Source organism: Rattus norvegicus, chromosome 3, assembly GCF_036323735.1.
Source record: "Rattus norvegicus strain BN/NHsdMcwi chromosome 3, GRCr8, whole genome shotgun sequence".
Lineage (NCBI taxonomy): Eukaryota > Metazoa > Chordata > Mammalia > Rodentia > Muridae > Rattus > Rattus norvegicus.
The window spans coordinates 84,925,738-84,997,826 of record NC_086021.1 but is presented as its reverse complement, the minus strand read 5'-3'; the positions used below and the strand labels follow the sequence as shown (position 1 = coordinate 84,997,826).

General features: G+C 40.8%; 1 protein-coding gene and 1 long non-coding RNA gene across 6 annotated transcripts; one reads left to right on the top strand and one right to left on the bottom strand.

Annotated features, from left to right (window-relative positions):
* Positions 1–16,833: 16,833 nt before the first annotated feature.
* Itprid2 (ITPR interacting domain containing 2) lies at positions 16,834–54,255 on the bottom strand. Of its 4 annotated transcripts, none has more exons than XM_017591707.3 (18): positions 53,774–54,255; positions 53,476–53,521; positions 50,365–50,414; positions 49,480–49,536; positions 47,671–47,710; positions 47,485–47,583; positions 46,374–46,582; positions 44,842–45,545; positions 38,534–38,606; positions 34,928–35,016; positions 31,716–32,927; positions 29,787–29,864; positions 29,583–29,698; positions 29,079–29,229; positions 27,948–28,013; positions 26,894–27,349; positions 18,938–19,056; positions 16,834–18,134 (listed from the first exon to the last, which is right to left on the bottom strand). In XM_017591707.3, exons 1-17 carry the CDS (start codon positions 53,976–53,978, stop codon positions 18,952–18,954), a joined length of 3,756 nt encoding a protein of 1,251 aa, XP_017447196.1. In that variant the 5' UTR covers positions 53,979–54,255; the 3' UTR covers positions 16,834–18,134; positions 18,938–18,951. The 4 variants fall into 4 exon arrangements, with proteins under 4 accessions (XP_017447196.1, XP_063139713.1, NP_001101208.1 ...); NM_001107738.1 differs by having other exon boundaries at positions 16,928–18,134; positions 29,583–29,710; positions 53,774–54,195; XM_063283643.1 differs by lacking the exons at positions 50,365–50,414; positions 53,774–54,255 and having other exon boundaries at positions 29,583–29,710; positions 53,476–53,517.
* A 483-nt stretch (positions 54,256–54,738) lies between these two features.
* LOC103691830 (uncharacterized) lies at positions 54,739–60,545 on the top strand. Of its 2 annotated transcripts, none has more exons than XR_591562.3 (2): positions 54,739–54,877; positions 55,705–60,545. It is a non-coding gene; the product is annotated as an uncharacterized LOC103691830 (long non-coding RNA). The 2 variants fall into 2 exon arrangements; XR_001837168.3 differs by having other exon boundaries at positions 54,740–54,877; positions 55,702–60,545.
* Positions 60,546–72,089: the final 11,544 nt, after the last annotated feature.

Sequence of the window (72,089 nt, the reverse complement as noted above, 5' to 3'; positions counted from 1 at the left end):
GAACCACAGAACTGACCTTGAGTGGTGACATTTGAAACTGAGTGAAAGGCATGAGTATACAGCCCATATATATGCAGTCACCAAAACTAGACAATATTGATGAAGCTAAGAAATGCATGCTGTCAGGAGCTTGATATAGCTGTCCCCTGAAAGGCACAGTCAGAGCATGACAAATACAGAGGTGAATGCTAACAGCAAATCACTGAACTGAAAATGGGATCCCCATTGGAGGAATTAAAAGAAAGGATTAAAAGAGTGACAGAGCCTGTAACCCCATAAGAACAACAATGCCAACCAAGCAGAGCTCCCAGGGACTAAACCACTACCCAAAGACTATACATGGACAGACCCATGGCTCCAGCTGCATATGTAGCAGAGGAAGGCCTTGTTAGGCACCAATGAAAGGAGAAGTCTTGGTCTTGCCAAGGCTGATAACCCCAGTGTAGGGGGATGCTAGGGGGTGCGAGAAGGGGAGGTGGTTGGGGAGGGGAACACTCTTATAGAAGAAGGGGAGGGCGATGGGATAGGGGGCTTATGTCCAGGAAACCGGGAAGGAGAATAACTACTTAAATGTAAATAAAAAATAAAACAAAATAAAAAGAAAATGAATCAAAGGACTTCCATAGAGAAGCCATTTCCTCATTATCAACACCGGTTCTGATAAAAACGCCCAGTGTGCACTTTAAGTTCAGTCTCTACCATAGTCCTACAGAAGCACACAGGAAACCATTTAAAGGTTAACTATCTCCTCATTAGACAGAAAGCTCCAAATGTATAATGCCTTCTAAGTTGATTTTTCTGTGTTACCTTTCCTTACTCACTTCCTATGGATTATTCTCCAAATTCACTAAGGTCTGTGTTCTGTCTCTAACACTGGAAAAAGACAGACCGAGCAGCACTGTTACATATTGAGCTCGAGGCCAGCCTGGGCAACATAAGACACCCATCTTCAAACAGAAAAAACAAACACTTAGGAAATTCAAGTAAATAAATAAAAGAGATTTCTGTTTCATATGTATAAAATCAAAAATAGATGTAAGGTATAAGACAGTCAGATTTATAAGCATAATTGAAGATGCCCGAGGTAGAAAAAATGGTTTAAGTGAATCTGCAAAGAAGTTACATAAGTAGACAGCTTTGCCTTGCAGGGACTGATTCCCCATGGAGCTGTTCCACACGCTTGTATCATTCAGAAGAGGAGAATGTTGTTTGTTTCGTTTAGTATCAATGATTAGTCATTCTTCAGAGACATACCAAGGAAGCTAGAGGGTTTCTAATCAAACTTTGGTGATGCGACAGCTCACAGCTCCAGACGGCTTGCTGAGGAGAAGAAGTGAATTAATGGAGAGGCAGAGGTGGTGAAGACAAAGAACTTCATTATGGTGAGCAGGCTGGTGGGAAGGCAGCAGAATTCTCATAAGGAAAGACCATCCTGGCTGTGAGACTGAGTTATATAGGGGATGAGTGATCGGGGACAAGTGCAAGCCTCTTCCCGGTAGAGACTGTGGCCAGATTTCCATTGCTGACTCATATGATAATGGTAAGCTTTGCAAAGCTCAAAGCAAGAATTATTATCCCTCCATGCTATCCATACCACCAAGATAATTTCTGACCCCTTTACACAATGGCTACACTAGGGGTGACAGCTGTCTCAAAGCCTTCTAGCTGATCTCCACGCTTTGAGAAATGGAAGCATCAGACCCTCCTAATTGTGACAGAAAGCAACCTTCTCAAGAGGTTAACCAGGACGTCCAGCATCAGAGCAGATCTTAGGGTTCGGGCACAGTGATATCTGATGCTTTTTTTGCAGTCATATGAACTATCCTTTTCCAGAGGGCTACTTGGAGTGTGCACTGAGTGCCAGACATGCTCCAGGCTTAGGAGATGGAGAAGGACTCTGAAGAAGATGAATCAAAAGGAGGTACCCCCCTCTATCTTCTCACTGAGGTGGTTGGCTGCTAAGAGCCGGCTTTGAGGACTTGGGAATCGGAAGTGTGGAAACAATTCTCTTTCCTTGAGGCCCTCGATTTGGTGTTTTTAAAATGCGGGTTGGACTGCCTGTTCTCTGAGCCCTAATGTTCTGATTTTAACACCATATGAGGTTCACTTCAAAGTCAGCTGAAGAGCTGCAGCAACAGAAATAGACCTCAGAGTATAAACACTATGTTATCCAGAAAGAAAACAAAGATGACAGACTATGTGTTTTAAAATAAACTCGCTGGCTGTGGTTTTTAATTCTCAATTATAACCTTGAACTTTATGAGTACTGATTTCCTAGGTTAAGGAAACCTATAAGTGCTGCCTTTCCTAACTATCTTTTATTCGTTTTAAATGAGGCCATTAACCCCCTTCTCCTTTCTTCCCTCCTTCCTCTTTCTTTCTCTTCCCCCTCTACCTATATCTCCCCTCTCTCCCTCTCCTCCTCCCTCTTTCTTTTCTATCCCCACCTCTACCTCCCGACCCCCACACACATCAGTTTAAATATCTCTTCACCTTTATCGAAGGAGCCTTTACTCGTTCAACTAAATTTTGGACAAACAAAAAATTTAAGCTGGACATGTTCTGTGTATTTATAACAAAACAAAACAAAATGATACTGTGCTCTCCCTAAAGAGAACAAAAGCTTTGAAACATACTTCAAACATTGAAGCAGAGAGTTGCTGACAACATGGTAAGAAAGGAGGAAAACGTGATGTTTCTTATTTGCTTAAGGTCATATTTTAACTGAGTTTGAGGCCAGAGATGCAGTTTTGGTTGTGAGCAATGAGTTACATCTGGCCCCCGACTCAGAAGTCAACAGAGGTAAAAGGTGAAAAAGGAATTTAACCCACAGGTACATCGTGGGAAGACAAGAAAGATCAAAATCAGAGTGTATCTTCAAGACTAGGTTCTGAGCTTGTGTTTAAACAGAGGAAGAAATAGGCAGGGTATGCCGAGCTTCCAAAACTGTGAAGCAGCCATCAGTTTCTGGTTAGGCTGGTCATTACTCAGTTTAAGTCCAAGGTGACTCTAAGAAATCTCTGTAGCACGAAGGGACATTCTGATCCTCGTGAGCTTACAGTTCATGCCTTAAGATCAGTCTCTGTTTCTATCCCGGGGCTATTGTTTCCATTTAAAGAAGAAATCTCATCTTGGGTGATCTTCTGTAACACTGTGAATTGAAACTTAACGTAGGTTTATAACAACAGGCAGTCTAGAACACAGCATTGTAAAAGTTGTTGGTAAAATATCTTCCTTGCTTTACCTTTGTGCTGTCTGCCTTAACAGGAGATGAGATATATGAAGTACGCCTTGAATGGTAAATATTCCTACGTGCATGGCAGGAATCTGATCCATGTAAGACAAAGGGGCCCGGCAAAAAGACAGCGCAAATGTCAACTATTAGGCATTTTGGACCCAGTGTTTTTGTTGCTTTGGGTTTGTTTTGTATTTCATAATAAAAATATACTCTTTGATAACTTTGTAACTGTGGATAGTGAATTCTGATTCTCCTCACTGAAGCCCTATCTTACCTTCCTCTCACTATATCAATGTGCCCTGTTTTGTTTGTTTTGAGACAAGTGTTTATAGTCACACCCAGGCTGCTGTTGACACATGGTGTTCCTGCTTCAGCCTCCCCTCCCGGTTCCTGGTGCTGGGATAACTGGTTCATGACACCTTGTCCAGCAGATCCAGTGCTTTGAAGTCAAAGCAATTTCTAAATCAGTGTCATAGATTTGCAATTTATCCCTAGTTGTCCTTTCCTTCAGGACTGTAATTCCCTGCTCTGTAGGCAACAAAACTGAAACTTGGAACCCTGTGTTCCTACACCAGCAATAGTTTTGAAATTAGACTAGATCTTACCAGTCTCTCAAAAGCTCTTCTGAGCTCCCCTTACATGGGTGAGATCCTGGCACAGCATCCTGACTTTTCAAAATGCACAGAAAAGGCATCCCCATGTCCCCTCAGAGAACGGGAAGCAGCTGTAAAGGATGAAGACAAGAACATGTTGAAAAGCTATCCTTCTATTACCCCAAAGTTTCCATCCCTTTCCAGGATCTATTTAACATCTAGATTGGAACACCACAATCTGCACTAGACTGTGGAAATCAGGCTGTGTCCTGTTCACAGTCACTCCACTCTGATTAAAACAGTGGCTCTTCAGGTTGTGCCCTTCCCCAGGGACTCCATTTAAAAAAAACAAAAACAAAAACAGAAACCGTCATTTTTCTTTTTTATTATTTTCCTATTATTATTTTATTATTTTAATTATTTTTTCATTTATTTACTTTACATCACAGCTTCCCCTCCCTCTTCTCCTCCCAGTGCTCCATGCATATGCTGTGGGCAGGAAAAGTTGAGGGTTGACCATTTTGTGGGATGAGCTAGAAACCAAGGACAATAGAAACTCCCAGGAATCTGAGGTAGCCCTAGCCATGGAGGATATGGAAACTGAAACAGCCACCGCCTATAACCAGGCAAGACTTCCAATGGAGAGATGGGACCCCAACCCAGGGACTCCATTGTATAAGCAACATTTGAATCATTATAAGTACAAACACAGAGACCGGATGACTCTGTATCTTTTGTGGATATAAACAATATCATCTGTTCAGCACCATCCATGAGGCACAGACCAATTAATAAATTATCCCTAAAACTACAAAAGTAAACCACCCCATCAACTCAGCAGAGCGATTGGGGCCCTATGATCACATGAGCACATTAAAATCATATTAGGGCAAGCATGTCCAAGAGCTTATCAAACATACCAGACCAAGGAAACCATAACACCCACCTCAATTTGAACCCATAAAGAAGAGGACTGCTGATCTATCATCTGACCATCCAGTGTGTGGGTCAAGGGATTCAAAGGCAAAAAAAATTCAGGACCATCTCAGTCTCACTGAGGCTTTCTTCAGCTCTGTTTCATTTGAGGATTCTGGGTCCTCAAATTACTGTGAGCCAATCCGTTCATCTGTCTGGACCCAGGGCTGCACATGCCCTCCATAGCCTCCCACTTCATTTCTGTTTCTGCTGCTACCCCATGGACACTAGACCTTTGTTCAAACTTGTGATCTTTGGCCTCTCCAATGCCTCTCCAGTAGGATTTGCTATCTAATCTCAGCAGAGACTCTTGGCATACATATCATCCCTTCTACTTCTGCCCCCAGTAAGGCCTCTTTGTACACCTTGAACTTCATAAACATGTCTGTCCACATGTCTGACACAGTGTGCTCCTGGCACCCTCTCAGCCTTGGGTTCCTAGTCCAGTCACTTCTCTCCTGAAATTCCATTTCTCTCTTCTCTGCTTACTGAGCACCTATTCATTTTAAAGGCCCATTTCCCATGTCACTTCCATGTCATGAAAACTCTTCATCTAAACCTTTCCTTCTTCAAATGTTCAAGTGCTTTGTTGGTTACTACAGTGCAGGATATAGGGCAGGCATGTTCCAGACATGTTTCCCAGCCCTGTTCTTCTTACTAATGACAGCCTGGAAAACATGCTCTATGAGGCTTGGGATCTTCAATTACAGGGTAGAGAGCGAAGTCTCTATTTCAATAATACCTACCTTGCAGAGCTGTTAAAGTGACTGTAGCATTCCTCAGTAAGTGACATGTAAACAGACAATGATGCATTGTTTTTTATTATTAAAAAAAAACTTTCCTGGGCCTATGACTTTTTAATTTGTTTTTTGACAGTGTTGTGAGCATGAGCAATCCAGTCTATTCTAGTAACGACAAAGCTAGAGTCCAGGTTTGTCCAATATCCAGTCTCATAGCAAGCATCAGAGTTTCCTTACTTTCCATAGGGAAGACCAGGGTCGAATGAGGCAGAGTCATGGCCGGTTTGTTGAACGGTCTCCCTCTGCCTCTTTCTGTACTGCAGAGATCGGAGTCCAGGCCTCACCAGTGTCTCGCCTCATTGACGATCATGTGTCTGTTCTCTGGGGCTGCAGGCTCATTCTGGCTCTTTGGATGTTGACTGTGTTGGATTCTCTCTGGTTGCCACCATTATGAGCATCTGGTCATCTTCCATTGCCTCATGTGTCGTCACTCCCTTTTGGGAGAGATCTACTCTTTTAAGATCAGGCCAGATAAACTCATTTAGGAAGGAGCATGGAGTTTTAGGCTCCTATTTTTGCCACCAGGAGTCAATGTGAGTAACAAAATTCCATTCTGGTAACCTTTAAAAACATCCTTAGACTCTAGATTTCTCAAGCTGAACTGTCACTGGCATTCCCTGTCTGGCAGTGGTTCTCAAACGTCCTGATGCGGCAACCCTTTAATATACTTCCTCATGCTGTGGTGACCTTGAACCATGGTTTGTTGGCTGCTATTTCATAACTATAATTTTGCTAATGTTATGAATGTGACATATTGTTGTATAACTGTCTAATATGCAACATATCTGATAATGTGACCCCTGTGAAGAAAGTTGCAACCCACGGGTTGGGGACCTCTGCCTTATTATTCAAAACACAGGTATTAAAAAAAATCTCATTATGGTCTTCATTGACTTGAGCGGGGGGTAGAGCAAGGTTTGAGGAAATGCCAAAAGAGTACTATCCAACCCTCATACAAAGAAGTCTCTCTACTCAGCTGCACTGCCTTGCTACTCAAGCTGGGGTCCATGGGCTTGTGAGCAGAAGCTTTCTCTTGCCGTTTAGCAAGTCACACATGGCCAGTCTAGTACCTCAGTCATCTTCTTGAACATTGTGTCAGAGAACTAATTTTTCCTTAGGCATTGATATATTGTTCCTCATCTCATGAATTAATTTTTAAAACTTTGGAACAGATACTGGGTCCCAGGAGCATCTAAACTATGACTGTATGTCATCGTGTATCAAGGGATCTTTTCCTTGACATTTTCTTTGACTGGGACCAAACATTACCTTAACTTTTTCTCTCTGCTTACAACCAATTTTTGTTTGCTTTTCTTTCCCAGGATTCTCCATTTTTCTATGTACAGAAAATCCAAGAGTACCATACAGCTTTGAAAGCTTACAATCAGCAGAAAGTGACGAGTGTGATTCCAGTTACACACGCAGATAGATCTGTGTTGATCTCAACTTTGGTCACAGGAGGTTCTTTTCACCATGGGTATTGGTTAATGCAGACCTCATAGCTGCTCAATGTGCTGAGTGTTCGTAACGGTGAACACTGGGCTGCAGATGAGCCTCCATGGCAACCGTGCTCATTTAAGGCTAAGAGGAGACAGAAAGAATGGAAAGGCTGAAGATTGAGTCGAGCTATGGAATTTTTCTGGAAACGGCTTGGCTGCTACGCACATCACAGCAGCTTTGGATACCTTCAGAAGATCTAAAGAATCTAGTCAGAATTCCAGCTTTGGCACAGAGGGGCTCCCGAGACCTTCACCTTTAAGAAAGGGGTTATTGACAGTTGATGTATGCAGAGGAGGGTCACTGTCTTTTGAGGACACAGCCCCTGGTTAAGTTGTTCATACCCATTGTAGAAAGTCCCAGTGTATGTGGGAACAGTACCAGTTATACTCATGGGGGAAATTATCAACTTCGGCAATCTCACTTTTCTTGTTGTTCTTTGTTTAGAGTTTCTAATTTCCCTATGACTACTTTTTGTTTCATTTTGTTTCGAGACAGGATCTTGCTAGGCAACCCAGACTAGCTTTGAACTTACCCTTGTTTTACCTCAAGTCTATATACCCTAGGTCTGTAATCTTAGACAGATATTTAATTTAAATTATGGACATCACAAATTTTCCCTCCATCTCATTGAGGATTACCTAAACAAAGGTGGCCTACTTATCTGAGACCATTCTTCAGAGTCCATGTTCTGAGAAAGCGGTTTACATCAATGAGACAATGGAATCCCACCTGAGAAGCCTTAGCTGCGTCACACCCACTTTCCCAGAAGTCCTGTGGTATAGAGATGGTCGCTCTCAGGGGGAGGGGGCATTAGTATCTCATATAATCTTCAAAAGATGAGGCCAAAATTGAGTCCCACAGAGTTCAGAAATGACAATCAGTTTTCCCTGTGGCTGGAGAATAACAACAGCTTAAGTCTGAAGTAAGGAGATGTAAGCCAAGGCTCTTGTCTCCCCACTGAAATGAAGACATATTTAGGAATTAAACATAAAATAATATAAAAACCATTACCCTCCATGGGCTATTAGGAATCTGACTGACATTCCCTTGGTTTCACTCTAAAAATGAGGACAGATGAAATTCCATAGAGATTCCACCTTTACTCAACATGAGGTCCTGAGTGAACTACAAGGATAAATATTTTTCTGCAAGAAGATAACTGGAGGCCCCAAAGAAATGAGTGATTATGAAGACCCAGCAGAAATGTACCTGTATAGAGTTTGCACGGAGATGCTAGCCCTCAGCCATGATCCCCATACATGTCCTTCTGAAGCTCAGGGAACACAAAGGAGGAAGGCTCATTCATTTATAGGTTTACATAAACAAGGCTGACAGAGAAAGGGATGAGCTGCTGATGTTTTTCCACTTCATCTTGTGGACACTTCACTCTGGAAGTTATCACCCAGGCCTGGGTCTTTGGCATTGCCATAACAAGACTGTTTTACAAGGAATGCAGATCAACCGGTACCGGGTGAGTTACTTCTTTAGACACTTCCAACGCACGCTGCAGTGGAAAAGGAATCCTTCACCCAGAGCCTCAGAAAATTCCAAATATGTAGCAGCTTGCAGCAGGCTCTACCCTCCACAAGCCAAATGTATAGGGAGGGAGTTCAGATATACATAGACCACAGTGCAGCTTCTCCAGTGAAGTGCGATGCTGGTCAGAAATCATACCGGGTAACTGTCCATCACCACTCAAATATGGTTCTGTCAAATGTTGCCCGTCCTAGCCACATTTGATAACATTTCTTCCCTACTTTACTTCCCACAGTCCACGACCCTGCCATTTCCCTGTTCTGAGATGTATGGCTGAAGAAGTTGTAGTGTTTCAAGCATTCTATATACTTTAAGATTATAGAATCACCATGTTCACTTTAAAAAAAAAAGTGTGGTGGAGAGTTCTAAGGCATTGGCTTAATTCTGAACCGTGGGGGATCCCAGTGGCTTTGGTTCACATGTAGAAGTTCTTCAAAATTCTTTGAGACTTCTCCTGTCTCGTTTGCTAAGCAACACCATTAGACAAAAGCTGGATCCCCAAAGCAGCCCCTCTCTTCTGGTTTTTCTTCACGTTGTTGTGAGACCCCATTGTTTCACAGCAACACCTTGGGTGGGCAGGGCTTTAAATGTCCTCACAGAAACTCTGCTGTTTGAAATGTTTTATGAGGCACTCCTTTTAGTCCTTCTGAGGTATTAACAAATGAACTTAATAACTCAACCTGGATTCTATCTTTTCCAGAGCTGCATTTTCAAAGAAATTCTAATGAGAATCTGGTATATATGATAGTTTTATTTTAAAGTAGATACTTTCAGGCCCCGTTTAAAGTGGTTTTGTTTGTTTGTTTAGGTTGTTTTTTTCTTTTAGTTCATTTCTTGAGCTTTATATTTCATTGAGAAAAGAAAAAGAAAAAGAAAAAGAAAAAAGCCAGCTTCTCTTTTTTTAAAAAACTACTTCTTTTGAGATTATCATTAAGCCATTTCCTTCTTTCCTTTTGTCCCTCCAAATGCAACACTCTTTGTTCTCTTTCAAATTCATGGCCTGCTTTCCATTAATTACTGTTACATAAACACACACACACACACACACACACACACACACACACACACACACACACACACACACCTACCTTTAAGTACAACCATGTTGCTCTGTGTAACGTTGTTTGCATGGTTTGTTTTTAGGGGTGACCATTTGGTATTGGTAACCAATTATGAACTCCCTCCTGGAGCAGACTGTCCCCCCATTGTCAGCATGTCTTAGTTGCCTATACTTCTTTGTGGAGGGTTGAGGTCTTGTCAGTCCCTGTCCACTTTGGCATAACTATGGCTCTTGTACTTGATCAGGACAGTCATGTTTGTGAGACTTTATTCGTCTAGATTTTGACATTCTCAGGAGACACAGTCTTAACAGCAAACCCCCTGTCCTTTGTCCCTTACGATCTTTCTGCCTCCTCTTTCAGAAATGTCCCCTAAACCTTAGACGTGGACCTTGTTTTGTGGATGTATCAGTTGGGGTTGGGCTCCACATCTCTGTTATGTTGATTGGTTTTGGTTTTCTGTAATGGTCTCCATCTGCTGCAAAGAGAAGTTTCCTTGACAAAGGGACTATACCGATATCTGAAGATTTGGAGGCGGGTCTCTAATGAGAAAGAACCTTTGATGTTTGTCTTTCTGAATCTGGGCTATCCCACTTAGTTTCCTTTCTAGCTCCCGTGTTGTATACTTCGCCTGACTTTAACGGGCACATTTCCTCTTTGCTGCATTACCACAGATGTTTACAAGGGCAGACTCCATGCTGTCAGCAAAGGAGCCAGTCCTTTCCTCTACCTTCCAATGTCTTCCTCACTTTCCCAAGAACCTCCCTGAAACCTCCCTGAAGCCTTTCAGACTCCCACTCTCGTTTGGCTTCCACTCATGCTACCCCAAAGCCAAAGCCAGTGGTTTTGGTTATGGGAGCATCTCCTATCTGTGTACAAAACTGAAGCCGATATCCACAGATACATAAACTATCTCCAGAGTGAGTGAACTAAACAGGAACCAATGCTCAGGCACCTACAACCCGGGCAATGTTTAGAAGGAGATAGTCTGCTAGCAATGTGGGGTCCTGGAGGTGGGACTTAACCGGAAGCTGAAAAGCACACGCAGGAAACTGACTCTCAGAATTAGCACTTTGGTGCTGTGTAGTGCACAGGAGTATATCTAGAGCAGAGGACAGAAGCTTCTGCTCTCCAAGGCCTGCTTTTTTCTTCCAGGATGGTAGGTGAGACCCAGAGAACATGCCTCTAACGAGAATAACATGAAAGTATATGCCATTATCTTGTCATAACTAAAACAGCATCAGGCTCTCACCTTCACTGTCTCCTGCCTCTCTGCAGCCATAGATACACAGTTACAGAGGGAAGACTCCAATTCCTTAAAAAATATATACTTATGTGTATCACACAAGTGCCAGTGCCTACAAAGGCAGACATCAGATCACCTGGAACTGGAGTTACAGGTGGTTGTGACCGATCCAGTGTGGATGGTAGAAAGTGCCATTGGGTCTTATGAAAGGGTAGCAAGTGCTCCTAACCACTGAGCCATCTCTCCAAGCCCAAACTCCAGGTCTGAATGAAAGAATGACTAAGTTTCAGAACAGTAAATGTGGGTACCATTGGACTCATCTAAAGGAAACAGTTTGCTATAGAATGTGAAAGAAGAACTGTATTGATTTTAGGGATATATTCCTTATTCCCAATAATCAAATTATAGAAAAAACTTAAATGCCATATTATTTCTTGTTCCTCTGTGACTAATTTTATGCTAAATACAGATATAGCTATAATTTTTGTTCCTTACATATTCTTGTCAAACATGACCATCCTAAATTCAAGATTATAATTAATTCATGTGCCTATTTCTACTCAAGGAGAAGCCAAGTTCATGTACCTATTTCAACTCAAGGAGAACTTTATTTTCATAATAAAAGTAATTACCAAGTTATAGGCTTTGTATGGATAAAGTCCTCTTTTGATTTTTCATTTCTAAAGCCATACATACATAAATATCCTATACATTACAGAGTACCATGTGATATTTCAAGTGATGTGTGTACATTTTACACTATTTAAGTCAGGTTAAATGTATATTTCCTATTGTTTAGTTTGCTAAAATATTTAAAATTATTTTTATCATTTCTTTTTAAATATGCAGTGGATTATCTAGTCATTCTAGTGTGTGCACTTTCTCACGCTAACGTAATTGTTACTTAGGACTCATCTGTGACCTGCTCCTTATCCCTGTCAGTACTGGGGATTCAGAGCCTTGTGTCAGCCAGTCAAGTGCTCAGACACCTCACCCCCTCCTACCTCTTTCCTTCTCCAGCCTCTAATAGATACCAGTCTCAACTTCTACAGGACCAACATTTTTTTCATATTTAGATCCCCGACGACATACTTAATTTCAAGTAGTCATTCTCACAACTCAGGGTAATCAACTAGAAACTACTAAACTTTTTTGGCAATAAGTATAGAATCTCAGATAAGCAGCTTCAAATGCCCACTGATAGGCTGTGCAGAACCTATTGCATGTCTAGAAGGTTTATCAAGTATTGTGCAGGATATTTTGAAGATGCCTTACTGTTTCTTGTTTGAATAAGAAACAGGAAGTTGGCAGTTGGCAACACCTCTCAAAAGTGCTCTTTTATTATAGGTAAGAGATGTCAAGGTCATGAAATATAGATACACACACTTCCTGATTCTCTTAGACAAGTCACAGTTAAATGTCACTCCACTACTAATCTCTTGGCTGGAACTGCCCATTTCCTTCTACCAAAGATACTGCCTAGTCTAAAGTGTTTTCATAAATGATAGTCTAAAGTATTTCCAATATCTAGCAATTGAATATTTACTCCATTCCAGACTTGATACCTTTCATAATTACATCAAGTTGAAAGTCACTTGGCTACCACATATCAATTAGAATCTAATGTTCTGAAACTCTCAAAAAGCAATTACAATTTAGTCTGCATTGACTGTATTTTGTTTGCAATATATATGCTATAATAATAAATTAACTCATTTAATTTAGAGTTCATAGTAAGAATAAACTGGGATTGGAGAGATGGTTCAGTTAGTAAAGCATTTGCTGTCAAGCTTGAAGACCTACATTTGATTCCCAACATCAATGTGGTGCCTTATGTATATAATCCCAGAGCTAGGGAGATAGGTATGTTCCTAGAAGGCAGTGTCCAGCCAGTTTAGCTGAGATTACAAGCTCCAGCTTCAGTGAGAAACATGGTCTCTCAAAACAAGGTGGGCAGTGACTTAAGAAGACACTCAGTACTGACCTGTGGTTCTAACGCACACACACACACACACACACACACACACACACACACACACACACACAATTGTCTTAATTTGTTTCATTTGCAAGGACTATTCTCTTTAGAGACTGAGTCTTACACTGTAGAACAGGCTAGCCTAGAACTCATTATGTATTCATGTACAGGTTTACCTTGAACTTGTGACAAACTTCCTGCCTTAGCTTATCATGTGATGAAATTATAGGCATGGGCCAACTCACTCAAGACTTTGAAAGTTGTTTTCTCTGTTTTTTTTTCTAAGAATATTTTTCTAAATATGAAATTATGAAGCCAGGCAGTGGTGGTGCATTCCTTTAATCCCAGAATTCAGGAGACAAAGGCAGGGGATCTCTGAGTTTGAGCCCAGCCTGGTCTATAGAGAGAGTTCCAGGATAGCCAGGGTTACACAGAGAAACCCTGTCTTAAAAAAAAAAAACAATTATAAACCCAGTGTCAGTGATATGCCCACGTATATCCGCTTCCAGCCTCAGTGGGCACCCTCATCCTTGAGCCACATCGTTATAGGTACAGACTCACACACAGAGATAAAAATTTTTAAAAATTAAAGAAATTTTATTATTGGTTCTTCTGGTTCATTTCTTTTTATTAAATGAGGAAGGATGGTTAAATAAGTTTAATTGTGATGAGATCTTAGACTAGAAAACAATAAAAAATGAATGTTAAATATTCATCATTTAAATACTTTTCTATTCTTAAATAAGGTGGGAGGAGAAGAATTTGTGCCCAACACCGCATCCATTGTAAGGTTCAGCCAAGGTGGACCTGACTTCGTTGGTTTGAATGAGGATGTGTAGCAGAGAACAGTAGTGGTGCCTGCGTGAATGGTTTATACCCACGGCTAACACATCCAAGGAGATGGAGGCGGGAGCAGAAATGATCAGGATTTCCCTAGAGACTCATGAAAGAAAGCTGGGCAGTGAGCAATGCAGCCTTGCCACCAACACAGGCACTGATACAAGGGAAGAACTCTCCTTCTCATGTCATGCCACTATCTCATCCCGCTGAGAACCCGGTGGGAAAGCGGGTTTGGCTTCACATGGAAAAATACAACGTTCCTCATTATTAATGCCATCTCAATCTGTCCTCACATGCAGAGCTCTGAAGAAACATTACTTATATTTGAATGCCTGTATTTTATATACAGTAATAAGTAATAATAGTATAATCTCTGGCCAAATATAACTCTAGATAGTCAAAACTGACGTTTAAGTCATGGCCCTAACTACTCTAATTGTGCACACACATGCTGTTATGCTTGTGCATCTAACTTAGCATCTGCTTTATAATACTTAAAGGTGCTTCTTTTAAAAATAATCTTTGGGCTGTAGAGATAATAGAAGGAACCATGAACTGTGTATTCATGGACTTACCTCACAACAATTACCTCAGGAACACAAATAACTAACTCCAGTGTTTAGCGTTAACGGCCTTGTTTTTAATCACTTAATCGCTTCCTATAAAGGAATGGTACAGCATGTACTTCACACTGGGGAGCTGCCCATTGTTGGTGTATCATTCGGTGGCTGAAACCTTCAAAAAATAATCTCAGGGTTCCTTCTGTGCCTTCTTTGGGAAGGATCTTGGCACAAGATCCTCGAGCTCTGAACAATGTGCACCTTTGAGAACATCACTCTCACCGGTCACATGGTAATTTGAAGTCGTTTTTGGTGTTCTGGATAATATTTCACTAAGGTTCCTCTTGAATAATATAACCTCATGCTCTACAGGTCTCCATCTTTAGTCTTACAACTTCATTCAAACCAAAGGACAACGGTGGACTTTTCTGAACACGGTAAATGACAGTCTTTAAAATTCATTTTTGAAGTGAACACTGCTAAGCATACCTTACATTAAAAGATGCACTTTTTTTCAGCCCCCTTCACTCTTCCCAAGAAACCCAGGAGATGAAAAGAATACCAACGATGAGATTCCCTTTATTCATATGCTAAATGATTGGTCTGTTGGCTCAGCCTAGTATTTCAGTTGTTAGACAAACAGTCTTGATCATCAAAACCTGAAATTCTTATTCTGTTAATAATAACCCAAAATTGGCTAAAAACCTTAATAGCTAAAATTATCAATGCTTGCATTAGTTCCTATTCATCTGGAATATCTGGCTTGTATGTTTGCCATCATAATCAATTGGTTAAACTGCTGAATAATTTGACTAACAATATTTTTCTTTAATATTATTTTATTCACTTACTTCCAGATCACAACCCTTCTCCTTCCTCTCTTTACAGCCTTACCCTTACAACCCTCCCTCCCCACCACTGTCCCTTCCCCTTCTCCCTTGGGTACCAACCCACCATGGGACATCAAGTCCCAGCAGGCCTAGGCACTCCTCTCCCATGGAGGCACAACCAGGCAGTTCAGGTAGGGGGAAGGGGATCCAAGTGAAGGAAACAGAAACTGCACAGCCCCTGCTCCACTTGTTAGGGAGCCATATGAACACCAAGCTGCACATCTGCTACAGATGTGCAAAAGCTCCAGCTCCTGCCTGCCTGCCCCCTGGCTGGTGGTCCAGTACCGCCCCTATGGCCCCAGGTTAGTTGATGCTGTAAGTCTTCTTGTGGTGTCTTTGACCCCTCTGGCTTGGTCAATTCTATCCCCCCACACAAGAGTCCCCGAGCTCCACCTGATGTTTGGCTGTGGTCTCTGCATCTGCCTCCATCCACTGCTGGATGAGGACTCTCAGGAGACAGTTATGCTAGGTTCCTGTCTGCAAGCATGGCAGAGCATCATTAATAGTGTCAGGGCTTGGCTCTCTTAAATGGGATGGGTCTCAAGTTGGGGCAGTCACTGGATGGCCATTCCATCGCTGCTCCATCCATATCCCTGCATATCTTGTAAGCAAGACAAATTTTGGGTTGAAGGTTTTGTGGGTAGATTAATGCCCCCTCTCTCCTCTGGAAGTCCTGCCTAGCTATAGGAAGTGACCACTTCAGTCTCTATATCCTGCTGTGGTAGGAATCTCAGCTAGGGTCACATCCATAGACTTTCCCTTTCCTCCCCATCCCAGGCTTCCCACTAGTCCCAGAGATGCCCTCTACTGGTTTCCATTCTTACTCCCAGCCCTCTTCTGTCTCCCCCTCCCCATTTTACCTCAAGACCCAGCTATACCACTCCTGGGCAAATACCCAAAAGATGTCCCACAGGGACACTGGACCTTAGCCAGAAACTGGAAACAACCTCAGTTGATTTTCCTCAACTGAAGAATGGATAAAGAAAATGTGATACATCTACAGAATAGAATACTATTGAGATATTAGAAACAAAGACATCATGAATTGTACAGGTAAATGGATGGAACTTGAGACTATTATCTTGAGTCAGGTAACGCAGTCAGAAAGACGGGTATGTGCTCACTTATAAGTAGACATTAGCCATAATGTGCAGGGCAACTGTGCTACACTCCACAGACCCAAAGATACTGGGTAATAAGGGGGTCCCAAGGGAGGATGTGTGAATCTTACTCAGAAGGAGAAACAAAAAGTCATCAGAGGTAGATGGAGAGGGGGACCTGGGTACCAGAGGGAACAAGAAGGGAAAGAACAGGGATAAGAATCATATTTTAGTATCTGTTCTTTTTCATTTGTTTTTTGAGGCACAGTCAATTGTAAGTCCAGGCTGGCTTCAAATTCCTGATACCCCTGCATCTACTTGTCCAGTAACGAGATTAGAGGCATGCATGTCATACCTGGCTTCTTACCTGTTCTTCATAGTTTACCTGTATACTTCTTTGAAGAAGGTCAAACTGGCCTACATGGGATCATAGCCCTGGACCTTTATGAGCCCAAGAGTGATATATTGCTGTGTCCTCTTGGTGGAGACTAACTTTCCAAAAAGCATTGCAGAAACCTCTCCAGGGGAAGAAAGGCCCAATAAGCCTTTCAGACTTTATTGGTTAGCCCTCAAATACAATCCAAATTCTTCATGTTACAGCTCAAAAAAAGAATTTAACATTTTAGGCAAAATAAATACTTTATTGTTTTAATGGGGTTTTTGTTTTTTAGAGAATAGCCTTTGTGTGATAGTTCAAATATTTATAAACTTTTTAGGTATTCTTTCAAAGAATGCTAATTATTTCCAAGCACTTTTGACTAAAAATTTTCACACAAAGTAACATAATCGGAGTTGAAAATTACAAATACTAAAAGACTAATTTCTAATAACATTTGGTTGCTACTTTATACATTTATTTGACATATATAGTATCAGATAGGAACCTTTGTTTTTTTGTTTTTGTTTTAAGAAAACCATGAGCTTTCACTGGTTAAAACTGAATTAAAATCATTTATGCATGAGAAAAACAAATCTAAATCTCATTTGGAAAAACAAAACCCAGCTTATTCATTTCTATTCTATCCATTCAAGTCATAGGCCCCATTATCTTGACAATACTACTTAGTCTAAAAGACAGAAGAACACCTTAGAGTAAGACATCTGGACAAGGCAGAGTACATAATGCTTACCACAAGGCACATAGCTATAATAAAGTTACAACGCGGAGAGTACAGTGTCTACCAGAAGGCCCATAGCTATAATTAAATTACATTTGTTGGGGCAAAGCAACAGGCTTACAGTGTAAGAACATGAAGTAGTTGTAGGTAACCTCATGAGATCTACCCTACTGCTTCTCAGTAGCCTCCTCGAGAATTAAGAGCAATCTTTACAACAGAACCATTAGTCTTCTTAGAAGTGACCCCATGAAGAGCAGTGGAGGAAAAAATCATCGGTTGCTTCAAGCACTCAAAAGACGAATCTGTTATTGCACAGTAAATACCTCATAGAGGTCAGTGTTGTAGAAGCTAGTCTGAAGAAATATGTTATTTATAAGTCGGTTATGTCTGGATTCTTCAAGTTTTACAATTAACTCTACATGGGACATCAACTGGAAAAATATTGACATACAAATAAATACTAGTCTTTCAAATGGCCAGTCTGATAGTTTAGAAATGAGTCAGCAAAGTGCCTACGTTTCTAAGTATATTTTTTAAAATTTTGATGCATAGAACCGTAACCTGTACACTGCATACAGAAATGCACATAGTCCACTGTGTAAGTAGCCCAGCTCAGTAGAAAATATCTTCCATAGGACAGACACCTTCACCAGCATAAATCACCAACAACACCTGTGTAGGCTAAGGGAATGCATCCCAACCCTAAAAAGAAGGAAAAATGAATAGTAAACATTCTTCAAATACTATTTTGAAAGTTATTTTAAAAATGTGAAAATTTTATTCATATAAAGCCATATATATGGCATATATCTCTGTCTCTGTCTCTCTCTCTCTCTACCATCTATCCACTTGACATATACACATAATCTTCTGGTTGTCATTCATTTTTTGAAAGTTAATAATTTTACCCTAGGTTTTGAAAAGAAATTGTATGATTTGCTAAGACACGATATTTATTAAACTATTTTTTTACTTTCCACAGCTGAAATTATATATATAAAACACACTGAATAAATAAATACTTTCAGCTCTGAAAGTGTTGTACACTATTATTCCTTGGTGTGTTCACCAAATATTGCTATTAATAAAAATATATAATTTGTAAAAGTTATAGCTATTATTTTAATAAGTCACATAAAAATCCTTAATAAGGTAAGGTATTAAAAATTTTTGACTAATTCTCAAATTCTTGACCATACATTGTACCTTTGAAATACTATTTAATACTAAAGTAAGATTCTGTCTGAAGTCTAACTCCAGGATTTATTCACTATACTGACATCTCTATAAGCGCACACTGCAGCAAGTCTGTTCTTACCCTGAGTGGCTTACGGATACTTTAGAAAGCTTGCATATGGTTTTCACACTTTAGGACAGCTATGACATACACTATCAAAATAAAAATTTAGCTAGAGATAACAACTGCACTAAGAAATAAGAAAACAAAGAATTCCGAATCAAGTGTAACGTCTATCCAGTTCCATGAAGACATTAATAAACATTACCGAGTATGTCCCACTCAGTGGCTGTCCTGCTTAGAAGCAGATGCTTTACTTGAAGACACTGCTGCCAAAAGTCCACTTACAATTTCTCGTCTAATTTCCCCAACAATAGACTCTTTAATCTATAATGGAAAGAGAGAAAAATATGAATTTAATGATATTTTTCCTGGTTTCAGATACTTACCACTTAATTGTTGCAGTCAGCTAAATTGTGGAGAAGACCACAGCCTTCACGTGTGTGACAAGCACAAGGAGGCTCCTGGAGGAGAGCCCACCCCACGACACATCAGCCCGCCAAGTGTCGCGCAGCACAACCCAGCCAAAGGCATTATGAAAGACCACTCTAAATCTTTTGTTGTTGTTGTTGTTTTGAGACAGGGTTTCTCTGTTTAACTCTGACTGTTCTGGACCTTGCTCTATGGATCAGACTGGCCTCGAACTCAAGAGATCAGCCTGCCTCTGTCTCCCGAATGCTGGATTAAAGGCATGTGCCACAACTGCTTGACTAAAAATCATAATTCTTATGGGAAAAACATGAGAAAATTTCTCATCAGTTACTTCACACAACAGCCTGCAGAACTAAATGTGAGGTTTGCGACGTTGCTTTTTATGGAGGCCAGGAAGTCAGAGGGATTCATGCTTTGAATGCTAAGAACACCTGTAAGTGGCCAAGCGAGACGCAGGCAAAAATACTCTGCTTGTCTCTAACAACTAAAACCAGAATAGCTACAGAAGTTTAACCTAACACGCACTTTTGGTAGACAGAAGAAAAGTTATTTAGTGACACTTAGATTTTAAAGGTTATAAACACACTTCAAACAGCCATCCATTTGCTCTAAACTTGAATTATCTTTTTCTCTAGTGTTATGACGCACTTGTCACCTGTCTGACTTAGGTAAGAACTTTCATCTTGGGTTGGAGAAGAGGCGGAGTCAGTGTATTACTTACCATGCAAGCATGGGTACCTGGATCTGATCCTCAGAACCCACAGGAAAAACAAAACAAATAAACAACACAGGAAAGCAACACCAAGTGTAGTGACATGTGCTTATAATTCAGACACCGGGGAGGGGGAGGGAGGAAGGTGGGTCCCTGGACTGCCCAGCTATAGCCTAATCCAAGGCCCTTTTCTGAAAACAAAGGAGAAGTCTCTTGAGGATGACATCTGAGGTTACCCTCTGGCCTGCACATGCACAAATAAACACCCATACATGCATACACACAGAGAGAAAGTATACATCTTATTGCCGAAAAAAGCAAACAGATGGGCAGGTGGAATCCTGACACTACTAATGACACTCTGTGATGCTTGCAGACAGGAGCCTAGCATAACTGACCTCTGAGAGGCTCCACCCAGCAGCCAATGGAAACAGATGCAGAGACCCACAGCCAAAGAGATGGAGCCCAGGGATCTTACTGAGTTAGGAGAAAGATTGAGGGACCCAAAGAGGGCAGTAAAGACCAACAGAGTCAACTAACCTGGACCCTTGTGGGCTCCCACAGACTGAATCACCAACCAAAGTGGGAGCACAGGCTGGACCTAGGCTTCCTGTACATATGTAGCAGATATGCAGCTTGGTCTTCATTTGGGCCCCTCAAACAACTGGAGCAGGGGCTGTCCCTGAGCCGTCCGCCTGCCTGCCTGCCTGCCTGCCTGCCTGCCTGCCTGCCTGCCTGTCTGCAGATCCCAAGCCCCTAAATGGACAGCCTTATCTGGCCTCAGTGGGAGAGGATGTGCCTAGTCCTGCACAGCTTGATGTGTGTGAGGTGGGTGGGTGGGATGGATGGTTAAAAAATGTGAAATAGTAAAAGAAGAATAAAACAAACAAAGAGAAAAGCAAACAGACAGGAGGCAATGATCACCTCCAGATGTCTAAATGCTACATAAATACTACATGCCTTCTTCTTCTTTTCCTTTCTAATGATATAGCTTCACCTCCAAATAGCTCTTTGTAAAGGCTTTAAATGTGCATTTCCTGAAGTAAATAGATAATGCATTCCAAAATTAGCACTGTGCTACTCTCAATTAGCTCTTAAAAATCCTACACTTCCACAGTTTCCTGTCAGCCTCATCCATTTCCTAAAATGTTCCTAAATACATCCTGAAAATACCTTGGTTTAAGTTTTTCTAAAAATGGCTATGCTATGCAAAACTGGTACATAATATATATATATATATATATATATATATATATATATATATATATATATATATGTATATACACACACACACACACACACACACACACACACACACATATATATATATATATATATATATATATATATATATATATATAAAATGACTTATATATGATTCTTCACAGAAGCAGACTAGGGCTGGAGAGGTGGCTCCGCTGTTAAAGGTTAGGCTTACAACTAAAAGGCAATAGGAACAAAACGTTCCTTTGCTGTCAGCAATCATCTGCCATGCTGCACATGTAAATAAATACTAGATCTGAAGTCTACCTTCTACGGCCATTCATGAACACTAAATAACAAAGATTTTCAGATGCACCACACTTTATAGACCCATTTTAAGTGGGTATGAAACATGAAAATCTGAGTATTGTAGCCACTGTACATAAGATAAATGCAGTATATAGGAAAGGAATCATTGAAATTCTATATTATACAAGATGTTAAGCATTCTCTAATAAGACAACTTTATTACATCTTCCTGTTTATCATTCAATTAAAAATGAACGCTAAATATTATGGTAACACAGATATTGCTAGCATAAAATATAAAAGAGTATCTAAGAGCCTGGGAGGTTGAGACCGAAGGATTATTTGAGTCCTTGAACTTGAGACCACCTTGGACAAGCCCTATCTCAATAAGAAAGAAAAGAACCCAATGAACACGAATCTCCATTGTCTAGTACATTTTACTCGAGGAGCACAGAAATGATACCATCTCGAGAATAATAAGAGAAAGCTGGGGGTGGTGGCACATGCCTTTAATCCTAGAACTTGGGCAGCAGAAGAAGATAGATCTCTGAATTCAGGGCCAGCCTACTCTACAGAGAGAGAGTTCCAGGGCAGACCAGGGTAAATACTGAGACCCTGTCTCAAAAAACCAACACCCAACCAACCAACCAACAACAGAACAAAGAAAGAGAAAGAAAATGAAAGTAGCCACATTGAAACTAGCACTGAAAATAACACAATGCCTGTAATAAGCCATTTCACAGCAGAACTGTGAACAAATAAATTAGCTCTAAAGTTCCTCATGCTATAGAGACCACTTGGGTTCGGAGTAAGAGAAGACATGGGGCTTCAGAGTATGAAAATTCTAGACTGGCTAGTAAAAGCACTTTTGTGAGCACAATTTCCAAAAGGTTGTATTGACATCAGACAGACTACTTGACGCGCATGCGCACACACACACACACACACACACACACACACACACACACACACACACACACGATTTTTTCTTGCAACACACAATGAATGACTTGCTGGTACAACATGTGAGGCTGCATCGACATAGTGCTTAGAGCCCCAAAGCCAGGACCCTTAAATGTTCTCTAAAACATTCCAAAGGAATGCATGAGAAGCTGTGTTTTTACCTAAACACATGTTTAAACATGTCAGATACACTGACAGTTGTAAACCCATCCTAAAAGCTAAATTAAACAGAGTACCTTTATAAAAAGCATGCCAATCTATGCTACTTATTCTTGACATTTGAGGCTGACTCTCCTCTGAGAATGGCACATTTTCACATATCCTATAAACCATCTTTTTATTCCTACACATATGTACATTCTCAAGTATCTGTAAATGGTTTTGGTCATGATCACCCATATCACAAATGACTCAGACAAATTCTAAGGCAGTACTGTTTTGTCCTCAACTGGGATTTGTACACAATCTGGAATGAGGAGGGCTCTTGGGTTGACAAAAGTTTAAGTACAGACTGTGCATTAAACACTTGTATGAAAGGACTGTGTATGGACATTCTCTTTCCAAAGGGGATTCAGCTGACTGAGTGCACTGAAGTAACAAAGCAGTCTTTAAACCTCCCAGGGTTCAGTGATGGAAACAAAGGCCTGACAGATGGCATTGTTTTCATGCACCCAGGAGTGCAGTAAGATAGAAAAAAAAAAGGTCCCTGAGAGTGTCTGCCAAACACTCTTAATCCTCACCTGCAGAGCTGTTCTATCCTAGATCAGATCTTGCCTTCCTGAATACTGGCTTTGTTAATGGGGTTAAGGGCCACAAATTTACTGGGAAGATAGAATCAAATTTTATTTTCTTGGTAGCAAATACAATAAGCTTTGTAACTTGATATTTAGTACTGTGGACATTTAACGTTAAAAGATTATCAGCTAGAAATAAATGAAGGAAAAAAATCAGTATCTAAAATATTTTATAAACAAACTTTAAACATAAAACCACCTAGCTGAGTTAGGATAACAATATGAATTGGTTTTTGAATTTTAGCTAGCAGTGAACCAAGGGATCTATCGCGTATGTTCTCAAAATACTTCAGCAAGTTTGATTTGCTAAGCACACCATCAACATCCTTGTGCTCGGTAAGTCCTTTGTGGACAGCAAGGGTAAATGTTAAAGCAGATTTCCTTTAAATGTTGACACATTCTGAGCTAAAGGGCTTCTCGAGAAGGGTTTAGTAACACATTCTGAAAAGTTTGTCAAACATCTGCCTTCCACACTAATTTAAATGCTGACAAAGTATAACATCTTTCATATTTAATAGGAGATTCCTATAAATGATTAAGTAATTCCCTAGGACCAAGGCAGTAAAATGGAAACAAATGACTTCTTCTATAGTCTGTGCTATTGGCCAAAGAATCAATATTCTAGTCTATGCCAACACGCTCTTCCTAGACAATTATTTGCAACATGGATCAGGCCAACGAACTTTTTAAAATGAAAACTCAGGCATGCTTTAAAGGAGCAACTATGCCAAATAAGCGATAGGAAGCCAGGTTTTCAAGAGAACTTCAAACCAAAGCAAATTAAGAGGAACGAAAGTATCAGAATTTAGTAGAGGGAAAAAAAGGAGTTAGCGAACTTGTCATGAGCAAATGCAGCTCAGGCTGAGTGATTATCTAATCTAACTAAAGTACTGTCCTGTGTATAGACAAGTTCCTGTTTCTGTTCCTACCCAGGCACACCTGACTGAGGAAGGTGAGTGTACACTTTGCCACATTTTAGTTAGCCACATCAAGTCATAAAAATAACTCCATTTTCAGAACAATACATGTATAGAATTGAAGTGCTCCACTAGTTCGTAGTCAAGTCTGGAGAATAAACAAAAACCACGCACCCTGCACCTATACTGATTTTGAAAATGGGCATTTGTGTAAACATATCAGAAATCCTGGGTAACAATTTGCATGTAACACAAAAGTCACATCTTTTTTTGAATATCATCCTCAACACACACACAGGTGGTTACAGAAAGCAACTTTCAGCTGAATCCAGGAACTTAAAACACAAAATACGGGGAACTTAAAAATCTACCAGCAAGGTCAGTCCTGTGCACAGGCACTCCTACCCACAGCTTTGTCAGATTCCAGGCCGTCCTTTCACCCCATCTTGGTAACTGACAAGCTCCAATGCTGGCTCCCAAGCCTGGATACCACAAGCACAAGTCAAACGTTTCCAAGGTCAAGTACCATCTTGTATGATCTGCTTCCTGACTATGTTAACCATGAGGAAACCATGCTACTGCTTTAATTAGTTTATATTTTTTTGTCCTTCCTTGTGTCACTGGTAAAGTCCAGAGTATTATCCTTCCAATCCTATTCTTCCTGAGAAGTCCTGCAGGTTTTACTGCATGTTTTCACAGCACAGACACATTGAGGAAGATACATTATCATCTGTGTGTTTATTTAATGAACTTTTCAAGCTATTTCGATGCAATCAATGATGGCACCATATGTGTAGGACTCATCTTAGGCCCCAGATGATCAATGACCCTTTGGTGGGAAGATACTTGCCAAGAATTGATTCTGAAAGCACATCAGATTCACATTTACAATTACATTAGAAATACAGTCTGAAAATAGAGATGGCTAATTTCTATGGCTTATTTTGACTTACTTGGCTCCTAATGTGTTCTTAAATAACTAAAAAGATTTAGAAATCTGCATTCATGAGATAAGAAATGTTACATTTTGTGTGTGTGTGTGTGTGTGTGTGTGTGTGAGAGAGAGAGAGAGAGAGAGAGAGAGAGAGAGAGAGGAAGAGAGAGAGAGAGAGAGAGAGAGAATATGTGTGGTTGTATTTAATATTTTCATAGACTTAAGAACCCCAAGTCTTCAAAATAAAAAGGCCCAAAAACATGAAAACTTTTTCAGGGCCATTGTACAGGTTTTCAAATTTTCTTGAGATGTTTTGGTCTTGCTTACCTCACTTTAATTTAAGTCAAGGATTTCTTAGCTTACAGGTATTGTCTACTACCTTTGGTACTTTATACACTGTGTTGCTGGTTTCTCTATTTTTTCTTTGGCTTGGGCAGTACTAGGTGGGGGGATTCACACTCATGGCTTCACACATACTGTTGAGTGCCACCTCTGCTGGGGATCACACTCAGGGACCTACACGAGCTCAGTGCCAACTTTGCTAGATTCACACTCAGGGCCTTACACATTGTCACTAAGATACAGTTCAACCCATAATGTCACTTTTAAAATATATAATGTGTTGTTCTTTTTAACTAATATCAAAATAAAAGGTGTTTGTCATCAAGAGTTTTAGGAGTGGTTGGAAAGAAAAGTATACTTCATCTTGTGGAAACAGAACAGAAAAATATTCAACATGTACAAACTATAGAGAGAGCATTCAACATATATAACCGACAGAGAGAACAGGGTCAAGCCAATATTCAATGTATATAACTTATAGAGAGAGCAGGTCCAAGCCAATATTCAATGTATATAACTTATAGAGAAAGCAGGTCCAAGCCATAGTGAAGTTTACCCATGGTGCTTTTCTTTTTAAAGGGGATATACCAGTCTATAGTAATGGAACTCAATATTTAAAAATCATTATAATTTAAATCCACAATTGTTCCAGAAGCTCAGAGCCTGAAGGTTTGGTCCTCTATATAGTGACGCTCAGAGGAGTGGCTTTTGAGAAGTTACTAAATTAGTCCACAGATGGGCCAGAGAAATTTAGAAGGCAGCACCAGGTAGAAAGCAGTCAGGCCTTTGGGCTCAGGATTGTAGAGGCTCTAGTTATCCTGACCCTTCATGCTGCACCCTCTTTGTGCCCTGCTCTAACCTAGCTTTCTCCCATGTTCTCAGCTTCACTATAGGCCCATGAAGAACAGAACCAAGTACTTAGAGGCTAAACCATCTGAGAACACCAACAGAAGCAAACATGCCCTTTTTAGTTCATTGTTCTCAGGCATTTTGTCACAGCAATAGAAAGTTCACGGTCATTCTATCCACTTTCTCAATTAACTGTGACCCTGACTGGTAACCCTCACTCATGCTGGTGGCCCCTTGAGAAACCCAGAACTGTGGTTAACACTTTAGGTTCTCATGCTCTCATCATCCAGGGTAAACCTCACTTCACACTATATTTCAGTCTTTGAACAAATCACAATTAATACACTTCTCCAGCCATCAAAGGAAAAGAGAACAAATTCCTTACCATGATTACCCTCCTCTTTTTCTCATGCCAATTAGAATTTTGTAAAATGATAGCTTCTATTTCTGGAAGAGGTCTAAATTGTAATTCCTTATTTTACACATGTGGAAATGAGAGGTGTATGTGGAAATATTATGGACAATATTTTGGTTATAGTGGAGGAAGCAGCAAGACGTCTGACAGTCTCGAATCTGCAGAAATGCACTGCCAATGGGAAAGCTGACCTAAAGCATCCTGTGAGTTACTGTCTACAAGGAAGCAGGACCTGAATAAACTGTACCATGGCTCACATCTGCAACCCACGGCTCAGGCTCAGCCTGGACCCACCTCGCGGATGACCTGCTGCAGCTCGTCCTGCTCCACATTCCGGTGCATTTCCTCAGCCGTTGGCATCAGAGAGAGATCCTCTGGTTCTTCCTCCACGTGAGATGTAAGTCCCACGACTTGTGAGGCTTCTTCAGCTGCTCCAGCTTCTTCAGAACTCTCCAGATCTGGAGGTGTTTGCACAGAGCCTGTTCTAGACGGGGCAGTTGGTGTCAGGGCCACAGAGGCTCGGAATATCTTCTTTCTCGCCACTAAGCGGGCTCTGGGTTTGCTCCCGGATGGCCCTCTAGATCTTCTGTTGGTGTGGGAGGGGCTGGAGCAGACGGAAGATGACTCTGATGTAGCTTGAGAGAAAACGGACTCTGAGCTCTCTCCAGGAGGAATCTCATACCCCATGTCTCCAAGGCTCAGGCCCAGCTCAGACTTCAGGTACGACTGCTCTCGCATCAGTTCTGTGACCTGGAAGGCAAGACATTCTTCTTCTCTCTCGAGACTAGGACTGGGAATTAAGAAGGCTGCATTCCCAGCTGTCCTTAGTGTCCCAAATCACATGGAATTTTAAAGGCTTAATTCTATTTCACTATCTTATTAGCTGATCAATTTCATTCACACACACAAAATTAAATTCACAGTAATCTCAAGTCAGACCTTGGAAGACTAGGACACACTAGGTGAAGTGAAATAACATAGAGAAGTCTGGATTATTTCATGGAAGGGTAATTAATGAAAACTAAAACAACTACTCAGAATGTTTTGCCAATGAATCTAAAACGCAATGAATATATAGTCATTTTACAGGTCCTGACATGGAAGGGCTCCTTGAAGATAGATGAAATGTTTCTATGACACATTATGCTCTTTTGGTTATAAAGACAAATCACTGCTACAATGAGCGAGCTTTCCGGTGGCCCAAATCAGTACTGCACTGCAAATGGCAAACTCACTTCCTTGAAGTCTGTACTTCACCCAAGCCTGCACTTCATACAAAGTGAGAAGATGGCACGTTCATGATATATTACAGCACCCGTCCCAGGGACTTAGAAGGAAAGAGGCTTACCGGCTCCATGACGTTCAGTGGAGACGGGCATGATAAGTTATCAGCGCTCCTACTGCCACACATCCCCTGAAAGGTAAGCACAGCACACAGGCTTACACACCGACACACCTCCTCAAAGTGCAAGTGCTTCCTAAGAATGACTTGGCTACACAGTTCCTTCAAACACCTATTAATGTCACAAACACTGTAGTCAGCTACCATGTACCTCATCAAATATAGTATTGCGACTGCTACACAGGCATTCAGGTTCTCTGTTTCCACCAATACATTCCTGAGAATGATGGGTCAAAATCACAGGAGTATGCATTCATAATGATTTAAAATATTATTTTATCTATGTATATATTCATTCTCATTCTCTTCCACATATGCTCAAACACACACGCAGGCACGCACTTATTTAGATAAAATCAAACATGAAAAAGCAGAATAAAATTCAAATTTTCAAAGCAACACATTTTATAAGTGCAGAGACACTGGCGAAGACAGGACTCTAATGGAGAGGCTCCAATTGCATGGGAAGCAGGCCTGGGAGTAGTGCCGAGTGGCCCAGCATAAGGACAACAGTGCTCTCTCATTCCCGCTGTGTACGTGGATCCTATCAGGGCATCATCTGCTTCCTTCAGGAGACAGAGGAGAAGGCACTGGAGGGGCTGTCAGCGGGCAGGACATGGAGTGGGCCCAAAACAACGAAAAAGAACACCTCCTCCCCCCAAAAACCAAGGCATGAAAAAGAATTAAACTGAAAACAAAGGAAAACTTCAGAGGGATCAGTTGTTTACTTAAACAAGGGGCAGTGGGGGACAAAATGAATTTGTTCTTTGGAGTTACAAGCAGAGACACAAGTTTAAAGTAGCTATCTTTTAGTTCATTAGAATTTTTCCTTTAAAATCAAAACTAATATTGACCTTCATTTTTTCGATTACTGAAAATTATCACTAAAAATTGCAATGTACTTCTAAATATTCTAAATGTGAAATTTACCACACTGCACATAAAAGTAATGTGTGTGAAAGCTACGTGAGCATTATGCATGGTCCTAAAGCATTAAAGCATGAAAAATGAGGTCCCTGCCCAAAGCACACATCAGGAATAACCAAGTTACTGCAGGCTCTGGACCCCAAAGCATACCGGGAGTGCAGAGGAACGGAATGGTGAAGGCACCCGCACTGCACGGAGCTGCTCATCCAGGCCCAGCAAGCGCTCCTCCAGCTGCAGCTCCAGGTCCTGCAGCTCCATTCGGACAGAGTTCCGCAGGCCCTGCAGCTGATCAACTTCATACCTGTTAGATCATGACAAGCATAACTTTGGAAAAGTAGTGGCTCAATGATCTCTAGTCAGCACATTTTTGAAGAGTATGAACTAGGAAAGGTACTGCAATTTTATAAGCTCAGATGGCAATCGAGAGGTAGTGACTAGGTCTTTGATCTCCTGCACTCTCCCCTCTCTGAAAAGCAGACTCCTCAGCATGGAGATGGCTCAGTAAACTCCGCGTGCCTGGTTTGTTTTTTACCTACACTGCTTCATTATACACAGTTCAGAGTGCGGACAGAGCTGGATTCTGAAGAAGCTATGCTAAGGGCCTGCTTTACTGAAGAAAAGGCTCTGAATGTACTAACCTAACCAACTACTAACCTGTCCTCCTCTGTCATATGAGGGTACACCACCGTTTGCTGACGCAGCATGGCCAGCTCCAAGTCCATCATCTGCGTTCTGAACAGATTCAGGCTCCGTCTCACAACCTGAAGCTCCTGAAAGGTATTCTGAAATGCAATGTAACAGGATTACACTTCTAAATCACACACATCATTGCAACTCAAAGATTTAAGGGGAACTTACTTCATAAAGAGGTAGAACAGACGACTTCTGAGTACTGTATGGAGCAGCAGCAAGATCAGGTCCTCTCGTCATAGGGTACTTGGGACAGATGAAACAGAATTAAAGGCCAGGTCAAAGTGACAACTTCCCGTTCTCTAAGATGTTAAGTTAATGTAAGGAATGCATCAGCATTTCTCTGTGAGCTACATCAAACCCACAATGATGTATATTATAATCAACAACAGAAGAAGTTAATCTCTGCTGCCACTGGCCATCTTTCACCATTCTGTGTCCAAATCACTGTTCAGGAGGAGGACAGGCAAAGGGAAGCATGTCCGTGTGTGTGTCCATGCAGGAGGACAGTGTATTTACAGAGCTTCCTATTGCCTCGAGAAGGTGAGTAGAGAAGCCCAAGACCCAGATATTTGTAAGCAAAAGCAACAGGAGACTGCACCACACTGGTGTGGTTAGAGAAAGCAGCAAGTGGCCATCATCCACACTCTCAGGGAAACATACGCTATTGGCAAAGGCAGGGAAGACAAAAGTTGACAAAGCCCTCATCTCAGTGTAAGGAAATTAAAAGTGAGAAGAACAGTGTGAATTTATGTATGAGTATATATATGTATGATATATATGTATGTGAGTATATGTGTGAAGGAGCATACATTGTGTGGCAAGTGTTTGTGATTGTGTGTGTGAATGTGAATAAGTGTGCACACGTGTGTGTGTGTGTGTGTGTGTGTGTGTGTGTGTGTCTGTCTGTTTGTATTATAAAAGCAAATGAAAATTCAGTAGGTAAATATGCTAGTGGTAACATCTGACCTGAACTTTAGGCACTATCAGGACTTGGCAGTTCATGAGAAGAACAGCAAGGACAGAGCCCCACAGTTGGAAAACTGCAGCAACAACAGCAACAGCAACAGCAACAGCAACAGCAACAACAACCAACAACCAACAACCATGTGATATGTGCCGATCACCCGAGTTCAAGGATACTGAGAACCCTGAATGCTCTGCTGCCCGGTAGCACTGGAGCACACACCTAAGCAGAGGCTGGGGAAGTTGTCTGTTTAGGTGGGGAGTGGGGAGTGGGGAGTGGGGAGTGGGGAGTGGGGAGTGGGGAGATTACCAACTGAGGTACTGACAGGAAGTTCATGGCCAACCACCCACAGCCAGAGTGGCTCACTACAGATGTACAGATAGAGATAGCTCTGAAATTCCCCAGCCTCAAGGAAGTATAGCCACAGCCAGAACTATGCTTGATGAGGAAGAATGCTCTGGCCAGGCTGCAAACTAATAGGGACAATTGTCAGGAGGACAAGGAGGTATATGAAAGGCATATCTTTTCATATCTGAAAATTTGATTTTTTAACCCAAGTGGCTTCTTGTTCACTCTTTCACTGTAACAGGTGGCATGCATTCAGAATTTACACTTTACCTGATTCTCTGGAGTGGTTCCAGTTTTGAGCCCATGGAAAGAGAATAATTCTGTGCCAGGAGGCCAGCCTCAGAGGTGAGCAGATGAGCAGGTGAGCGGGTGAACAGGAAAGCTTAGTCAGAGAGCTACAAAACCCAGGAGAACATGGAGCCACCGGAGTCAACGAGAAGTCTTAGAAAGTTAGAAGAGATCTGCACATCCAAATGGCAGAGAAAAGGAGAAAAAGGATTGAGAAGAAAGATGCTTTTAACAGGACAATCTAAGGTTCAGACAAAGAGAATGAAGGAAAGGCTGAGAGGAAAAAATACTGTGGAATAATGCCGCCTCTACAAAGAGGAGACTCTCAGATGAACTTTGTTTAGGATTAGTTACAGCTTTCCCTCACAAAATGGGAGAGACATGTCTATGACAGCATGCAGGAAAATAAGGTGAGGTGGTTTGTCTGCTCGGTCCTAACTTGCTGAGGAGTTAGGAAGAGCTCAGAGCACTAAAGCGTAAAGATCTCTACTTACCTGTGAGAGATTCTGTAGTGAGTTTCTAATGTCATGTAACACTCTCCGCAACTGCATCTCTATGGCGGAAGGAGGGTTCACAGGGCATGGCCTGCATGGGTGGGCAGCGTGTCTATGTGAGTAGGGACAACCAAAAGGAGAGGAGAAGGCACTACATGCAGCACCTGATATGTTGGGGACACTATGGGCACTCAGAGTTCTCATGTGTTCACACAGAGGCCTGTCCTGCCACTCAGAGTGGACAGAGTGAAGGGAGCAGGTGGACTGGGAGATTGGAGCAAACTGTGGGCAGGGGGCAAGCCTTCCATGGTGGCATTCCTCCAGTCGTGTCCCCTCACTCTGAGGGGCCTCTTCTTTCTTCACAGAGGATGGAGGGATGAAGATGGTAGATTTAACCAAAGACTGGCCATCGTGTTCAGTTACTTGCTTTTCCAATTCTTGTTCCTCTTCAGGTGTGTACTTGTAGGTGAAGGATGGTGGGCTGCACCTGGTCTCTTTTCCTGGAGATAATCGTACATTGACAGAAGATACCACCCTTACTGGGCTCAGTAAAGTGGTGGGCAAAGACTGAGACCTTCTTAGAGGATAGCCAGCTTTTGCGAGAAAGTACCTTTGTTTCAACAGATCCTTTGATTTTATTAGGCTACGCCCTACTCTCTGACCAGACATACTGCAAACCTTCATTTGAGCTCTCTGCAGGGCAGTGTTCACTCTGTCCACAGAAGAGGGAAACTCAGTTTTCTTTTTAGAGCTCATACCGCTGCCCTGAGCCTCTTCAAAGGAAGTCAAGGACCTGAGAATGTGGTGTGTGGTGTACTGCGCAAATTCACATTCACTGCCCTTATCCATATCACTCTCTCCACTCCCTTCCCTCAGGAGCTCTCCAGTGGCTGCCAGAGGTGGCTCCTCCTCTGTCTCAGTCTCTGTAATCTGAGGCCCAGGCTCACATGGACCCTTCACGGACTCATTGTTTCCAGCATTCTCTGCAGTCGCACAGTGGGGGAAATCTTGGTTATCTGCTTTTCTTTTCTCAGCAACTATGACCTTTGCTCTTCCCTTCTGCAGAGAGGCAAGAGACTCCTCCTCTGATTCATTGAAGTAAGGCTGGTCTGGTGCTGTCGGAGTCACATGGTCTTCACCAAGTGATGTGACAGTTGTTTCACTGTCGCAGCTGTCAGCACTGCTCCCCATGGCTTGCAGGGACTCATGAACCTGTGAAGGAAAGCACTTGGGAGGCTGAGAATGAAGTGAGAGTCCCCGCTGACAAGACTATGGATTTGTAGTCATTCTGGTTATTATCCCCCACCCCACACTTACTCATCAACATTGTCTCAGATCTATTTTCCTTTCACTTCATTTCCAACACATGAAACTGACTCTCAGAGTTGGACAGAATGTCTTGCTGTTCTGCCTCGATACACACGTTCCCTAGTTCTCAGCGTCCTCTCTTCACGCTGGAAGGATGTGTTCCTTTTCCACAGCCATCCTGGATCACCTTGCTCTAGGACCAGGGGTCTCTCAACAGTTTCATCCCAGATTCTTCTGGATCAAACTTTCTTACAGTATGGCCCCTCCCTAACCTCATCAACTTTGCTCCCATGCTGGGACACAGAGCCCTCTTCAAGCAGGCAGTCAAACCTACCTGAAAACCTACCAGGGCCTTATCTTTCCTTCCTCATCACTGACACATGCCTCAGGCTGCCTTTACTTTGCTTATTTCATCACAACTACATACCCTCTTCCCACTGACCAATGCTTTGTGTACTTCATTATTTTATAAATAATTTTAGTATACATAACCTGTCAAGTATCATATCTTAGCCCATTCTGTTTTAAGTATGTTCAGACCACTATATTAACTTATGAACAAGCAAAAGTATCTAAAATAAATCTTACTTTTTAATAAAATATTGAGCATCATGTACTTTATTAAATAATATAAATGGGAAACAAAATTGTATCCGTGCAAGAGACAGATGGCCACTCTGTGGACATGGTGGAATGCAAAACCTTGGAACACAAAGCACATAAAACACTGGAAATACAGTACACATAGAGCACTGCCCATTCACTCCCAGAAACACACACTGGATTCCATGCACTGATACTGCCTGTAGCATAAGAGATACAACCAAACACTGAAACACAAAGATGGCTGTGGCACAAATGCCACTCTTACAGCCCTTTAAAGCTGCAGCTTTTAGATTAAGGAATTACAACCTGGGATCAGATACCTATTTGCCTTTATCAATACATTTTCCATCATGCTTTCATCTTACTATCATTTTTCCATTTTACCTCGAAGAATTCACCTCAGTGCTTTCTTTAATAAGTTTTAATTTATTCTTTTGAGAACAGCATGCATATCATACAATAAGTTATGATCACAACTACATCCCATTTCTCCATCCCAACTCCCTTCAGACCTCCACATGTCCCCTTCCCAACTTCAGATCTTAACTTTTTTTCTTGGTAACACACTAAGTACCAGTCTTATCCATATGCACATGGGTATAGGGTTACCCACCTATAGGTCGCCTATCAATGTCCAGAACCCTGAAACAAAATGAGCCAACTACCAAAAGCTCTCTTAGGGTAGACCCTTGTGAGTCTCTCCTCAAACGTGTTTCTTCCTGTGTCTCCTTGGGTATATTTCTTGCCTGTTTAGCCTTCAAATGCTATGCTTCTAGAAAACTCTTAAATCTATTTTGTTTTACTTATTTCAATTTTCAGATTTTATTAAAGACATTTTGAATCCCTTTCCTGTGCATTCTGTGACTCTGTGTTCTACCAACCACCACCTCCTCAAGGATGAAAAGGCACCTGCTTTCTGGGTTACCTAAAATACCTTAATTTTCATAAAAGTTCATAGAACTAGCGGGAATATGAGTTTTAAACTAAACAAAATTTATTATTAAATACTGGAATATAATAACTATAAGCAAATAAGAAAAACACCAGACCAAGCAGTTTAAAACCAAACCAATTTAGTCACTAGTAATATGAAACTAAGAATTAATTTTTTTATATCCAGAGATCATGAATAAGTAAAACCTGAAACTTATAGTCAAATATGTAGCCAAGAGCTACATTTCAGACATTTTATTCCTATTTCCATTTGACAGACAACCTTACAATACAACACATGGACAGACGACTGCCTTAAAACAAAGTCAATGGAAGTGTCTATTAATGAACACAGGAAACTGTACCTGAAGGTGATTGAGGGAGAGGCAGTCTGTGGAATCCTCAGCAAACCCGCTGCTATCAGAATGCTGACTTGCAGTTCGCAACAGATGATCTGTCAGTAGAAACACTATTAAACACATAGGCCTGCAATGGCGGGCAGTGACATCATCATAGATACGATCCCCAACAAAGCAGAACAAATTACTATGGAAAATTGCAGCTTCAAAGGACAGCCAGTAACTCAAGTTCAAATAAAAGCTGAATCGGGTTTTCTATCAGAAACTCTCAGCATTCATTTGCTAAGTAAGCTCTAGTGGCAAAATACTTGATAAATCCAATTACCACAGATGTAAACTGGATAAAATAAAAATAAACAATTTACAAGTTATATAAATCTACAAAAATGGTTAGGAAGTGAAATAATAAGTTTATATGCAGAATCCAATAAAACTTTCTGCATCTTACTAGTTTCAAAGAAAGAAAGGGCTATAAACTAAATCATTTGAAATATAAGGATATTCAAATATCTCTAGTGTTTCTTATGATAACAATTGTTTGTGTTGGGAAATAATTTTTTCATAACAATTAAACAGAAGTAGAAGATTCAATTAATATATAACACTGCTAATTTTGCAAAGACATGTTTAGCATTAAATATGTTCTAATTTCTAAATATATACAATGTTCTTTTATGAAAGATACTAACTATATAAATAAATATATGTGTGCAGTAAGCAAGATGGCATTCTATCTACATTACACTCACCACAGGAGGGGACTTTATGCCTCGTGCATTTGCGAGGCAGGCTGAATGCAGTGTTTATCAAATCATCTGAACCAGATAATATGACTAATAAAATCCACTTGGGTTTAAAAACATCCTACTGGAGTTTAAAGATTCAAGAAATAGTGATTACATCCCTTTCGAAAACTGAGAAAGGTCCCCAGCAGTGTTACGATGTTAGTCGGCTGCATAATGAGTTAAAGACATGTTCTATCTCCTCACTCAACCTGGACCTGCTGGAACAACTATGGAAGTGGACTGTGACAAACTGTTCCCAGCAGTTCTGACTGGGCACTACAGTCCTTCAAAACAGACTGGCCCTCTAGTCAGAGTAGCTGCCACTGTTCTTGTGTGTCACGGCTCTGTCTTGTTCTGTTTATAACTAGACTTTGAGCCCATGAAGACAGGAACTTTACTTATTCTTAATGTTCTGGTATGTAGAACAACATGGCAATGTTTGCTTAATGACTCAGTGGTAACTCACAACAATTAAGCAGTTACATAAATGATCTAGAAATTAAAGGGCATATTTGGTGGGGTAAAGGGAATTTCTATGAAGTACAGAGAAGACAGGGTCAGTTTCTTCAAAGATCTGCTGAATGTGCAGCAGAATAAGGTCTGGACCGGTTCTCCTCACAGCTGAGCATATGTGTACTACAGTTTGGTTGGCAATGCAGACTGAGCAGGCTTCAGAGTGGGCGTGGGGAAGGGAGCGGCACACAGAGCTTAAGCTTCTTCTTTGCTTCATGGTGTAAGGCAGTACTGCGTCTCTCTGCAGACAGGGATTACAGCCCTCCACTGCAGAGCACTGCTTCAGGAGAAGGTAGGAAAGTACTCTTGGACCTAAAACCACACAGCATTGCTTTGTTCGTCTACAAAGCTAGGAGCCTGGCAAGTGGAGCTGGAGCTTGAGGCCAGCCTGAACCAAAGAGAAAGGCTTTGCCTAAATATAAGCCAATCTAGGGTCTTTGGGCAGATATTTCGTTCCCTGCATAGTTCTCTTGGGCTAAAGAGATGACTCAGCAAGTAAGAGCATTTGTTTTTGCACAGAACCTGGGTTCAATTCCTAGCACCCATATGGTGATTCATAAACAACTGTTAACTCTGGTTCCAGGTTACAAGACCAGGCACACCAGCGGTGCACACACATATGTGCAAGCAAAACAAGTAAGAAGGCAAAAACATCCATAAAGTACTTATTGATAAAGTAAGTTTTATAAAATGAAACCGCAGTTCTTTACTAGAAAAATTTAGACCTAAGGATTAATACTCAGTTTTGAAGACACTGAAAATTACCTTAATTTAAAAGTTACGCAAAATATTTAAATATGAAACAAAACAAAATACAGAAACCATCTGTTTAGTATCAAAATCAGTATATTCTCTTCCAGATTTTCGTGAAAAAAATAGTTATCTTCATAAAAAGGCCAGTGTGGGACTTCTGGAATCTGAGGCTGCTCAGTGAACACCAGGCTGGGACATGAGCCGAGCTACGGAACCTCTCTCTCAGTTCAAGAACGAGTCCCTGCACCCGAGACTACAGGCGTGTGCTTGCAGAGTCCGACTAGTGAAGCCACGCCTTGCTTCTACTGTGCTTGGAAATGAGTAGTGATTCTAACTATGAAGTTATGACTAGTCTGTGACGTACCACATTACCCATTACCACGACTCCATAGACTGCCTTCCAAATGGACCAAATGTCACTGTTTCCTGTAACCCTTTATCACAACTACACATACAAAACTCTTTTACTGTAACTTTAGAAAAGATCTATTGACAAATATGCAAATGGTTTTGTTTATGGCATCATAAACAAGAACAAGAGACTGAAGACTGGGAACCAGGAGGAACTCCAGTTTGAATGGCCACTAAATAGATCTTCCGTATTTCTCACCGCTTCCCTAGAACAACTTCAAGGAAATTTACCACTCGGTCATCCTCTGACACACAGTGACTTAGTTGCTTTGTTCAATATCGCCTCTGCTTTGCTCTCTGCGCTTCAACAGGAGATGGAGTTATACGTACTTAAGACAGACAGAATACTCAGTGAGAAAATTCGCTTTGTGTCTGACTAGGTAGAGCTGAAGTGACTAGGGGCCTATGCTTTAATGTCACACATGCAAGCTGTTCCTCAGGAAGACTAACATGTAATTTTCTATTCTAAGAACATACATATAAATTTTTGTTAAAAAAAACAAAAACAGGTGGTTTGGTATGTGTAAAGTTTTAAAAATAAACAGTCCTACCTTCAGTGGTCATTTAACTTCTTCCTCTTTCCTTCTCTAAACATCAAATGTGTTGTAAATTTAAAACCAGACAGCATTTTCTAGTTGCAAGGCAAAGTGTAAGGAGTGGATCCAAAGGTTTTCTGGTCAATAATTAATGATTCAAGAAGAGAGTCGAATCTGCAGCCACTCACCTTTGGTCTGCACCACGTTAACTCGGTTGAACTACTGCTAGTGAGTTTTTGCCCAGTTACATTGCATGTATTATACTTACAAGATATATTTGCATAAAAGCCCCCAGAAACAGGGAACATAAGAGGGTGTCCAATCATAACAATGCAAAAGTAGTCATAATCTGTTTCAGTCCATGTACAGATTTGAAAACTAGTGCACCCAGAAATGTTTAATGAGGTCATTACAGGATAAACAATCTAGTATTAGTTTGTAAGAATAAGTCTCCCCCATAAAAACCCCACAAAAGTTAATGCTGAGATGAGAGCTCACCTGCTCTGCATCCCCATCTTTGGCGCTTACTGCTACTCCACACACTGAGAGGCACTCCTCTCCTCAGCTGACAACACTGTGCAACTGTAGGAAGCAGTGGTCAGTGGGCCGCTTACCTCTTTTTGACTTGGCAAGGCTTAGCTGGCAAGTGGCTGGCACGTGAGGTGCTTCTCCCTCTGTGCTCTGGACCTAAAAGAGAATCATGTGTAGTTAAAACTAAGAAAATCTGTGGCCAAGAAGAATGTCTCTTGGTGGTTATTCATTAAACAAGTCACTGAAGTGCACAAACGTTATGTAGGCACTTTATCTGAAAACTGTCAGCATGTCCCACAGCTTAGTCTTCCCATCTCTTCTCCACTGACATGCAGTCCTGTCATGCTGCCATGTCCCCTCAACATAGGGAAGTGGCAGAGAAAGATAGCGTATAAAGTAGCTGCATAAATACAAACATATTCAAAACCCCACACATAGTCTGTTTCTCAGAAGTTGCTCTATGTGGAAGACAGCCCACACCAGGAGGTTGCCCTAAATGTGAAACATTAAAGTAGTTCCAATATGAGGAAAAATGCTAGTCTGTGCATCACATCATAGGAGGTGATGACTGACCCACATTTGAGGCAAATACAAGTTTGGTATCTATGGAAATAGGACACCGTGCTCTCACTGCTGAATGTTCTGAAGCCTTCCAGTTTGAGACATCAATTGTTACTCGTGTATAAGAATGTTCTGTCCTGATAAAAATGTTCTTTTAAGACATATTGGTATTTTAAGTAGGAAGGAAATCTTAATACAACTAAAATCTTAAAGACTCTTACTCATAAAAATTGCTCTAATATTTCTATATAATAGAAGTAACAAACCTAGAAAACTTGCCTTTTTTCCTACCTGTACAACTATATTATTATTTAGGAAATATTGATTCTAAATGCCATCCTCACCCTGTGGAGACACTACCTAGCTATACTAGTATGACTAACCTGTATCAAGTGTAAATATTTGAGGAGGCATTTGTTCATTTCTACTACTTTACAAAATAAAGGAAACAAAATAGTCAAACACAGGTTTTTAAACTTGAACAAATCAACGAACAAATAACAAACAAACTTTCAATTTGAACCCTGGTATACTTCAAGCTATGAATTAATTAAAAAATAAGAAATATCCCACAGGAATGAATAGAGGGCCAACACACACCACACACAACCACAGCCACAATACAACACCCCCACATACACAAGAGAGAGAGAGACAGACAGACACAGAAACAGGCAGACAGAGACAGACAGAGAGAGAGCACACATATCACCACCACAAAAATGTAATTAATGATAGTACTCCCTGTTCAGGGATTTCTGATTTGTGATGACATTTTTTTAGTCCCATGAAGCTATAGTTATGACCTGTGGAAACTGAAAGTAGTGAGCATTTAAACTCTCCTGAATATGACACAGAAAGTCAGCTTTACTGTTATTTGCTACTATTTAAAACAACATATTCTTCAAAGCAGCAGATACAAGTTCAACCGGAAAACCATTGTTTTAAGTGCAAGGGAACAGAACACATTTTCTTTTTATATTCAACAAAAGGCCTATTATTAGCTGCTACTCTGGCCCAGCTGAAGAGTTAAATTTCAAAAAGTTAGTCTCAAACAAAGTCCAGACAGGTACCCCAACCCGTGACTGGAGTGAGAGTCTCCCCAAGTTTGGGGGTCTTTCACAGCCTAATACAGATTTCTAAAAAACAATCATTAACTAGATTGAAAGAGTATAGAAGAACTCTAGATAGCTGTTTGTATCTTAAGAATCTCAGCTTAGACACAACAAATTACCATCTTGCACTTTATAGATGTAGGATTACCACTTCTTGGAGATGAATTAACCAGGAAGTGGTATGGATTTGAAGAACATGCTACCTACCTCTCTAGCCATCTAACCTTCATAATGTTATCCTAGGGAAAAAGATGTCTCCTTACTACAAAGCCCTTCATCAGTGCAAGACAGGCTCTGACAGTGGAGAGGGTCATGCTTACTTACACAACTGCTAATGTCAGGAAGACTGTTCTCAGCAAAATCTTACTGTAGTAAGACCACTAGTGATGACTTAGTCTTGCTGGTCATGACTGTGCAAACGTCAGACCTGAGTGTAAAACTATGAAGCTCATACAGAATGAAGACCTACACAGCAAGCATTCCTAGTGCTGTATTTTAAGCTGGCCAAGTACTCTAGGTAGCATTAGATTAAAGTTTTATAAATATAATCAAACAAAACTGAAGTCAGTAACAAGTAATAAGTTTTTATCATACGATTCTTTAAACTTTAGGTAATTCAAAACTTCCCATAATAAAAGGAAAACAAACAAAATACACATTAAGCTAAAACAACAAAGTTGCTTAGCTTTCTCAACTATCCTCTAGCTATCTTGACTTTGACTTCTTGGTGGCAGTACCTTTTGGATGCAGTTCTCATCCAGCCCCTCTCCTCAGGATCAAAACAACACTAACCACACTTGTCATTTTAAACATGCTAAATACAAAGTAAAGCTGAAATAAATTTTAAATTAGAGCCTTAGAAATTACAATTCTGTGTGGGGAAGGAAGGAAGGAAGGAAGGAAGGAAGGAAGGAAGGAAGGAAGGAAGGAAGGAAGAAGGTAGATCTCACTACTCTCCTTTCCCACCTCTGTTCCATGGCATATATATGGTGCAGGTCAAAGGAGTCAGTCCAGAGTTCAAGTCTTATTAGCCATTTACTGGCTTCTAAAAACTATCTGTGCTATTTATCTGGTTTTGCAATTATAAAATAAGGGTGAAAACTCTTCTACCACAAGTCCTTAAGTCAATCAAAAGTAACGCAAAACTAACAACAAAGTAGCAACGACACGTGATAGCAGATCCCTCACTGCAGTCTTCCTTCCTCCACAGATACAGTCCATCTCCTGAGGCTCTGACATTATAGCACATATCACTTCCCCCAGGGAGAAGAGGAAAACCACTGCTGGGAAGTAATATCTAAGTGTCAGGAAGGTGTAAGGGGAAGAGAACTAGTTCACAAAACCTTTGTATTAGTCTATAATTCTGTAATTATTTCTAAGTTACCCTGAAGAAAAGAAAACTGCTAAGATTTAACATAAACCACACACAAAGTTTGTTTCCACTGTTATGTAAGTGATTATCTGGGATTTGGGAGATCATGGCACATATCAACTATCAAATTTCATATTTAAATTCCTATCTTTAGAAAGTACAGCTAGGAATAGAGATAGTGGTGCATGCCTATAACCCAATATTTGGGAGGTTGAAGCAGGAGAATCAACCTGGCATCACAGCAAGATTTTGTCTAAAGAAAAAAAACCTCAAAATTTAGAAGGCTAAAGGGACAATGCCACTGTTCCTCAAACATCTCACTGATTTCAGGTTATTGGAACTCAGATAAATGAATAGAACAAACCCTAAAACTTAGAAGCTAAAAGTAATAATAAGTTGTATAAGTACAAAGTATGATTTACAGACAGTTAGTTGTTTTAGGAATTCAAGCAAGTTTATGTGTGCAGCCAGCACCAACTCCTTTTACATGGTTCATTAGCAGAGTGAGAGGACCCCCAGCACACAGAGGAAGGCCCCCTCCACTAATACAGACATATTCACAAAAGAGGAGCAACTGTCCACTCAGTAGGACCACTTTACTGTGACCCCTCCAGACGTCTGATGTCTAACTCCATGGAGTTTCCATGCTGTATTCAACTAGCCAACAAAACTAAACCAAACCAAAACAAACCAAGAAAAAAAATTCAAGGCACTAAGAATTAAAATCCTCTCCCACACCCCAACCAAAAAACAAGAAAGGGTTTAGAACTTCTGCATATCCTGGACATTCTAAAACATTTTTAGAAGGCATGTTGGCTTTTAACTAAAACAGTCTACAGACTTTTTTTTTTCATGTTTTTCTTTCTTAAATATAAGAAACAGGCATTCTGCTGCTCCTAGCCTGTCACTCAGTCTAACCTTTGGGTAGCTCTCTTCACATTTAAACAGCTTCCCCTAAGTCCTGGTCACCTCATGTCTCACCTGATCGGGCAGCCTTGCCCACAGAGCCAGAGCCAGACTGCAACCTTCTTCCCGACTCTGTCCAGAGCTGCTGCTGTGAGGCTTCTCGCTGAGAACTGGCTCTGACCTGTACTCACTTGCTGTTCACACAGGAACTAATATTCTCTACAGAGATCAGACTCCAGCCAAAGGAGTACCAGAGAGAAGTCTACAAGCTACTCAGAATGGGGTGTAAGCCGGCCTTCGGAAGAATGTTTTTTTTTTGTTTTGTTTTTTTTCTTTTTGTCTGCTAGTACAATTCATATCATGCCTAAGAGGAAATGAAAATAACACATTTCCCTGCTTTATCCATTGTTCTAGAAGTTTCTCTAAAGTTTCCAAAGGAAAAAGCACAATTCTAGGAGGTTTTTAATAAATATTTTAAATAGATATGAAAAAGAAAGAATTCATAATCCTTAATGCCCCTCTATTTACAATAGACAAATTGAAAGTTAATTTCTTGTATGCATTTGAGAAAGTATCTTACTAGGGACACCAGGTTACTAGGAACACCAGGTCACTAGGGACAGCAGGTTACTAGGGACACCAGGTTACTAGGGACAGCAGGTTACTAGGGATACCAGGTTACTAGGGACAGCAGGTTACTAGCCTAGAACTTGCTGTTTAGCTTGTCTCAAACTCATGGTCATTGTGCTTCAGTCCTCTGGATGCTAGTTACTACAAACATACAACACCATTCCTAGTGACAACACACGCGCGTGCCTGTCTGTGTGCACACACAGTACCTAACATTCCTTAACTATTCCTGTAATCTTCACTTCACAAAAGGGTTCACGTTATTTTGTCATTAACGTTTTTTCCAGCAGAGGGCGCAAGTGAAAAGGTCTATGAAGAAAGGTAAGTACCACCAAACTGCGCCCACCATTTGACAAGCCTTAAGGCCCTTCCAGGTATGTTATCTGAACCCTTTCAGAGACCTGACACTTACACTTCTCCTTAGACTTTTTGAGCTCTTTTAAAATCCTACAAATTACAGAGAGGACGCTGTCAACCTACTGCTGTCCAAACTGAGTCACCAGCATGAAACTTCCAGCTACTGTATAGATTTGTATACCATGGTGCAGGGCTAAAGTATGGACGCTACTCCATCTACTGAGCACAGAGGAGGGGCCCAGGAAAGGTCTGAACTTACATGCAGTCCTTAAGACTAGCTGGGCCAAAACAACACTCAACAGAAATCAATAGGACAGAGCCAGGGTTTTCAAGCACACATCATAATCCTCTCTCACACTCGCTGTACTAAGGCAGAAATCACTTTAGTAATTCAAAGACTGGAAATATAAACCACAGGAAAAAGATTTAGGGAAAAGCAGCCTACAAGAAAATATACAGTATTCTAGAGAGCTTCTTCTATTCCCCCATACTTTTCTCTGTAGCCATAATTAACATATAAAAAATCCAGAAGCCACCAAAAGCATAAATAACGTATCAGCAAACTGAAATAAGTTAAAAAGTCATCACTAGCATGACTGACCCAAACTCAGTGAAGAGAACATTGAGGAACCATGATTTACTCTTCAACCCGAGAAAACGGGATTCTAGAGCTAACACAAACTGTTACCAAAGCAACTTCCATATTTTCAATAGGAAAAATTACACATTACATTATGCATAGCCACAATCCAGATACCTCAGTTCTTCCTGTGTAACACTGGACAGCATTTTTGCGCATTGCTCCTAAGGCCTCCCACAGTGCAGTGTCCTGGTGCACACAGCTGAATCTTGTCTATCAACGTGCTCCTATGCTCGCCTAGGAGTTCTGAAGGAACCTCCCAGGTAGTTTTACATTCTTGAATTTAGATTTTATGGAAATTAGCAGGAGTATCAATGGGTAAAATAAAGTCACCAAATGCCTATCTGGACTTATAAAACCCCACTCAGCAGCCTTCCAGAAGCCCCGCTTCCCCTCGGGTGCACACATCACTAGTATCTATCTATTATAAGTTGCCTTCACCCTCGCCCAGGTCACTGGGGCTCCTGAAGACTGGACTGCAAACCTGCTTGATCTTAGCACTTCCACTGCTGGGCAATCATGATTTGAATTTGCATACACTCTCAAGGCTCTCTGCTATCAAAGCCTTAAGCTTGGGGGAAAAAATGGTTGCAGATACAATGTCATTGGATAGATGGCAGCTGAGCCTGAGGGGTTCCACAGCACAGTTCTGCGACCAACTCTAGCTGGAAGCAGAGGCAGGAGTGTCAACAGGAGGATGTTTCCACAGTTATGAACGTTAGTCACCTCCCTTTCTATAAACACTTCTGGAGCCATTCCTCCTTCCTGGCTCTCGACTTACAAAATAAGCTCAGGAAATCTTTTGCCTACCTCTTCCATCTCAAAGGAGTCTTTCTGCTGCACCATTATGTTTCTTATGGATGGGATTGTCAGGGTTGCACATGGCTCTTTCTCACTCGAGGACGCCTGGGCACTCTTCAGCTCACTGCTGCTCTCCAGCTCACAGAGGCTGGACATGCTGCCCCCGTCATGGCCAAAGTCAGGATCTGTAACAGCAGACTGCCGGAGCGCGTCATTCTGACTGTGAGCTTCTCCATTTTCTTCACTTTCCACCTTGTGGCTAATGTTACTCTCTGCTTCATCAGAAAGCCTGTCAGCATCAATGCTGTCTGTGATGGTCGAGGAACTGCCTGAGACTTCTTCTGTAACCGTAGCCAGCATTGAAGAGGACTCCTTCTTCTTTATAACCTTCTGAGGCTTTGGGTCACTCTTGCCGCCTCCACCATCTTCAGACAGTGAAACACTTAGACTCCTTCCTTTCTCAGCAGCGGGGGTAGAGCTCCCTTCTGCTTTCTCTGTTTTATCAACACACAAGTTTAGTTTTGAGAGTGTTTTCATCAGACGGTTTGCAGTGTTGCTTCGAGTCAGGGGAGGAGGGCAGTCTGCCGCCTCCTTGGTGGAGGTCACTGAGGACATACTTCCAATCCTCTGCAATGGGGTTCCAGAGACTTGGGAATACAGAGAAGAAAATGCATTGGCCACAGTAGTGAGGACTTCAATTTGACGAAAACGGCCTATGAAAAGAAAAAAGAAATGAGATGAATATGTTATACATACATGTTGTATGTTACATATACATAGAGTAAGCAAACCCTGTGCTTAAGTTATAGGTACATACAGTAAACACGTGCTGTTTAGAACTCTAGTAATTGAATTTAGATCCCGAATATTATAAAATCATATTTTTTTTCCTAAGCAAACATGTAAACCACAACAATCAGAGGGTAGGGAGGAAGAGGATTTTTACTGTAAAGATTAGAATACCTTAGAAAATTAGAAAAAAACTGATGATGGTACTGAACATAGCAGAACCAGCTATTGATCACTAGTTATGAATTATTTACTGTTTGGTCATGGACTCCATTAAGACTCTTGGAAATGCCTTCCTAGGAAAACACACATCGGGGTATAGCTGGATAGTAGACTTAAAGCACACATAAGGTTGATCCATAGACAACCTGGGAGGAGTCTCGCTTTGAGGCACTATTTAACAGAAAAACAAGCAGAGACAGGAGTAAAAAGATCCAATTGGCCAAGTTATTTTAGATTTACAGAAAGCACTTGAAATGAACTGATTTCATTTAAAATTAGCAAAGCCCCTCCCCTACTTCTTTCTTTCTTGAACAAATGCAATTTGGAGATAAACAACAGGTTTTGCACATAAATTACGAAGAGTTGGTGATGAGGAGGAAAGAATAGTGTCTATAGCTAGAATAATTAATTCAGAATGAGTAAAAGACCTAGCCTATTATTGACCTTGTTGTTAAAATGTCAGATACAAAAACAAGGATCATCTGGCCAGTTGTAAACTCTCAAACAATGCATGAGCGTCAGACCCTTACTTGTCAGAGCGTAATTTGGGTTCTCCACTTCCATCCGCTGCATTTGCGCACTCAAAAACACTTTAATGTCTATGCCTCTGGCAAAGGATGACGAATTAAAAAATCTGGAAGGAATTTTAGAAGCAATATCTGGTTCATCTCGTCCAAATCCAAGATTATATAGAATTTCTTCAGGATCTTCCTCGTAAAGCTCCAGCAGTTCTGAAACACTACAACAAATGAAGAAGATATAGAGACGCTCAGTGTGCATGTCAATCAGTCCACAGCCCCACTTCCACTCCCTTGGCTCCTGGGCTTTACAGTACAATGTCTTTCCGTATCTCCTGATACTATGCACTCATGGGATACACAATCCTTACAAAGGATACGTAGGCACATTTTCTCAGGAAACCAGTGTTGGAAAATCAGAAACAGAAGCCCGAGGGCCTAACCCCTAAGAACGAAGCAGACCCTCTAAGGGACTGCTCACCTTATCTTTTTAAGGATTCTCCAGAAAAGCCATCCAGACCAGGCATGATAAAGAAAGAACGGATTAAGAAAAACATCTCAGGAAGCTGGTACAGCTCAGGTACTGAGGGGCCAGCCGAGAAACCTAAGCTTTGCAGACACTATTTTTTTTCCTATACGAGGCAACTATCTTAGCAGGAGCAATGAAGGAGACAAGCTGGGGTCAGAAAGCCAGTGGGGAGCTTCCCTCCAGCTCTTCTCTCCCCACATCCACGAAGGAAGGAGGAGGAGTAAGGTGAGGAGGACTGGTTTAACACATGGAAAACAAATCTAGCCTTAAGTATTAAACTACTAATTGTGGAAGTTTTTGCCGCTTTCTACATCAGAGTTCCTTAAGCCACTCTCCAGTGAGTTCTGGTTCCTTATGAGTAGCAGTTACTCCACTATGGAGTTTACTCCAAGACTCTAGTCCTGTTATGAACACAGTTACTGCCTTCTACTTGGTGAGTTACAGGTGCGGTTGGTTTTGACATAAGAAGCTCCTGTCAGTTTTGATGATCTAGGAAACACTTGGGGACTTTTGATTCACACTCTGCATCAAATAAAAAACAAGAAGGTGAAAGGATCATCAATACCATATGGTCACAGTTTCACCAGTACTAACCTTGACACAGTACCACTGCTTTTCCCAGACCCAGTGGAATTCATACTTCTCCCTTTCTGATGAAACTGAAGTCTTCTCTCTTTGGCCAAGATATTGTTGCTATAAATATAATTCGATACTTTAAAACTTGGTTTTCTATGATCCTTTTTCACTTTTAGAAAGGAGTAGACTCAAACAGATACATACCAGTTTTCAACTTGAGCATCAGGTTCATGTAGGTGATTGGCTACAAGTAATAAACAGACAGACAGACAAACAGAGAGCACAGCCGTTAGAGGGAAAGGACACAGTTATGGAGCAGACAGGTTATCTACATTGTCATGGTTGGCTTGTTAAATAGCCACTACTGATCCCACTGGACAGCCAGGCAATAACTAGGCCAGCAACTTTTGGAGGATGCTTGTATTTTCTGGCAATGCAAAACTACTTCTATCTGCATGCTTAAAAATTAAAAAAAAATCTATAAAGAATCAATTAAATTTCTGGAACCAGGTAGACTTGTAATGAGGGAGTCTGTATATAGTGTATATAGTGCTATTAAATTTCAAAGCTGTCAATCAGGAACATCTTAAAAGTAAATGTGACTGGGTGCCATTAAGGAGAACCAGAATATTCACATATTTCTTATGTGCTTTTAAAGTTAGTGTCAGCCTTTAGTGCGTAATGTGAAATGCTCTACACCTTTCAATGTAATGTTTCCTTTAAAACTTCCTCTCAGCTTTAACAAGGTCAAAGCAAACAGTAGCCAATATTTAGTTAATTTCATCATGACTGTAGAAAAATAAAATGAATAGGATTAATAACCAAAATGTCTACGACAGCAGTTGACTTTTTAGTTTCTGATGTGCAAAACTGTGAGAAGTTTTTGCTTCTTTGTACTTCCTACCAATGATATCGCTTGTTACCATGAAAGGCCCCAGGCAGATATGAAGGCATCCAATGCATTACTTACAGGGGAGCTGATGAGCATCTCCATAAAGGACTGACACGACTTTTAAGAGCACTGACTTCAAATAAGGAAGTTCAAGTTTTTGATTATTCTTTGAAAAACATGACAGAGCTAATAAAAAAATGTAGTCTAAACTTTCTGATGCTAGAATGTTCTAAATACATAACTCATCTTACAAATGCAAATGAAGATCTGAAGAATCAAGGATACTAAATCCAGTGAATAAATCCACTCTTCATCAGCTTATAATTTGTAAGCATTTAAGAAAAGCATTTAGCTTTTTCCTTAGAGCTATCAATAACCTATTGTACTAAGCAAACAAAAACCAATGGGCTCAGTCGTGGCTTACACCTGCAACCCCAGCACCAAGGAGGCAAAAGCCAAACAACTGTGAGTTTGAGGTCAGCCTGAGGCTACCCGGGGAATCCAAGGCCACCTTGGCTACACAGTACAAACCTGTCTCAAAACAAAGTAAACTGCCTTTTATAATAACAACAAAATTGCTTTAAAAGAGAACCCTAGCTTTACATACTGGGAAGCTTTATTGGAACCTGCGACAAATTTAACAACATGCTTTTACAGTGCGGCTTCTTGGAAGAGGCACCAGCATAAGCGTCTAACTTCTAACTCTATGTGGTCTTTGTCCTTTAATCTTTAACTGTCAGGGGTTAAAAGAGAGAAACTATAAGGAGAAAGACAAACCACAGCTGTAAGTGTGGCATGAGTCTATGTCCCTACAACAAAACGAAGCTTCAACTTTGTCTTTCCTGCATAAATATTTATGCTCCTTCCTTCTTTGGGGCCGTTTTCCCCTCATTTATATCACCACAGTTTTGTCATAAACAGTTCCTTTACGCATTTAAGTCAGGCAAGATGGTATTTCAGAGGCATCCAGACAGGAATCCTACCGGTTAAGGCAGTGAATGTGACCCACTGTCAAGGCCTTTAAATGTATCTCTAAGAGCTCTAGATCTGACAGTCCTTACTTCATTTCCTAAGATAACTAAAACTACATAAAGATACAGTTCCTCAACAAACAAACATACCTTCAGCTCCCAGTGACAAGTCATCTTCAAAGCTTCCTCCATTTCTCAAAAGCACACCTAAAACAAGAGTGTGAGCATTCAGAAACCACAGCCCCCGCTCTGCTGCTTCACACTAATCCCACCGTACAGCATTAATTAAGCAAGTTAACCATACAGGATACTTCCCGAAGTCTAGGAAAATATGTCAAACCTGAATACACTAATACATAATTTATATTACTTCAAAGAGCAAACAAGACTTTTCTCTGTTGTTAGGAAACCAGGTTTGTGGCCAAGTTTTCGAGAATTCGGGTCTTATACTTTATATTCTCTTATGCCTCTGAAGACATTGGATTAGACAAACTACTTCACCAAAGAGTTCCAGAGAAAGCTAGGTCCTAAAGCAGCCACCTTACACCTGCACGGCACATCAGGCCCTCAAGCTATGTGTTCCTCGAGCTGTGAATGCTTCTCCTCCACAGTGCCATCACCTGTGCACTCTTCCTGCACTGAGACTGGGGGATTTTGTCCTGCACAGGTGCTAACATTCCAACTGTGGCAATTTCAGTTAGCGTAAGCAAAGAGATGCTACGCTGAAGCTAACCCAGCCCGCTCATTATATACTTTCTTTATATTTACTTATCAGAGTCCGAACTGAATCAGTCTTTATAATATCTAACTGGGCAATAAGAACACAAGGATGGCATTGGGAGAAGCTTTGGGAAACAAAGTGACTGCAAGCTACTCACTATTCTTTCATGGCTTATGACAATATTTCCCCTTTGGGTTTCTAGCTCACAATGGCATATTTTATAAACATGATCCTCACTAGTGTCATTCACGCAACACCTTCACCCAAAAGACAAAGGAAGATTCTCACTTTTGAAAAAAGAAACTTTCTCTTACCCTTGGGCCCAACGCTGCTTTGCTCATCCAGTGAGGCTCCCAAAGGAGTGCTGCAACCACAGAAACACAGAAGCCTCAGTCTTCACAACACCCATCTGGAGAACTGTCCCTGGGCAGCCTCTCTTCAGAATTACAGCTAAGCGAGCATCTTAATCAACTGATCAACTGAGCACTCCTCCCCAAAGGCCAGGAATGTGACTGGCTTACATAAGTAATGTCCTTCCAACCAAGCAAATACCTGTTGTCACGTCAGTTCGCCAGCAATAACTTAATCACAGGTCTGCTCTGCAGCAATTAAGAGCTGGACCGGCCATAGCGTATAATATGAATTGTTATTTTCTTTGCAAAAACAGAGAGGGGGGAGGGGACAGACAGACAGACAGACAGACAAAAGGCTAAAGAAACATTTCACTCAATCCCTCTACCAACAACTATTAAAAAAAAAGATTAGAAGAAACCACCTTTTCTGTGGTAAGTAACTTCATTCAGTAAAACAAAAAGTTACAGGAGTCAGGAAGTAAGCTCAAGAGGTCTTAACTCTTGCCTGTCAATGGAGCTGGCAGCTCAGAGCTCGACCTAGACAGCCTCTCCTCCTCAGCAGAAGCCTCTCTCCCAAACAGAGCATCACTGGCCTCTTTAAACTCTAACAAGGACACAGTTTCCTCCCTTAACGCTGGCAAGTCCTCAGCCCAGCTTGGAGTCAAGGATCGGCCAGTGCGGATTTTTCTCCCTCAAGTTTGTAGTTCAAACATGAATGTCTCAGAGTTGTTTTCAAACACAAAGATATCTTTCTTTCTTTCTTTCTCTCTTTCTCTCTTTCTTTCTTTCTTTGAAACAACTTAGTTTTGTGACTTGGATCACAGAAATATTCTTTTATCTGAAGGTTCTAGTCTGCGACACAGACTTCAGTTTCTCAGGAACAGTCCATACCTGCTAATATTGTACATTAGAAGTGGGATGCATCCTGCTTCAAAGAAACACTAGATGCCAATTAGACATGCAAGCAAATACAGAAGCAATGTGGTTCTTTGAAATTTGGTGCTTTTGAGGTGTGAGTTGTAGAAGGATCATCAGCAAGTACCATACGGACACTGATAAAACTTTAACTCTGAGGTTTAGCAAACATTTCACATTTGTCTCATTAAAAACCTACTTCTGTGTCCACGGCTGCCTGTGCTGTTCTTCACTAACAGAAAATGGCAAGTAGGCAGAACGAAACCGGCCTTTTTCAAAAGCAAGTTCTCTACTTCTAGACACCCTCCTTCAAATCCCACCAGAATCCCTACTGCTTCTTAGACATTGAGTCAAGTCACTTGGTTAGCGTAAAAGTAGTTATCAGAATAAAGACTGCACTGGAAAAGGGAAAACATGACGACATCTTTACCCAGAACATGGAGAGCAATGAGCAAACAGTACTGCAGAAGTTACCGAGGGAGGGAAATGCTGTCTTTCTGATCATCTGCACACAATATACAAAATATGTTAATGCCCAGCTCAGGTACACACACGAAAACTGCTTGTGCACTGAACAGGGGTAAGTGTAAGAATAAGAAAGAAATCTATGAGAGGTTTCCTTAGATAATTACATAATCTGTGCATATTAAGGTTAGCAAGGAATTTTCTGGATCAAACTTGAGTCCTGGTCAGTGTCAGCATTCCCCTACTTCATTTACCTAAAAAATGATTTTACTTTCTGTCTCCTTGATATGATTTCTTCTATAACCCCAATTCCTGTACATTTTTAAAATGTGATTTTTCTCTTCTTCTTACACTTGAAAAAAAATCCTTTGTCTATCCACTTGAGATTAAATGCTCGATATTTTAGATCTATTCTAAGCATAAGCCAATACTGTATTAAGGAATGGATTTTAAATGAGACCAAGACCTTTAAAGACCTGAATAAAAGCAAGGATAGACTATACTCTTCGCTCCTTGGTGGGGAAACCTCAAAGACAATGCTCTGTAAGTTCTCTCCTAAAAAGTTCTGAAGATGCATACTTAAAATTTCAGCCTTCTGATGTCATACTGTTCTGATGGGGAGCCCCTGGCACACTGCTGTGCTTTGTCCAGGGCATGTTCTTGTAATTTGGAAATCAAGGGGTTAGACTAGGCTGGGTGGTCAACCTGAAGATGTCTTGAAGCAATGCCCTGTGCATCTTAATGTCTATACGTCCCATAATATCTCAAGTCTATGATACCTAAGTAAAATTCCGCAGCTAACAATCAATATGGCTCCAGTTACTCAATAATATTGAAACAGCCAATATTCTATAGGTCTTTATAGAAAAAAATTAATACCACATACAAGAATCACTTTCAAAAACCAAAACCAAATAATTCCTAGGTTAAACATAATTTGAAAAAAACAATAATATGCCCAGAAGCAAGCTATAGTCTTCACACAAGATTTTTCAAAGGCCAAATAAACTGGGGAAAATATAGAAGTAAAACACATTTTACTTTAGTCAAATGTATTCAACCCATTGTAATACAACCCATGTTCTCTGTATTTTATCAAGCATTTTTTTGTGCAGGTTGCCAGTGTAACTAGACAGACTCATGAAGTCTGAATGCCTTCAAAGCTCCATTTCCTTCTGCAAATTCCAATGCCATCTGACAAACCCGCGTCCAAGGAGTTAAACTCCAAGGAGCAAGTTGGCTAGTTTTAATAGCTCCCCAGAGAGACTTAAGGCACACAACCCAAATTAAAACCCGGTCAGTGTAGTTAAGTAAATTAAACTCGTCTATAACACGTTTGAAAGGAAAATGATTCCGTGCCAGATATGCAGATGCCAAAATAAAGAAAAATAAAACGTCCCGTGAAACATCAAAATTCTTTCATGAGAAACTACGACCAACCAAAGTAGCATCACCATGACCTGTTTTAGTTTCTGATCTGCTGCTGACATCATGCCTGAACTGCTGAAGTCTTAACTGTAAAGTCAACTCGGTCACCAAATAATCAGCGGCCACAGCACTTCCAGTTCTAATCGCTTCTAGAAGGAAGCTATCGGCCGGCTCACTTTCCGGTTCCTAGCTTACAGCCGCCACCGGACCCAGAGAAGAGGTCGAACCCCTCGCTTCTCCCCAGGCAACCCCAGCTTTACTCACCGGCAGTCTTTGAGCCATATCGCGATCTTCTCGTTGGGCACGTTTCCTGCGAAGTAGAGCGAAGGGACAGCTCGTTAGGGACCCCATACATAAGTGCTCAGGCTGAGCCATCCTGACACTCCCTTGCAGGAGAATCTGCCCGGGACAACCCGCAGCCTCGGAAAGCTTCCGGGCGCCCGACCCAGGGGAGCCAGCCGACAGCCAGGTGCACATGCTGGCGCTGAAGCGCGGCTCACGCGCGCATTTAGAGGTCCGGGGCGTCAGGTCCCGACCGCACGTCCCTGCCCCGCGCACCGACCTCGCCCCGCGGCTGCCGGCAGCTTCGCGCCTGGGAGGTCCTCCTCGTCGTCCTCGTCCTCGTCCTGTGTCGTCGTCTCTGTGGACAGATCCTCGGTCTCCGACGCCTGCCAGGAGCTGCGGCACTTGGCCCAGGCCTTCCTCCTGCGACTCGCCACTTGCCACTCCAGTTCCTCCTCCGCCTCCGCCGACAAGGGTCGGTTCATGGCCGCGCCGGGGGCTTCGCGGGCCCAGCCCGAGCCTGCGCGGGACACAGCGGCGGCTGCGGGGACCCCCGCCGCTGCTGTCAGCGCCCAGCCGGGCAGGGGGCCCGGGGGAGCCAGAGCGGGCGCCTCAGGAGGAGGGGACAGGGAGGGGGGGAGGGAAGGAAGGGAGGGAGGGGCCGAGGGCTGGCGCTTCACGTGAACCCGGCCTGGCCTGGCGCAGGAGCGCGAGTGGCTCCGGCAAGCCGGGTAGGCGCGGAGCGCCCGCCCGGCCCGGTCCCGCCCACTCCAAGACACCGCCCCGCCCCTTTCTAGCCACGCCTCCGGCTAATGCACAGTCCAGCCCCTCGCAGCTGTGCGCCCCTCCCACAAAGAAGGCCACACCCCCTTCCGGTGGCTGTGGTGCGGGGAGGTGAGGAGGCGAGTCGGGGCGGGGCTCGGCCTAACGAGCAAGGAGCTGAACCGCCCCTTGGTGGTTGCCTCAGGAAAGAGCCAGATTTGTTTGTTTGTTTGCTTATAGCCTTTCCTTCTCTCAACTCCTCTCTCGTCCAGAAATAGAGGTAAAGTTCCAAGGCCAAGTCTCATAAAACGCCCCCGCGTGCAAACAAGTGACTGGGCTGCTGAGACATACTCAGTGTGGGATGACTACAGGATTGGGCGAGGATGAAAGAGACATGAGATTGTACTGTCTACTTATAAAAGCTTCCCCTAGTGTGGCTGGCACGTTTGAGAAACGTGCACGCCCTGGTTATATGAGGTATGAAAATGCAGTGAGAAAAGATGGATATATCACATTGAAGATGCAGACAAAAAGGGAAGTGGAGAAAGAAAGTGACCCAGAAATGTAGAGAAAGCTGACTGCTTGGATTTGAAAGTTAGAAGATGGATGGATCAAGAAGCAGGTAATGTCGAGCTTTCTGAAATAACTTTTAAATGAGCTCCAGCATCCTTCCCTCCCCCCTTTATCATATTTGTGTCTCCTATGAGAAAAAAAAAGAGTCAAATTCTATCCAAATTGAGACAAAGTGGGACATATCAAGCAATGAATGTTCTAAACTATCTACACACAATATATAGAAGGCTTCCAACATTTTGTTCTGTATGGCTGAACTCTGCAAGCAAAGTTAGAACAGTTTTTGGTTTTGGTCTTTTCTTGACTAAAAAGAACATTTTTACATAAATAGTACTTTAAGAAAGAAACTTTCCACTTGAAATAGACATTTACAGTTCATAAAAGTTCAACTTAAGTGTGCATTAGTAACCAAAGGAAATAAGTTCCAAAGTTTTCAGAACTTCAGAATGTAAAGTGTTCTTGAGATGAGATGGTACCTAGTTTCTCGTGCAGGCCCTTGCACATAAGCTATGCATACCCCTTTAAAGTAGCACAGTAACCTGCCTGTCTTCGGTCCCTTTTGTCAGTCTAGCATGGTCCATATGTTTGATGGTTCCCACTACATCATTAACTACTGATAGAAACAACAACTGCTGATGGTCTGTCAGTACCCAAGACTAAATCCAAAATGGAAGCTGGCTTCTCAGAGCCATCCCGGCATGATCATGGCACTCCTACACTTAGAGTGAACTGTAAGGGCAGCTGCAAGGACGGTGCCCGTACCTTGGTGGCTTGACCTTTCCCTGTTAAAGGATCTTTTTGTTCTTAATGTGTCTTAGAGTTTCAGGAGTTCTGTATTAAGGATGAAGCTAACTCTTCCATGTCCTTCCAAAGCAGCTGCCTGTGGGAGATGAGACAGATGAAAAGGAAGTGCCTAGAGAACCATTGGTGGGGTTGGCCAAGTGCTGAGAGGACACTGCCTCTAATCGTTTGATTCAGCGTCCTGTTGGAGTCTGACCCATCCATCTGCTGTCTCCAGATGTCTTCCATTCTACCACATGCATGTGCTGTGGCTGGTTCTCTGTCCTTGCTCTTTAATTCACTCCTGGTCTGTCTACTACCTGCATGAATCAGCTGATCCAGAATTTCTTCACTCTGTGGCTCCCCCAGTCACGATCACATCCTGTTTACAGTTCCTTGATATACGACAACTCTGATGTGCACACTATTCATACTAGCCACATCGTGACATGAGAGACTATGGAACATATATCAATATCTTTCATGTATTTATAATACAATGCTGAGTCTACATAGAATACTGACCACTCTTGAGGCAAGTTGTCTGTTTGCTATTGTTCTCCTTCAAATGAGACAAACTGGGGTTTTGTTTGCCTATTATTTTTTTAAATTAGTTTTGCGTAAACTTTTACAGAGCAAAGAATTCTGGGGAAATACAATAATGTAGTATGGCCAGTAATTTACAAATCATCCACTTACAGTCAAAGAAAAAGGGGAATAAACTCAGAAAGTATCATTAGAGTAGAGCATAGCGATTATAGAATCTGCAGTTGCACAAATATTTTATTTTATATTGCAAAATTTAATGGAGAACAATAAAGGTATATTTCCTTTAGAAGAAACTCATAGGCAGAATGCTATTTCCCTAAAATCCAAGGAGTTTATGTTGTCAAATCTGAGGTTATTTTTTGTGCCCAAAGTGTTTGATTGATTCAATAATGACTACTAAGCCTAGGGAACGTCTAGATACTTGCTTGTTTTCCAGGCAAGTACGCTAGGCCAGACCTGCTGTAAAATCTGCATTTCTAGTATTCTACATTAAGAATATTGAGTAAGTCATTGATGCATATGAGGAAGAGAAATACAGTTATATTAAATATGGACAATTTAACCTAACAAGGTAGAGTAGAAAGAGGAAGGTTTTTGGTATCAGACTAAAGTTGAATGTTTTCCTTCTGTTTTTACACATAGCTCATCTTTCTGGATATTGCTTTCTTCATATGAGAAGTTGTAATCATAAACTTCCCAAGTTAGCATGAGGGTTATAAAAACTGAAGTGTGTATTCACTAGGACCATTGCAGGTATTATGTTGAAAGACTCAAAAAATAAGTCAATTTCATATGGAGAAATTATTCTAATACTAAGGAATGGCTTCTTCTATTTCCATTTTTATGCAGATATTTCTTAAAATTATAATAAATTCAGGGAAGAACAGAAAACATACTGTAATTAAATAACAAAATTTTAGGTGGAAAAGCCTCAATAATAAATGATATATGATATAAAATTTCTAACCTTAACACAGGCCTCAAAATTAGAAAATAAGATTTACTTTGACTGTAGTTAAATTGAGGCCTCCTCGTTGTAGTTAAGAAACCGTTTCAGTTATATTTATGTAATCAAATTTGTATTCAAAGTCTGATCAGAATGGCAGAATTGTAATTATATCAAACATTTTGTTCCTTTTGTGGGATAATGCCACATATTGTATTACTGCATTCTCCACTTCTATTCCAGCTCCATCCCAATATTAAAGGTTTGAAAATTCCTCAAAATATATTTTGTGTGAGATTGGTGTAGAATCTCCTGCTCAAATAAGACACCTTCACGGTTTATTCTAAACAAACATGACTTAATTGTGCTTAGCCCAGTACTTCTTAAATTCATTTCAGAAGAAAACCTGTGGGTCCCTCAACATCTATTAGCATTTCCCATGTTAGCAGGGGGATATTTGTCAAATAAAATAAAGTAGAATTAAATGAAAATGTTAATCAATATGAATAAATAAACTCTTCAGAAACACCCAGTGATTTATTTATAAAACAAGTATAATAAACTCTGCTGAAAACTAGTTAGTTTAATTTTAATCAGTTCTTTGATCTATTCCATTAAGCTATTATTAATCATTAAAAATGTTTTGTTTTACTATTTCTAGTTTGTACCTATTTTAAAGAAATAGAATCATATCAGATATATAACTCAAACCTGTTAATGATAGACTTTCCAGACTAGTAAAAATTTAGTCTTGCCTTTCCTTATTGGAAACACTAATATATCAGAGCCATTTGCTATGTCTATTTTCTGTATTTTATCAAGCACATATCAGAGGGAAAGGGATGAATATGAATAGAAAACTGCCTTACAGAGTATCTACTCACCAGTCCAGTAGTTACCCCATTATATGCTTTCTGAAGTTAGGGCTTTGGAGGCTCGCTAGGTTTCCCACTTGTTCTTGGGTCACAATTGATGTTTGTTGAATAATACTAGACTTACCCTCTCCTCAGTAAATTTATAGTCAGCTGTTTTGTTTGTGTTTGCTTGTTTTTTTCACTGACTCGGTTCTCTCTCGTTTCTGAGCAACAGGTAAGAATGTCCATCCGTTCTTCATCCACAACAGAGAAACAAGATTATGTAACAGAATAAATAAGCTTCCTTTGACTTGTCTTGTGAATTCGTAAACTGCTCAAAGGAGGCTTTGGAATATTCCTACTGGACATATGGGACAGCTATCTGGAAAAGCCAAAATATTTGTAATTTATCCGTGAAGACTAGATCCTCAAGTTTATGTTCATCTCTTTTCTCTTTCTCCTCAGTCTTGCCCTAAAATGTTGCTTTTAAAGATCTCAGGCATTTTGAATCATACAAGGTTTTAGATTAGTATATGGGGTCTGTAGCAAATGCTCAGTGCATGCCAGTGCTTACTGATAGGGAGTTTTTCTGCAATGTGTGACAAAACAGGGTAATGTCTTACGTTCCTAAGTATTAACACCATCCTGTTATGTGACTAATTTTTTTTAACTTTTTGTTCTTCCTAATCTAATTATTTCCAAACACTTGTATTTTTATATATGATTAGGTGCAATTTTTTCCCCATTGAAACCAGTTAGAACTTAAAAGTTCACTATACATAGCTTTACAATTATGTATTCCTATATAAAACTTTCTGTGTGCATTTTATGGAGATGAAAGAAAGAAGTCTGAGTGTCTGGATATACCCCATGTTTATCTCATACTGATAGATTTTAACGGCTTTATGAGTACAGTGTTCACGATGGTTGTTTCCACATGTGAACACATATGGGCATGAGCATGTGCACCACACACACACACACACACACACACACACACACACACGTTTTAGAGAAAATCAATTCTCCTGGCTTCTCCCAGCACATTTCCTGAGTCTAATCTCCCTTCTGCAGCTATTTCATGCTCACTGCAGAACAAACAAAATCTACATTCAGAACAGGACCCTTCACAAGTTCAATGGAGTTATTTTGGGTGAGTCATTGAAAACACAGTACAAAACCTTTCCTCACTCACCAGAAATGCATTTTAAAAATAAAGCCAAAGTGAACAAGGCTTGGCAAGTTTCAGAGTAAAATGGGGAGAGAATGGGGCCTTCGCCAGCCCCAGACAGGATTTTGGCTATCTCTTAGCTTCCAACTCCACCAATTTCTTTTGTTCCCACTAACCAAAAAGTGCAAAGTTGAATAGGTAAGACATCAAAATAATGGCACATCAGTTCAACTCAGCACCTCCACAGCAGGTCTCCAGCAGAGCCCATGTGTCTTGTAGCTTAGAACAGTTTTAAGACTTCTTTGTGTCTTTCTTTCCTTAGGGGTACTAGGGTACACACATTAAGAAGTCACTGTCTTCAGACTTTTAGACAAATAATTAAAAAGAATTAAAAGTAGTATATAAGTGTAATATCCCTTCCTATAAAATAGCTTTTAAGTAAGTGGAGCCTCATGAAAGTTAATCCAGTAACCAAGTATTAGAGGAAGTAGAACTGTGAAGACACAATAAGCCAGCTTCTAAGAAGATTTTTAAGCTGAATTTTATAATAAATAAGTCTTTGTAATAGTTGTGTGAACCTGAGATTTTTAACATAGAGCTATTCAAGATTTATAAGTCACTGTGAATTACTTCCTATTAACCATGTTACTCACCCAATACCGTGAAGAAATCTTATTTTCCACAAGGCACTGCAGATCACACACACAGGTACTCACATCTCATAGGCGAGGAGAAACTCAAATTCCACAAAGAGATATGGTATCTGGTTTGTTATTCTGAGTTCTGTATGTCAATATGTGGGTATGTCCACATGTACACAGGTGCCAAGAAGGCTACAAGGGTTGTGATCCTCCACATATGGGTGCTGGAAATGGAACCCTCATACCCTTTACAGAAGCAGCAAGGTCCCTTATCCATGAAACTGTCTTTCCAACCCCATGGAGATATGTTTAAAAAATTGTGGTAACTCAAAACTCTTGCTATAGAATTTCATAGTTCCTAAAATCACCTTTAACACAGGTTGACCCAAATATTATTGTGAGCAAATTAACATATACTGTAGAGGATCCCCCAGTAAGAAGTATCCTATTCATAAAAGTCCCATCTCCAAGTTATAGGAAAAGCCAAAAAATACTGATTACCTATATACATTTTAACCTTGGGCCCTGAAAATCACCAGTTTTCACATGTCAGGGTGACAACTGTTAGTAAGGAAAAAAAATCTCTACATTTGAAATTTAATCTGCCTGTGGAAATACAATGTCCAAAATAAATAGATATCCTGCTCTAGTTGAAAATGTCATAGTACTCCATTTCCTACATTTGGAGAATTTCTTTTCTTTCACTTCTCTTTTGGGGTAAAGTGGTAGTTTTTAAATAATAAAATAAGAACTTATGTTTCTTCATGTGTCTAAAATGTGTCTCTCCTATCGTGGAATTATTTTGTATTGTTTATTTTTATTTAGGTGTAATCTATATATAATGAAGTTTCAGACAATAAGGAGACTATATATATATATATATATATATATATATATATATATATATATATTACCATTAAGAACTAAGACCAACAACAAAAAGAACTATTCCCTACTCTGCAACAAAGGAATAAAAATGTAAACAAAAACCCATTGAAATTTTATCAGGGCATGAAGATTTCCCAAAGCTAGGAGGTAGCACGCTTGGCCTAGATTACATTAGTACAGATCAAACAGCTTGATTACCTGCTTATTAGGAGATTGTAATTAAATAAAAAGAATCAGAGAGAAACAGCTTGTTTTGGTTGGTTTTAAATATCTCTCTGAGTCTGTGGGTGTCCTATCATTTTTTAACAAGTCATCTCAGAGTGGTACTTTAAACCATTCAAATACACCATATTACCGATATATTTGATCATACTTGTAGAAGTTCTAATAGAGCAATTATTTCAATGGACTCACAGTAATATTAGAGATGAGTAGCTTTAACTAGGTATTTGCTTTGTCGTTACATTTAGAGTTATACTGATAGTGTCTCATTTAAAAAACTTTTTAACTGTTCATATTGCCCTAGTTTATGGGGAATGGAGAGAGATTTTTCTGAGTTGTTAGTGCTCCAGACCACACACTAATACACTGGTTGGGTGGTAGAGTAAAACCAAAGCTGCAAAGCTCACACTCTAACCAACCCTGTACAGCTACTTCATAGACCTTCAGGTTAGCCATTAGAACTCAGCAGCTGCATGGGCCACTGAGGGGCCTCTTCAGTTCAGCTCCTGGGTGGAGGAGCAGGGATGCTCAAAGCCCATGGACTCCTGGGAAGGGATTTATCTCCTGCAACTCCTTGGTTTTTCAGGGCAACCAGACCGAGTCAGAAAGATCGCCTAAGATCAACAGGTGACCAGTGGCAGAAGTAGGTCAAGAGTCCACACCAGCCATTCAGTGTGTTTGCTTATCTACCTCTCAGGGATCCTACCAGGAAGTTTTAGGCCACAGTTGTACACATCTTAACGCTTTAAATTGAACATATTGGGAAACCATACGCTCCTCCTTTGGAGGTTTGGGGGGATTGTTTTTGTTGTAAATATAAATATTGCAAGCAAAATTAGTACATTTAGGGTCTTGGCAACCTCATACGCTACATTTGTAGAGGCCCAAGTTTAGTTCCCAGTGCCCAAATACCGAAGTCTCCAACAACCTGGAACTTGTCCCCAGGAGGATCCAATGCCTGTGGTCTCTGCTGGCACCAGTACACTCAAGCATGCAGCACATTCCCCCCAGACAAAAATGCAGGCGTACACATGGCGAACAGCAATGAAAGTGATACGTAAATAAATACTGGCTTGAGAGGTTAGCACTTAACACTAATTGCTCCTTTAGCAAACCTGGATCTGGCTCCCAGCACCCACATGGCTGCTCACAACCATCTGTAATTCCAGCTCCAGGGACTCTTATGCCTCGTTTGACTTCTGTTGGCTCCTTGTGCCCATAATACACATATATACACACAGGCACACACAGGCAGATATTAAATACGTAAGTATTTTTAAAAATAGATATATTTAGAAGCATTCATGAAAACAGCAGATAACAAAATCATTCATGCTAGGAGTGTTTGTTTGCAATCGTCATTTAAGACAGAGTTTCAGAACCCTCTGAAACATTTATCTACAGTCAGGAGAGTTCCGGTTAAATGCAGGACAGGACTCTTACTTTCTCTAGAAAAAAAATTCTTTGTTTTTATCTTATCAGTGTGACACCTCTAGATACCTCATTGTTTTACCCTAGACTTATTGGGATGTATTTTGCATTTTGAAATGGAATCACTCTATGTAGCCTGAACTTCACGATGATTCTACCTATGTCTATCAAATGCTGGGATTATTTCTTATTGCATTATCATGTATTGTACAAAACCTTTACCATATGGCTCATAGAATAGGGAAACTATGAGTATGATGCTCATGTTGGTCTTATTGATACATAAATCTTATAGTCATTAAAGCCTCCTCTATAAAATATTTTGTAACCACCAGGAAAAAAAAATCGAGACAGCCTAGCAATAGGATATGCATCGATATCCACGGAAAACGTCAAGCTCGTTGTCCTCTTCCCCGGCCTCTATCTGCCCAAGTCCACGCCCGTGTGCTAATACACTTTGAAGCAGCTGCACCCAAAGTTAACCACAATGGGGAAGCATTGTCAGTTAGAGCTTGTGTAGTCATTTTAAGGCTTGTTAGGCTAGGGGAAGGGATGCTGCTTGTTCAGAAAGAAATACAGCAAGTCTGACACAGCCTTTTCTTCTGATGTCTGGTAGAGAAGGTAAATTTACCTCAATTTTGCGTAGTCTTGTGAAGTACTACAAACTTGTATTTATTAGTGGGCTCTTTGATTGTTTTAACTCTTATAGGTGTAGAGATATAGCTAAGCAATCATGTCTCCCTCTCCTTCTCTGGAAAGAGTTGTATTAGACTTGATAACATTCGTATAAGTGATTAGATCTGCCTTGAGATCCGTCCCAGTGTAAAAACATATTTAGATAACCCATGTGCCTATTGATTGCAGTACCATATATATCGAGTATGTAAGATACTTCAGGTCTAGTAAGAAAAATTTTCCTCTCATAGAAGCCATGTACCTTGAAGGGGGTATATTTATTGATAAAGGTAAAGATAGGAAATGCTTTTAATTATCAAATCCTCTGAGTGGGATGTAATTTTTTAACATCTAATTTGGTAAATTTGATATATTTCAGATCCCAAACCTTTCATTTTATCCAGACATAAGCACCCAGGATTAGGGACAGAATCTCTGTTAATCTGAGGATGTTGTTTAACTTGTGTTTGAGGATTCTAGGAGACCATAATATTCTACACTACAATCAAAAGGCTAAGGCTGTAACATATGGGGTCTATCTACTTCCTTGTACTCAAAAGTATTATGTAAGGGGGATAGGTTCTTGATAAGAACATGAATGAGTCAGTATCTGAACCTAAGATCTAGTCTTGCCAGCAAAGCTCAAAAGCCATATGTAGGCCCTGACACCGAGAACTCACTTCAGGGCTGGATAAGGAGCTAAGAAGTTAAGAGCAATGGCTTCTCATCCAGAGCTTCCAGCACTCACGTAAAGACATACACAGGCTTTAACTTCTGTTCAAGAAAATCCAATATCCTCTTCTGACTTCCAAGAGGCGTCATGTAAATCTGGTGGACAGACATACATCCACAAAAACAACCAAAAACCACTCGTACATACAAAGTAGGTAAATCCTTTTAAAAACTAACTTAAATATTTAAAATTCTAACATACATGGAAGGAGGTGGAAATATTGACTACTCAGCTGTGATCATCATACATTACCAACGAACACTGTCACACTGCACTCCAAAGCCTTGTACAATATAATTAAAATAAAACACTCTAACTGGAAGAGGAACTATATTCAAAGTTTTCTAAAGGATGCAGATTGAACTGCTATTGCAGCCATTCAATAGCAGTATGAAAACATGATTGTTACAATGTATCAATATTTACCCAGGACTTAAGAGCACGCTAGGAAATAGCCTGCTGCTCTACTGCTCTGATTATTATTCAGTGGTTTTCATAAAGTTATTTTTTACCAGCTTACCCTGTGGCTCACACAGTGACACCTGCCAGTATCAATTCTGCATGTGAACAGATATGAAAGTGGAATGAATGCACTGTGTCAGAAAGGGAATCTTTCAGACATCACTGAGAATGTCATCTTTCATGTTTGGTAAAACTCTACATATGAGGGAACAGACATGAGAAAAAATTACATAAAATCCTGGTAGGAGTAATCAGAAAATTGATTAGTTTGATCGGTTTAAATCCTTCTCAATAGAGCATTCGGCAGTGGCAAACCCATCAGGAATAATAAAGCACTTTTGTGAATCTCAAAAACAAAACAAAATTTCATCTTAGATTCTCTTTAAGAGAAGTTCCATAGAAACTTTTATCTTTTCTTTTCTTTTTCTTTTTTTTTTTAAACAATTTTGTTGCAAGGACTGTTGAAATTACCAGGCTTTATTTTTCCCTCACTAGTACAGGAAACCAGATAAATGACAAAGTTTGTGCTATACTGGCAGCTAGACAAATGATGCCAAGCTTATGCAAGGCAGATGGGTAGGTCATCACGATATGCATTTTAAATCTTGCCCTCTTTCGTCTCACCCTGTTCTTGTTCCATTTTCATTTATTCTGCAAAGTAGCACTTTGGGTTTTCGGGGGTTTGTTTTATTTTTTTTAACATCCTTTTCTACAATATAAAAAGAAACAGCTAAGTCAAGTATATCCGGAAAGTATACAAAATTATATTCCAACATGAAAAATACATACTTTATAGACAAAACAGGAGAGTGAACCAAGGTACTGTTGAGTGACAGCATATGACTAACTCTTTCCCAAACTTTTTGAGATTGTATTAACAATACAGTAAGGGGCAGGGAGACTACTTGAACTCTGATGGCTATAGCTATTTAAGTAAGAATATGGGGAAATACATACGTGAACACACATTATATATTTCAATATGATTACATTAATACATATGAAGAACTCTCATAATTGAGATTAAAACAGAAGGTAAAAAAAAAAAAGCCCATTTCCGGTCATCATCCTAAGGAGTTTTGTTATTTCATTTTGAACTAAAGCACTCTGTTGAAAGATAGTGACTTTAGAGTTGAAAGAGTTCGGTGAGCCTCAGGCAAGGCAACCAAGAAGGGAGTGTATTTATTGGTATTTGGAGCAGATGATAAGCACTTGGGTTGGGGCCGTAGCGATAGACTCTAAACAAAACGCAGCACCTTAGAAACAGGAGGGAGAGAAGAACCAGAATGAATTCATAAGGTTGGTTTTCAATTTTTGTTAAAAATAAAATCTGTGTATCGGTGTTGTTTGACCTAATAGGAAGTCTTATAAGGAGTGACTATTTGATGTTAATTTGTTTATGAGTAAAGCAAACCAGGCAGATAAAAATATAGTAAATACATTACTGGACATATTGAATGGCAAATGTTTATAAAGGATATTGGTTGAGATGTGTCTCAAAAATACAGTTCAGAGCTATGACTGTAGATAAAATTTGGCTTAAATAGTATATGTATGTTTTGACAGCGTCCTGCCTCCATTGTCCTTGTCAGGGAGCCTTCCTCCTTCTTCCTAAGGGAGCTGTTATATACCCAGTGAGGCTGTAATTGTAAAAGACCTATAAAATGCAAAGGCCGGTGATCATGTTCAAAGCCCTCTTTATAGCTAGCCAACTTTCAGAAGGATTCACTGCCTTTTGTTCCTTCTTGTCCTGTTCTTTTGTTTGATTGATTGATTTTTCATTGTATATTTTAGACTCTGTAATTGGATCCGTTCACCCACCAGATACAGTCCTGTGTTCTCAAAAATCTCACCATCAGGTCAATTCTCCCTGGGTGAGAAGAGACAGATAACTCTATCACAGTGGCACTTTAAGTCCCTGAAGAAATGTGGCTCTAATTCAATGAGAGCGGAGGTTAAGCAGAAGGATTGCATGGTCTGACTCATGTATTTGAAGACTAACTCTGGCTATTCTTCATAAATGTGACTAATGTGGTAAAGATAGAAATGGAGAGAAAAAAAGTGAAGCAACATGGTCATATCAGAGTGAGAGCTTTGGACCTGGTGGAGATGACAGTTCTACCTCAAAGATAAAGCCCGCAGCCCGTGCTATGGGTTAGAAGTGATGTGTAACACACAGGAAGGGGTAATCACTATTTTACTTATCGAGAAACTAGAGATTGTGCTCAGACTGAGGCAAAGAAGATTCCAGTGGAACAGTCTTGGAAAAGAAACAAGGATAATTGAACAGGTTAAGATTAAAGAATTGTTTAGACGCTTAGTTAGACAGAAGGAGGCTGAGAAAAAGAAACAGATGAGGTAAAAGAAGAGAGAAAGTGGAATCCAGAGAACAGGTTTGAAAGAGGAAGAAATCGTCACCTTTGCAAGCCTCCTGAAGCGCTAATTAGCATGACTGCGAACTGGCTTCTGGCTTGGCTGTGCAGAAATTCTTCCTGATATGACCGTGATAAGGATTGTGGCTGGAACGGTCAAGAATGGAGACTTGGTGAGAGTGGAAACCTGTGGGCTAGTTCCTTTCTGAAGGAAACAGGAATCAGTATAGGTATTCACACTAAAACGATTCACTAACGTACAACAAACGTGCAGGGAAACCATCAAATATATGGCCTTAAAAGTCAAAAAAGCCTGTACTCAGCTGACACTGAAGGAAAGAGCAAGTGCTGAAGTTTGGGTTCCTTCTGGTCTTAATATTAGTATTATCCTCACAATGATCATCATTTCTCAATAATTCAGTAGACAGGAGGTAGAAACACACACACACACACACACACAATGTTTATGTATATGATAGAGGTATAAATGATAAGGACAGATGTAGTGAAGGAGAATAACTCCCATAGGCACTCAGATATTGCTCTTGGTCCCCAGTTTTGACACTGTCTAGGGAAGCTTAGAAGATACATCTTCATTAGAGGACGTACGTCTCTGGGGTCATGTTCTGAGCTGAAGCGTCTTGTGCTGCTTCCAGTTCACTCTTTCTGCTTGGCGCTTGTGGTTTAAATGTGAGCTCTCATCTTCCTGTTCCTGACACCAAGTCTATCACTTGCTAGTATGTTCCCCCACCCACAACCGTCTCTTGTTCCTCTGGAGCCATAGCTAAGGTAAGCGCTTCCATTGCTTGGGCAATAGTGTTCTGTCACCACAGAACAGTAATACACAATGCCCAAAACAGAACACACAGTTGGAATTACACGTATATTACTACTCTCTACTTGAGAATTAATTTTGGACTGCACAGATGGGTAAAAAGTATATAGCATTTGTTTTTCTGCCCTCCACTGCCATCTATGTTGCTACAAAGGAAAGGTTATTTTTCTTTTTGTCGCGTAGTAGTTTCCCACCAGGACTGCAAATCACATTTTATCCATGTATCACATGGACGCAGGTTTACTTCGTACTTTCCAATTAAGATCATCACTGTAGCAAACAAGAGCACAGATGCCTCTTCAGGGCTCTTAATTGTCTTAGTGACAATTTCCTTCAGGAATACTCTCACAAGATTGCCGGATTATATGGTAATTCTGTTCTTATTTTCAACCTAATATTTTTCATAACATTTTACTGATTAGTTGGGAATTCCACACAATGGACCTTGGTCACACTCACTTCCTGGTCCACTCCTTCATTCTTGTGACCTCCCCCAACAAGAGAAGAAGAAAAAGAACAGGAAGAGGAAGTGGGAAAAGAAGACAGAAGAGGTGGAGGAGGAAGAGGAGGAGGAAGAGGAGGAGGAAGAGGAGGAGGAAGAGGAGGAGGAAGAGGAGGAGGAGGAGGAGGAGGAAGAGGAGGAGGAAGAGGAGGAGGAAGAGGAGGAGGAAGAGGAGGAGGAAGAGGGAAAAATTCAATTTTGTTCCTCATATCACTGGGGCATGGTCAAACTCCCTGTGGCCAGCCCCTTAAAAAAAAAAAAAAAAAAAAAAAAAAAAAAAAAAAAACCTAGTCCTTCTCTACCTGCACCCCTGCCAGAGGCCCTCGACTGTGAAGAGTATTCTTATCACAATTTTAAAGAATTTTCGTTAATGGCTTCCTGTCTAGGTTGTTACTTTTGGGATGAGTTGGGAGTAGGGGTTGTTACAGAAGCCTTCTCCGTCTCTCTTAACAGTGAGTCTGCAGTCATCCAGTCATCTATTGCATTGCAAATGTAGAAGGATGAACCCCCATGCTAGTTTCCATAATGGACTCTACCTACTTAACAGTCTGTTACATGTAATATTAAAAAATCAATCCACACTGTTGCCTGCTAAGCGCCCGGCCGGTGGTTTCGGTCTGTTCCTAGCCTGGCACATAACTTGAGACTGGCCTCTCCAGGTAGATCTCTGAGATAGCTCTCTCCTCCCCATAGCAGCTGGCTGCTGCCGAACCCACTCAGCGGTCCCCAATTTCCCAGGCTAACTGAGGCGCACTCTTGCAAACCCAAGCCCTGCAGCGGCTCCCTTTCCCTGGAGCTCAGTTGAAATGCTGCGGAAGGAAAACACCAATCTTCGCTTAAAATCAACAGATAACACAGTCGCTGGGGGCAGAATCTCGCTTCCTAAATTCACAAACTCTTCTGCTAGAAACCTTCCTGTGGCAGATCTGCCACCCAAACTAACAACCCCAGCCTACATCTCATCTGCCTTGCCCCAAGCGGAAGTCCCCTACTCCTGCCTTCCTCTCTTTACCCAGAAGGCCCACCTCCTCCTCCTTGCCCAGTGATTGGCTTCTTGTCTTTATTATCTAATCAATTAGCAGAAAATTCTGCTACAGCAGTCTCATCAGTTCAGGTCTTTCCTATCCTTGCCAACACTGGTTAGCTTTTGTTTAGTTAAAAGTTATTGTAATCGATGTAAAAGTGTATCTCTTAATTTGCATTCCCTCGATGATTACTAGTGTTGGACAGTTTTTCCTATACCTGTTGGTCATTTTATCTCTTAATTTGCATCCCCTCGATGATTACTAGTGTTGGACAGTTTTTCCTATGCCTGTTGGTCATTTCTTTAGATAAATGTGCATTCATATTCATGTCTTTTTCTCGTTTTAAAAAACTATTTCTTTTCTTGCTGATGTGTTACATTCTTACATATACATACGGTTTGCAAATGTACTCTCCTAACAGGCTGTCTCTTCACTTGGTTGCTGTGTAGAACCTTGGTAGTTTATCATAGTCACATTTGTGTATTTTTGCTTTTGTTACCAGTGCACTAGAGATCGTGTCCCAAAAAACAAAACCATTGCCAAATCAACATTTCAGACATTTTCAGAAAGAGATAATCTAAAGGAGCTCTCCTCATTGGTCCTGTGTACTCAGAATCAGATGACCTACTAAAGTAATGGAGCATAAGACATACAGAGATTAAAAAGAAAGATTTGGAATTATGAATTGTTCTCAAATCTGAACAGAAAACTAAAGAGAGACATGAAAACTCGTTTGACGGAGTTTGATTACTCGCTAAGCAGCTAACTCAATTCCTTGTGAGACGAATCCAGTTATTACTTGCTTCTTGCAGCAGAGAAAATACAGAATGGCCACGTCATTTTCCTCAAGGGCTCCCATCTAGAATAGAAGCAAAAAGCAGCTAAGTTCCCAACTTGCTAACATACCGAGTGAGGCTTCCACATTGTAGACCATCCGAGAGGCCCTCTTGGGAATGATATAGTCATATTTAGTAGGTTTCAGAATCTAGGTGTTGAATTTCAAAAACAGATTTTAAGTTCATTAAGATAGAAGTTCGGACATTGAAGTTGGGTCTGATGGAGTCTGGCAAAATTTAGGTTTTCAGGTAAACTATTGAGATAGATAGAAGAGGAAAGTCATGCAGGTAGGAAGAAGGCTAGGCGAGGGCCTCAGGGAGATGATACTGTGTGATGTTTTTCTGGGGTTTTAGATTCCTGTGAAGCCAATGGACTTGTCTGACAGCAGCGGGGAAGAGTTCCAGTTGGAGGAGTAGGCATTCAGGTTCAGATGTTGACCCTGTGTTGTGGTTACAGGAGAAGAGGACTTGCTGGGGATGACTAGGTAGCACTGGGGCATGTCACTGGTTGCTAACACTGAAGTCCAGAGGAAAAGAGTTACGCACCTCAGAAGGTCAAGAAATGGTGAGTGTAGGGTATTGGGTGGGGCATCCTTATAAAATACTGAAGTCATGTATGAATCATTCAGGATGAGACAGGAAGCAGGGTGGAGGAAAGGCTTCAGGGCCCAATGTACTGTAGTGTGAGGCTCTGAGGAATGAAAGGAGGAGGAAGTCACAAGACCAAGTTAGCAGTGAGTAAAGTCCAGTCCAGCTGTTCCTGTAGCGACCTGCCCCTGGGAGTGTGGTCGGAAAGCTGAAGGTTCTATGTCAGGAAGGTGCCTACACTGGCAGCATTCCTGAAAAGCTTTTGAGAGGCTGAACATTTGAAATGATTAAAGCATTGAATTACCTCAGAGGTCCAACACATTAGTAAAGTAAATATTAACACAGATTAGTCTATCAAGCCCATTTAAAACCATTAGTGCTTTAAGCACAAATAAGGCTCCGATGGTGCGGACAGCTTTGAAAGTCAGCGAGTAGAAGGAGGAAGGGAACATTGGAAATGCCTTAGGCAGGAGGAAACAACCACCAAGCATAAGTATGGGAAACTGACTAGTGCTGTGTCCTGGCAATGCTGGGGAGGAAGAGGAAAGTACAAATGAGCCAGGGTCCTTAGCACAGCAAGCTCAACAGAAACTATTTTGTTTCAAACACATAGATAGGGGCTGAGGACAGTTCCCAGCTCTTACAAGATGAAGGGTCTCCAAAGGAAATATTAACATTTACAGATAACAAAAGAACAGAGAGTTCTGCAAAAATATGACAACTGATCAACTTTCTGTCCCTGAATCAGAAAACAGGGTCAATTATATCCTGTTACAGAACAAAGTTCATACTCTTAGAGGAAACTACGTTAGTCAACAAATATCCAGACTTGTCTTGGTAACATCAATTGTTGGTTACCGACTAAGCCACCACTCCTCCTTAGCAACTGAATCATTTTTATACCTTCTCTATATTGGCATGAAACGTGACATTAAGAGACAAGGCAGCCATCTTGTGACCACAAAGGAAGCAACCTCAGAAGACTGTCTGCTGAAAAGGTCCCTGCATTTGAGAAACTGAAATAAATAGCACCCAGCTAAGCTAGAACTTCTGACACCAGTATTGCATAGCATATAGTGAAACATTATGCCCTCTTTAGTAGAAATTCAAATCTCACCAGATGTTGTATATTTAATTTTGTAAGTCTGGGTGTTCAGATTGACAAAATGGGCATTTATAAAGACCCCGACTCAATGGAGAACTACCTGCACTCCTGGCCCAGTCAACTCTGTGAATACCTGAATTCTAAATATTTTGATGTTGGTAAAGCTTCCTTACTAATAAGTCAGATTTATTTTTATATTTTCTGTCGCTTCCTGTCAAATGCATCCTAACTAATGCTATCACTCCCAGCAAGAGGATAATATATATGTATTGTTCAGCCCTTCATCAACTTAGACCTTTTAATTAGCACGTTCAAAAGTTCTCAAATATGAAATACATGTGCATTTTAAGAATTTTTATCTTTAGTAGCATATCACAAGAATCTTTGTGTGCAATTTGTTACACATTAATGTCTTCTTGGCACAGTTTAACTGGTTTGGATTTTCTCTAGATTCCTAGTTTTAAAAGATGACTGTTCAGAAACCAATGAATACTCAATATAAAATATACTAAGGTGAGGCAGCTATTTTATTTGTGAAAACGCCTCATGATTCTGGTATACAGCAGATTTTATCTGGTGTTAAGATTTCTGTAAAGGGCCCCTTTTGACAGCAGTCATCTGTTTTGAGAATGAATGGAGCTACATT

Bases quoted from the DNA above. Each gene is read 5' to 3' on its own strand.
- Itprid2 (NM_001107738.1), bottom strand. From the start codon at position 53,978: ATGAACCGACCCTTGTCGGCGGAGGCGGAGGAGGAACTGGAGTGGCAA. The intron at 27,350-27,947 runs GTAAGCCTCTTT...CTTGCCTTCCAG, and splicing joins CACTGAACGTCATGGAGCCG to GTCACAGAACTGATGCGAGA. The intron at 19,057-26,893 runs GTGGGTCCAGGC...TTTCCATTATAG, and splicing joins TGCAGCAGGTCATCCGCGAG to ATTAAAGAGTCTATTGTTGG.